The 65061-nt window shown below is 46.5% G+C and overlaps 2 protein-coding genes across 3 annotated transcripts; both read right to left on the reverse strand.

Annotated features, from left to right (window-relative positions):
- Positions 1–894: 894 nt before the first annotated feature.
- VANGL1 (VANGL planar cell polarity protein 1) lies at positions 895–54603 on the reverse strand. Of its 2 annotated transcripts, none has more exons than XM_054043387.1 (8): positions 54536–54603; positions 46098–46387; positions 44789–44915; positions 38288–38895; positions 13155–13288; positions 5526–5658; positions 3223–3457; positions 895–1609 (listed from the first exon to the last, which is right to left on the reverse strand). In XM_054043387.1, the coding sequence occupies exons 2-8, from the start codon at positions 46166–46168 to the stop codon at positions 1349–1351; spliced, it is 1569 nt and encodes a 522-aa protein (XP_053899362.1). In that variant the 5' UTR covers positions 46169–46387; positions 54536–54603; the 3' UTR covers positions 895–1348. The 2 variants fall into 2 exon arrangements, with proteins under 2 accessions (XP_053899362.1, XP_053899373.1); XM_054043398.1 differs by having other exon boundaries at positions 46098–46346; positions 54536–54551.
- LOC128845125 (disheveled-associated activator of morphogenesis 2-like) lies at positions 10739–12102 on the reverse strand. Its single transcript, XM_054043413.1, has 2 exons — positions 11776–12102; positions 10739–11280 (listed from the first exon to the last, which is right to left on the reverse strand). Exons 1-2 carry the CDS (start codon positions 11966–11968, stop codon positions 10739–10741), a joined length of 735 nt encoding a protein of 244 aa, XP_053899388.1. The 5' UTR covers positions 11969–12102.
- Positions 54604–65061: the final 10458 nt, after the last annotated feature.

Below are 65061 nucleotides of genomic sequence, written 5' to 3' on the forward strand. Positions count from 1 at the left end.
CTCTGGAGAGCTAAGTGCCCCTCACTCAAGAATAGACAAATTCCAGGCTAGCTTGGTGACTAATACCTAGGAGAACAGTCACACAGGGGTAAACGGTCAAGACTTTTTTTTAAAAAGCAATTGCAACATTCAGACGCAGTTTGGTCTCCCTTAGCTACAGCGGAGTTGGGTGGGATGAACATACTATAGTGCATTTATATATACTGTCTTAAAGAACTATGGCACTCAACCACATGTGTCAGTCAAGGTCTGCCCTTCCCCTGCTCACACTCTCTCTGGGCCCTGTGAGGACAGGGGTTAAGTGTTCCCCCTTCCTTCGAGATGCACTTGAAGCCCTTCTAGAGTATGATGCCGACATTCCTGCGCATGCTCCCTTTGTTTGGGACCAGGCTGTCAGGGTTAGGTAAACTCCACACACCTCCTAGGAGAACGTTTACTCAGCCAGGCTGTAACTGTGCAAATACATAGTGAGAGGGGGGTGGGGAGGAGGAGATAACACAACTGACCCCAGGAGCTGTTGCTAGAGAAACACATTCAGAAAGCTGCAAGAAGGGCAGAGAGGAGAGCGAGCATGGGACATTCAAATTACTGGGGCAGGGATTAGAGATCAAGGGGCCGAGGGGGAGAGTTGCACCATGCACAAATCCCCTGACGTCTCATTAAGACAACTGGTAATAATTCAAACAGCTGCAAAATGAGCAGTGCCCGTACACTGATCCGCAATACAAGCAACTGAAGAGACTGAAGGAAACAGATGGCAAAACCCACCCCTGCTACCTCCTGGTTCACAGGGGTCCAGTGCTATTGGAGAAGAGCAGCCCTGGAGGGGGAAGGGCTCTTCAACCACAAGACAGCCTGGTTTACAAACAACTATCAATTCTCTCCCCACTCACCACGCTCTCCTTCCTGAGCAGAGGGGAACTGCAAATTCTTCCTCATACGCAGACTTCTATACATGAGAAAAAGCTGCTTCCCCATAGAAATCTACACGTGCAGGACGCAGAGACCAGGTCAGGCCTGAGTAAGGGAGATGTACACACACTACTGAGCACTGCAAGGCAGGGCTCCAAAGGAAACATAAAGGCCATGTTTGTTCACACAGTCTACAATATGCCTGGAAAACAAGGAGGACCATTTTGTCTTAAAGGCTGAGCTAACTCAACCAAGTTGCCTTGTGAGCTTTTAAGATATTACTCTCTAGATAGATATCCCAACCCATTACCCCCGGCCCTCCTTCCAAATAAAGTGCAGATGGTCAAATATTACTGGTCTGTCATCTGCCAGTTTCAGTCAGCATTGGGGACACAAAACCCAAAAGCAGAAGAAGAAGAGAACACCGCCCCGCACCCTAAACCGAAGTCTCAGACTGCAAGCGAAGGACAAATTTGTGAGATTTGGGATCTATGAACTCTTCCGAGAGTTTGATGAAGGGGATTTTCTTCACATTAATTACAAGGCTGAAGTCCAAGCACTTGAGAACAAAAACGACACCATCCCTTAATGCACTTGTGACTGCTTCTTCACTGACGAGCGTCCACTGCTTGGAGAACCAGCGATCTCTGTCATATTGGAGGGTTGGGCCTGGATTGATGTAACGCTCCAGGAATGCCTAGACACAGAGAGAAACACATACAGAGAGAGAAAGAATGAATTGGTGCCAGGGGAACTCCACCCCCTCATGACTCAGGTCTGCCTTGACACTTTCTTTCAATCTCATGATTTAGCCCTGCGGACTGAGATATTCCCTGTAGCGAATTGTTTCAGCTAGCACACTTGGTAAACCTCTCCTCCTGCCATTTCCTACCCCTAGGACCTGATCAAGTAGGTGACAGCTAGAGATTTGCTTTATCTCATCCCAGACAGTTCACAAAATTATGTCTCCAACTTCCAGTTTCAAAATTTCCTTTTAAATATAAATTTAGCACTAGGGAAAGGTCCGACAGCGCTGGAGAGTGGAGGCCTCTCTCTCCAGAAAGGAGGAGCCTGGGCAAGGCACAACTTCCCCTCCACCATGTATACAACTCACTGCCAAAAAAGCCCCATCTTTGACCTGGAGAAATCCCCTGTCCCGGTGGGAGGAGATTTCAGTCTCTGTGACCCACTCAGTCCTTGGCAGGAAAGTACTTTAGCTCAGACACCTGGAAGAACAAGCATCACTTCAAGCAGTTTACTTGATATTGTTGTATTTTAAAGTTCCCACTGCAAACTCAGGGGGCAAGTTCTGCTGTCAACACACATCATGCCAAGCGCCCCCTAGGATTCCAACGCTGGTATTAGGTCATAACAGACCCAGTGTTTAAAGCCAGCCTAAATGCCTGTCCTGCCCACAGTGTCTCTGCTTCTATCACATATGGTTATTAATACTGGGTAAGATAGTAAGTGCTTTCGCACTCCCTCAGTGGCCTTCATCCCAAAGGGGACTATATGTAAAGCACCAAGCCTCACTTCACCCAGCACTCAAATGCAGCCCCCTCTGGAAAGGGCTGTGGCAGCCATTTAACAGTTGCACAGCAACTGAGGGCAGGAAGCGAAGCATAATCATTCAGCTGCATCTGCAGGGAAATGTAGGGAGGCAGAATGCAGTCGTACGAACTGGGGGTTTGGCCAGGACATGAAGCCTAGCACTCCTTTTCTCTCTCTCTCTCTCTCTCTCTCTCTCTCTCTCTCTCTCACACACACACACACACACACACACCCACACACACACACGTAATGTGCCATGGAGTCATTAGCAACCGCAGCTCCTTGGGGAGAAATCCAATCCAAAGAACAGCACCCCGGACACTGCACCTCTGAGGTCAGCACTGGCAGTGGGAAAATTGCTCCTTCCTGAATCACCCACTCCACCCCTCCCACCACCCTAGGGCACAGAGCTAGAGAGCTCCCTACTGAATTGCTAACACCACTTCCTGCAGCAACCTGTGCTTTCCTTGGAGGTCTCCAAACCAAGGATCAGCCAGGCCTGACCCCACTCGATTGGTTAGAATTGCGGAGATCGCAGCTCATTGATGCTCGCAGCTTAAAAAGGCAGACGGGAGAAGGGGCAGTGGGATCTGAGTTCACTCCAAGACCTAAAGCCAAGTTACAAGCAAGGGACTGAAACGTACCAACTGAATCATCAATAGCAGCCCTCAAGTCTCATTACTCTCTGCCTGACCCCCATTCTCCCTCACATACACACCCCCTGCAGCTCTCTGGCTCTAAAGCTGAAGGCAGCATTACCTTGGGCGTCATGTTGTTGGTGATGCAGAAGGACAGGTGCTGCAGGATGCTCTCCATGCTGTGGTAGTGCTGCTGCCGGGTGGTGCGAAGGTATTTCTGCAGAGCCCTCGCCATGGATGGGAAAATTGCCTGGGCTGCCTCACGGGGATCCATCACTTCACCTGGAGCTTTCTGCTGTTCCTCCGCCTGGAGACGTTTAATGTGAGTGAAAGCCTCTTCCACTGCAACCACAAGCCTGCAAAAAAGACACGAGGAAGCCAGATTCACCACCAGGGAGGACGGGAAGGTCCTGTAGTTAGGGCACAGATTGCTTGGGAGTCAGGAGATCTGGACTCTATTCCTGGCTCTGCCACTGGCCCACTGTGACACGTCAGGCAAGTCACTTAACCCCTTCCGCAGAGAGGGAAACAGAGGCCTGGGGAGGTGAATTGGAGTTTCCTTTTTCTTGCACAAAAAGTCACCCAGTACGTCAGTGACACAGCCAGGATTAAAACTCAAGAGTTCCTGGCCCCAGTCTTGCGTTCAGGTCACTAGACAGTCCTGCCTCCAGTTGCAACTTTGGCCCACAGCTACTCTCATATTGAGTACAGAGGTACGAGAGTAGTGGACCCAGCATGCATTGCTCCAAGTTTGATCTGGGGGAAGGTGCTTGGCTCAAGATAGAGCACTGAATACACTGGGACCCATAGTCTCCACACACCTCTCCATGTTCATGACCTGCACTCTATTCCATTGTATACAAGCTGGGGTGCAGTCCTCAGGCTCCTGGCAGGTTGCCCAAGTGGCCCTGCATGCGGCAAGGGTTGGGTTCCCTGTCCTAGCACAGAGCACTTGCAGCCAAGAACGCATCCTATGCGAACCATCCCTGTTTCAGCACAGCTGTGCAAACAAACTCAGACCACACTGGAGCAAAGCAACAGATGCCAGAGGATGTTCAAAAGCTACCCTAGCTGAGTTTAACGAGTAAAAGAGAGCACTGCAGTTAAAGGAAAGCTGTTAGATTGTAAAATACTCATGTTTCACATTGGATTAAATTAATGGAACTAAGTCACTAATAACGACTTTTCTACAATGCCCTGCATACAAAACCTTTAGATATTAACGCAAAGAGGAGCTGTACTGTCAGCCTGATCATGTGTAGGAAGACAGAAATATTAGAGACGAGCCAGAGACACAGAACGCTTCAGATAGATACGTGCAGGAAACAGCAGGAGGTCCTCAGAGCTCTTTTTAGTTAGGTTTTGATGTTTTTAGAAAGCTTCCCCGTGTATATGCCAGCAGGCTGCATCTCCTACTAAATGAAGGTTTGTCTTTAAGCCAGGAGCTGCCCTAGCTGAGCTCAGTGAGTAGGTGAAAAGGACCCAAGTTGCTAGATTGCACAGAAGGAAGCCTGTGGAAGCCCAGAGACACATGCTTCCCTTTTTGCTGAGAGACTGGAGAAAGCCTGACCAGCAGCAAGGGGTCAGGCTGAGCTAGCATGAGACAGACATCATATCAGCACTTCACTGCTGACTCTAAACCCTCAGTTAGGGCAACTTGTTTAGTCCCTCTGGTTACAACGGAAACCTTCCAACTGCGACTCAGCTCAGGGACTGTCAGTCTGCTGCAGGTGGCCTGCCTGAAACAATAGCTCGGAGGAGCTGCCTACCCAGGTTAGCTTCAGTCGGGTGTTAATTCTGAAGGCGATTAACACCCTGTAATCAACATGCTGAACTCCTACGCACAGAGGACCATTCCAGCAGAAACATCCAGCTACTCATGTCCCTGCCTCTACCAGACCTGTTCAGATGGACAGTAAGACTACAGCGTTTAAGCAGAAGTGTTGTACTGCCGTGTCAAATGCTGCATTCACCTACTTCTGAAGGAGGGAGAACTCCTCCCTGTAGAGACCAGGTGGCACTGACAGTGCTATGGATTCAGCCCTTGGATTACTTGGGGAAATAATGGGATTTCATGCACTGAGCTATTATGGATTTCTCAAGCACTGGGCCCTTCCCTAATCCAGAACATTCTGTTAGCTGATCTGGAACATTTACACATGTTCTTTGCTTATGTATTTCTCTAAGCACTCCCTGTCCCAAGCCATTGCCACCCCTGTGTGTCTTTTTCCTATACCTTTTTAATATAAAGGACTTTATTTATACCAAACCACTCAGTCCCTTAAACAAAACCCTCTCAACCCAATTCCCCGCTTTTTTATTGGGCCCATCGAGCTGTTCAGATACAGTTAAGAGAATCCAGCATGCCAGCAAACTGACTGTGGCGGGCAAACAGTCGCTGCAACGTGAAGGAGACAGCATTACCTTGCTCGACGTTTTTTAACTCTGCGATCGTGGTCTGCTTCTTCATAGTAAAGCTCGTTGTGACTGGAGTCTCTGCGCCGGGCGGCAGCAGCGATCATGGCCCGGGACTGGCCGGCAGCATTGTTACCTGGGCCTTCAAGGGGAAGCAGAAGTAAGAGGAAAAGTTTACTGTTGCAGAATGGGAGTTGAAAAGGCTTAAAATCCAAGAGTGCCTGTCACAGGCAATTGGTGGGCCAAGTGGGGCTGTACCTGCCCAATGCTCTGGGGGTGGGAGGGTGGTAAAAACCCTCCCTGCAGATACTCCCCCAGGGGAAGCATGCATAGGGAGGGAGTATTTCCTGTCCACTTCAACTGCTGCAGTCAGTGGAGATGGGAGAGAGAATTCAGAGGGGATGAAGTAGCCAAACACTTACAGTGACTGACTACACCAGGGGTAGGCAACCTATGGCACGCGTGCCAAAGGCAGCACGTGAGCCGATTTTCAGTGGCACTCACACTGCCCAGATCCTGGCCACCGGTCCGGGGGGGGTGGGGCTCTGCATTTTAATTTAATTTTAAATGAAGCTTCTTAAACATTTTAAAAACCTTATTTACTTTACATACAGTTTAGTTATATATTATAGACTTATAGAAAGAGACCTTCTAAAAACGTTAAAATGTATGACTGGCACGCGAAACCTTAAATTAGAGTGAATAAATGAAGACTCGGCACACCACTTCTGAAAGGTTGCTGACCCCTGGACTACACAAACTAGGAGACAGAGTGCTAAGGATGTTACTTACCATCCGCTATATACATTTTCAGTTTGGCTACAAGGGCAGCTGGAACACATCACATTTCAGCAACAAGACAATGAGAGAGCACAAGAGGAGTTGGGAGGGGGAGAAAGACAGACAGAAAAGAAGAACATCAAGAGACATGGAGACAACAGCCACACACAGGAAAACACAGAGCTATGCTGGGATGTCTGGGCCGTGACATCATCTTTAGACAAAAGACAGACACTTTAACAAATGCAGTTACTGTTAGAGAGAAGTGACTCTGCAGAATGTAACTCTGGGCTCCGTACTGGTTCTCTGTGGGTCTGAAAGTTACATCTGCCTAAGAGTTTTTATGCCTATTAGCAGAGCCCATTCAGCTCTAGGAAAGGGAGCTGGAGTCTGCTCTACATTGCACATCGATATCAAGTAAGTATCTATCATTTGATTACTAGTGATGCTTTAACAGCCCAGCTAGGTTCTGTGATCCCACATGCAGCGTGCAGTGCTAGGAGTTAGAGAAAAGTGTCGTCATTTGATGAACAGAGCACATCAGAGTCAGAGAAAGACATAAAACAACTCCCGAAATGTATACATTTTTAAGAGCCACTTTTCTGACTGTAACTATGCTTTAAGAGCCAGTCTACGCCATTAAACTGGCTTGTTTACACATTATCAATTCTGTAGGGTAGACAGGCCCAAGAATGCTCTGCTCACACAATAAGGGCTGCTTTTTTCTTAAAAATAACATGGTTTCCAAGAAATAAGTTTGATGTTTAATGATGGATAGTCTAGGAATTCAAACAAACAGCTTCTCCGGAGTAAACACTTTAGATTTCATTTGACAGCCTCGATGTGTACTGGTACGGCTTAGGAGAGGCGCAGTTCCAGTTTGGTTTAGAATTATTAATTGTCTGATTCATCACGCATGGTGATGAAAATACAGCCTTTGGGCAAGCTCCCATTTTGCCAGCACCATAGGGACTTAAGCAAGACCTCCTCCTCCCCCCAACCCCCCCCCCCGGCTGCTGTAACACCAAACTCAAAGGCTGCCAACAAATTGGAGGTCTTAACAGCATTACTGTCCTCTCACGCGGAGAGCATGCAAGACAGATTGTTCCACTGCCAAGAGGGTCCTGGCTAGAGCTACACAGTCCACTTAGTAAATCCACAGGAATTCTTCTAAAGGATATGCTTCTATGCCACTGAGTTCAGCGTGCATTAAAAAAACCCTGCTGCACAGCAAGAGAAGCTATCCAAAAGCTCTGCAAACTCTGGGATTGCACAGTATATTACAATGGCTAAAGTCCTGCTATATTCATTACGGCAATAAAGCCAAGAAGTACCGAGACACCAAGGAATTGACAATTATTGTAAGATCCTATGTTAGAAGCCACTAGTGCCACATATAAATGCTTTATGCTACTGGAAAGTTGGGAGTTCCTCCTATCCAGCGTCATGAAGCACTTGTTTCTAGCCCTGCCAGACAAAGATTTTGGAACTGAAAAAGCATCCCATCCAGATCCCTAGCTTGCTTTTGTCTACTTGAGTTCTGACAGGATTTTAAACTATGCTAGCTCACAGACTGCTAGTGCTAGAAAAATCACTGGATTTTTCCTCTGAAAGTTTGGAGTCCCAACTTTCCAATGGTCTGTATCATTAGCCTCTTCCTGCAGCAGCTGTGCCCTGCCACCTCACAGTTATGCTGCAACTGCCCTAGAAGAGATGGTAATTGGAACAATGTGACATTAAATAAGCCTAATGCCTTACAACCTGAAAAGGCTGGGAACACTTGGGCGGGATCAAATTTGGAAATACCTTCCAGACCAGTAAGTTCCCCCTGACACTAACCCATGACCAGAATGAAAGAGAAGGTTTCCACCTGGTCAAAATGTTTTTTTTCCAAGACTCCCTCCCAAATACACACAAACATTGCCCATTTCTACAACAGAATATGCTAGCTTACATCCCTTATTACTGATGTTACTTACTATTTCACACCCCCCACACTTCCTGCACTAGCCAGGACCAGAAGTGCTACAAAACAAAGCTGCCCCTCTCTGGGTTTCTGCCCCCCCATCATCAGCAGGTCTCACTAGAGGAAGCTGCTCTGGCAACATTTCCGGGTCCAATTTTTGTTGTCTCTAAAGATTCAGAGGAGATTTGGAGAAGCATCCACAGCGCCTCTGAACCCTTTGGAGGCACCGAGCAATGCAAAGCAAGATATAAGCCATGTGCGAAAGACAGGGCAGAAGTCTTAGATTCATCTCCCACATTCCTGTTGCACGTGAAAAACTGCCGCTCTCTGCAAAGTCAAATCTCCTCTGAACACACCCTGCTGCAAAACCTTTCAGTGCTAATCCACATATGTACAATACAGCCCTGATTTTTCCAACTCCTGTGAAATTAAAGTTGGCCGTGTTTCCTGGGACAGCCCCTCTCCTTTGTATTTTAGCTTCAGCCTGTTGAGTTTAAAAGCTTCCCCATAGAACTGAAGCTACCCAATTACTGGAACACCTGATTTTATCAAGGCTGTGGGTGTCCTGACACAACCTTGGCTTGTTTAAACCTGTCTTATTTAGAGTCAATCAGCAAAGAATTGATTCAAGTTTGGTTTAACTCAGGCCTTGGCTACACTTGCAGATGTTCAGCGCTGTGAGTTAAACCTGACCGTGCAGCTGAGTAGGGAAAGCGCTGCAGTCTGTCCACACTGACAGCTGCCAGCGCACTGTCGTGGCCACATTTGCGGCAATTGCAGGGCTATTTGGAGCAGTGCATTATGGGCAGCTATCCCACAGAGCACCTTTTCCCATTCTGGCGCTGTGGGTTGTGGGAAGGGGGTGTGGGTGCGGGGGATTCTGGGTCCTGTCCCAATGCCTGTGATGCATCGCTTCGCATCCCAGAAATCCCTTTGTTCCCTTTTGGCGCCATCTTTCAACGGTTTCTGTGCAGCGCGATCTGTCTGCGGGAAATGGAGTCCGAACTGCTGAGGCGTATGCTGACGAGTCTCGCCAGCACGTCATGTTTGGCTGTTGAACTATTCCTTAAGATCCAAAGTGACAGTGACAGTGAGAGTGAGGAATCCGACGATGCTATCAAGCCGCGTAACGCGTACGACACGAAATTGCTTGTGGCATTCACGGACATGCTCAGCACCATGGAACGCTGCTTTTGGGCTCGGGAAACAAGCACCGAGTGGTGGGATCACATCGTCATGGAAGTCTGGGATGACGAGCAGTGGCTGCAGAACTTTCGGATGAGAAAAGCCACTTTCATGGGACTGTGTGAGGAGCTCACCCCCACCCTGCAGCGCAAGGACACGAGATTGAGAGCTGCCCTGCCAGTGGAGAAGCGGGTGGCTATTGCCAGCTTCCAGATTGCAACTCCAGACAGCTACCGGTCGGTCGCAAACCAGTTTGGAGTGGTAAAGTCGACCATTGGAATCGCGTTGATGCAAGTTTGCAAGGCCATTAATCGCATCCTACTCAGAAGAACCGTGACTCTGGGTAACGTGCAGGAAATAGTGGATGGCTTTGCACAAATGGGGTTCCCTAACTGTGGAGGGGCGATAGATGGGACGCACATTCCTATTCTTGCACCACTCCACCTAGGATCCCAGTACGTTAATCGGAAGGGGTATTTCTCTATGGTTCTCCAGGCGCTTGTGGATCACCGTGGGCATTTCATTGACATTAACACAGGCTGGCCAGGAAAGGTGCATGACGCACGCATCTTTCGGAACACTTGGCTGTTCAGGAAGATGCAGGCCGAGACTTTTTTCCCAGAGTGGAAGATCACGGTAGGGGAAGTTGAAATGCCCATTGTGATCCTTGGAGATCCCACTTACCCGTTAATGCCGTGGCTCATGAAACCCTACACAGGGAGCCTTGACAGCAGCAAGGAATGGTTCAACTACAGGCTGAGCCGGTGCTGAATGACTGTGGAGTGTGCCTTTGGCCATTTAAAGAGCCGCTGGAGATCTCTGTATGGGAAGCTGGACTTGGCCGAAAACAGCATCCCCGCGGTTATATCCGTGTGCTGTGCCCTCCATAATATTTGTGAAGGGAAGGGTGAAAGCTTCACTCAGGCATGGACCTCCAAGGTTGAACACCTGGAGGCTGAATTTGCACAGCCAGAGAGCAGGGCTATTACAGGGGCCCAGTGCGGGGCTGCAAGGATTAGGGATGCCTTGAGGGAGCAATTTGAGGCTGAAAACCAGCAGTGATATCTGGTGCCCTGCACAGGAGTGAAGTGCAGTAGTTCCAATCTTTAGGAATCAGTGTTTGCTAAGCAGACAGGCAGACTTGCAGTGCCTGTTTATTTCCTGGGCTAAGGAGTCTTTTACTTTATGCAATAATAAAGAATGTTTTCAAATCCAAAGAATCCATTTATTGAAAAGAAAATAAAATTATTTATTAAAAAGAAACAAGGGGGTGGAGTGGGGAATAGTACAATCACAGATTCGCGTATGTCCTGTCTGGTGTGCTGTGCAGTGAGTGCTGCACTTCAGGACAGCTATACTGCATGGTGATGGGGGTTGAGTGCAGAGGGTAAGGGTCGTGGTTTTCAGGGCTGGGTGGTGAAGATACTGGTGTTGGAGGCAGCGGGTGGCATGAAGAACATGGAAGTTGGGGAAAGTGGGTTGGAGGTGACAGTGGGGCACAACGGAAAGAGTTTTGGGACAAGGGCTGTAGAGGGGGGTGGCGTTTGCGGTATTGCTCCTCTTTCTGCATGGCTACCAGCTCCTGGATAGTGTCTGCTTGGTGCTCCAGGATGCTTATGAGCCTATCAGTGCTTTGCCGCCGGTGTGCTGCGTTTTCCTGGCGGATCCTGCTTTCTCTCTCCCTCCAGTCCTGTGCTTTCTCATTCTCTTTAATAGATTGCCGCATCACTTCTTGCAGCATGTCTTCTTTGCTTTTTCGCGGTCTCTTCCTGAGTCTTTGCAGTCTCTGAGCAGGCGATAAGAGGGACGGCTGAGGTCTCAAGGTTGATGCAGCTGTATAGGCAAAATGCAACATTTAACAGAGGCAGCATTGTTTATACCAGACAGAGTAATGATTCCCCCCCCGCACTTAAGGAGTAGAAAACACACAGGGTCTACACAATAGCATAATTTTCCCGTCCCAAACAGAGCACACATATCCCACGGAAGCCTCAAAATGGTGAGTAAAGGGGGACTGATTGTTTCAGGGCTGCACTGTCCTCTGGGTTTCTGTGCCTTGGGGAGAGCCAACAGCTTCAGGGGTCACCTACACTGCACACTGTCCCAACATTTTCCACAGGAGTTCGTCCTGGACGATATCTCGCTGCTGAGGGTGACCTGGGAAGCAAGGGAGGGTCTTCTACTGCAATGCGGCTTCCGCCCTGGCCCATATGCAGCTTGCCTGTGTGCAGCAATGGTCCCCCCGCCCCTCGCGGCACAGTGGCGCGGACACGTTAGTCTGGCTGGAACAAGGACCAAGAAAAAAAAAAAAAAAAAAAAAAAGCTTACCAGGAACCTGCTCTTTTGTTTGTCCTCCACCAAGTACTGGCCGCTGCGACTGGCTACCTTCCTCCTGGCTTGAGAAGAGCTCCTGGCTGAATGGGTCCAGGGATTCCGGGGTGTCTCCATCCGGCCCACCACCATCGCTCCCGTTTTCCTCTTCCTCCTCCTCCCCTCCCCTCCCCGGTTCTGAAGTGTCCATAGTGGTGCTCGGAGTGGAGGTGGGGTTAACCCCAAGTATCGCATCCAGCTCTTTGTAGAATCGTCAGGTCGCGGGGGGAGCACCCGAGCGGGGATTTGCGTCGCGGGCTTTGCAGTAGGCACTCCGCAGCTCCTTCACTTTAATCCTGTACTGCAGGGCGTCCCGGTCATGGCCCCTTTCCGTCATGTCCTTTGATACCTTCCCGAAGGTATCGTAATTCCTACGACTGGAGCGCAGCTGGGACTGGACAGCTTCCTCCCCCCAAACACTGATGAGGTCCAGCAACTCGCCATTGCTCCATGCTGGGGCTCGCTTGGTGCGTGGAGGGATGGTCACCTGGAAAGATTTGCTGATAGCACTCCACACCACGCCGGGCTGAGCAAACAGGTAGGGGATTTTTAAAATTCCCAGGGAATGTAAAGGGTCGGTCACATGGTTGGTTACCTGAGGCCAGGGCAGTAGAGTTTGAACTGATGACCAGAGTGGCTAGAACAGGCATTGTGGGATACTGCAGAATAATTCTGGAGGCCAGTCACTGCGCATTGGGCAGCCACACTGGCGCCGCAGTGCTGCAGTGGCAGCGCTGCACTTGCTATTCCTCTCGGAGAGGTGGAGTACATGCAGTGCTGCAACCACGGAGATACAGCACTGCAAATGCCTTGCCAGTGTGGACGGGGTGTGAGTTACTGCGTTGGGGCGGCTTTACAGCGCTGCAACTCGCAAGTGTAGCCAAGGCCTCAGGTTCAGAGGGGCCACACAGGGCCTCACAATGGTTTAACTACATCTATTGAAAAAACACCCCTTTAAATTGGTACAACTTGTGAAGACAAGCCCTAAGCTTGCAAAGGTTTGCAGGATACTAAGCCCCTGTCCTTATATTTATCTATAAAGTGCCATACCCATCTAGGCTTTGTGTTGAGTAGGAAGTACAAATCAAATTTAAATTGGGCTTAGCTAATACATACTAGCTAAACCTGACCTAAACTTGGCCACTTTTCCTAGTCAAGACAAAGTTCTATTGTGTTTTGTAAGTCTGAAGTGATTTGGGACCAATGGACTCAGTAGTGGTAGGAGGATTTCTGACAAGAATTTTGGACGGTGAGAAGGTAGGCATGTGCCTGGAACAAAGGATAAGAAGTCCTGCTCTTCTCCATCAATTCTCAGCTACTATTCCACCCTCACCTACCATCCACATTGTAGACTTTCAGGCCAGCCATGTGTTTGGCTGCGCGAGACTTGGAGGCCATTAGCAAGCTCGGGTTATAGATGGTGAAATCTCTGTAGTAGTTTTCCAGAACCACCAATGCAGCTCGCTGGATGCTAGAAATAAAATGCAACAAAAAATTTTACAAAAAGACAACTTAACATTATATAGAGCAACACAGATAATCACATTAATTGGAAACCGGTTATTAGTGTCATGGCTCTGTGTACTATGCAATTCTGCAATTGACAAATCTGTCAGACTACACTACTTGTGGAATTGGGTTCCAGGATCTTCTAGCTTTCATTTTTGAGCAAAGCGTTTGCCTTTACAGTTGCTAAGAAAAGCTTCTTAAATGCAAACAGGGTGTAAACTGACATAGTATCTTCAAATCTGCAGACAGCCTGGAACAATAGCTCATCTCATCTCACCTTGGCCTTACCTAGACCAGAAGCTAAGATGCAGTTCTAGCACATATTAGCCAGCCAGCCTGCCTCAGGTTGAGGCATTCGTGCGGTACTGATTGATGCTCTCCCCTCCAAATCTTATATACCTCTTCTTGCAGCACCTAGTGGTTCTTGAGATGTGTCTCACCCCAAGTACTGACATGGCACAGTCTTTACAACTTGTGAGCTCAGATAAGATCACAGCCTGAGGTAGTATGGCTGCGTTATAGCAACATTCACAATTTCTGATTACATCCCACACTCGAGTTGGGACATAAAACAGTGTCACCTCCTCCCTTTGAGTTGGCTTCTACTCCTAATAGAACAGCCAACACAAGCAAAGCAAACACAAAACGGTGCTCAGCTGCAAGGTTTCCTTTCCTCATAATCAGCTTGTCAAGCACAATGTAAAGACAGGCATTGTTTAAAGACATTAGGCTAAATCAGGCAGGGTGCAGGGAGATGCTCTACAAATTAGGGTTTGTCTACAATGCGACATTGTCAACAAAACTTTTGCTTTTCACGGGTACTTAAACCTCCCCCGCGCGAAAGACAAAGTTTTGCAGACGCAAGCGACAGTGTGAATGTGGCTTTGTGGGCAGGAGCACTCTCCTGCTGACAAAGCTAACGTCGCTCGCGGGGCTGGAAGTATTGCGTCGGCACGACAAAATACCGACAGTGCGTGTTTACACACGCTGACTTCTAGCGACAAGGCTGTGTTGACACAGCCTTGTCGCTAAAAGCTGCGTAGTGTAGACAAATCCTTAGCTCCCATCACACAGCTCTGCCAATGCACCGCTGTCCTGAGCGTCCCCTTCAGCAGACCATCAGTAGAGATTTCTTCATGTCACTACCCAGGGGAACCAGCCAAGAACACCATGCTGGTTTCACTTTTAACCCACAAGGATCTGAACTCAACAACTAGCACTTTAGCTTCTAGAACCAACCTAACCTGTTTTAATTAAGTTACATTTGTCACGAACAAGCAAACTCCCCCATGAAAACAACAGCAGATGATTCTCACACGAGTTATAAGAAGCAGGTTGCAGGATACATAAGCATAGGAAGGACAGTGTTGAGGGAAAGGTACGAACCAAGAAATGGAATCTAGAGTCTATTCTCAGCCCTGCCACTGACTCACTATATGAATTTGGACAAGTTACTTAACCTGAGTGTCTAATGTTGATAAAAGCCTTCATACCACACTACTCTGAGCCCACATAATACATAAATAGTCTTCCAAAAAAAAAAGCCAAAATGCAAACGTTTGTTCGATTACCTAGGGCTAGCGGAGTAAGGAGAAGCAAGCGGTAGCTCTTTGGTTGGACACCTTCCTCATTAAGGTTCACTGTACAGCTAAGTTGCTTTCCTTAGCTGTGTACATTAAAAGCTCAGGTTTAGATTTTCAAAAGTGAATAGTGATTTTAGACTTGATTCTTGAGGATCCAACTTGAAACACCTGAAAGGTGTTTGATTTTTAGAAGGCGAGTGCTCGGCACTTTCTGAATGGTCCCTTAAAAGCATCTCAATCTTTGAGAGATTTTTTCCCCCCTCCATTCACTGTTGAAAATTTAAGTCTTGGTGAGAAAGTTGCATAAAATGAACCACACGCACACAGAACACAGTTCTCAAAGGTTCACACAATGTCAAGTCAAAACCAAATTTTCACCTGAAGTTTCAACTACATCTCTCCTCAGCAAGGGTGATTTCCCTGCCAAATTTCTGTTGGCCAACCCCAGTCATTCTAACTGGGGGGCTGTTAAATGAGTGCCTATTGTCTCCCCCCTCCCATCAGACTTACACATGACAACTTTTTTTGCTCAAGCTTCCCAAAGTTTCACCCACATGTCTAGAAAGGCAAAAGGTTTGGAAAGCGATGAGCTCCTGAGAACAAAGTTAGAACAGAGACTGTCCGGCTCATGTTCTGCTTGTGGACAGTTTGGGCCGCATAAGACTACATGCAAAATGGGCAGAGCATCTCCAGGGAGGTGGTGTGTTGAGTGATTCCCTCCTCAGTGAGCAGAGGCAATACAGCTCAGAGAAAGCATTGTGTTAACTTTAATGTAAGAATTTTCTTGCAATCTAGAAAGAACATTTTAAAACGTAGATGTCCACTGTGCCCCAGTGACCAAAAAAAGAAAAAAAGTAAGAATTTAACTTGCAAAAAAAATGCCACTACCACATAGGCACCCCTAAGACATCCCCCTCAGGAAGGCCTGTTCAACTACAGGTCCCTCCCCAGAGCTGCTACAGATTATGTTAGTAGAGTTTCATCGTTTCCTAAATCCTCCTGTCAGCCCAACTCTGGCTCCCATACAGTTACATGGGCATCAAATTAGTAAACAGCTAGAATTTCATTTGCAGGGCTTTCATTTTAAAGCTAAATTCTCTTGATTTTTTTTTTTTTTTTTTTTTTGAAGACACCGATGGTATGGATAAGAAAATCAGAAGGGTCACAATAATTAGACGAGTGAGCAAATGGTTGAATCAGAGCCTCCAGGCTGTATTGCTCAACCTCTCTACCCACATCAAGGGGGAGCACCGCCCTCAACTGTGCAGCAGGAAAACTATTTCTGCTCTGCGTTACGAGCTATAAAGCAACAAGAATCCCCCACCCCCAAACACACACCCAGCCCTTCCCACAGCTAGGAGAAAAAGGCACAGAGAAGAAACGCATTTGTGCAAGTGAGAAGGCAGATAAAGTGACCAAATACATCTGGCCATTTTACCTGCCTTCTCACTTGCACAAATGCGTTCCTTGGAGCAGTGGTTCTCAACCAGGGGTCCAGGGCCCCCTGAGGGGCCACAAGCAAGTTTCAGGACGGGGGGGGGGGGTCACCAAGCATAGACAGCTTTAGATTTGCTGAGGCCCAGGGCAGAAAGCTTAAGCCCCACCACATAGGGCTAAAGCCTGGGGCCCTAAGCCCCGCCACCCAGGGCTGAAGCCTGAGCAACTTAGCTTCTGGGGCCCCATGTGGCATGGGCAGTTGCCCTGCTTGCTATCCGCTAACCCTGGCCCTGACTTTTATATGCAGAAAAACAGTTGTTGTGGCAGAGATGGGCCATGGAGTTTTTATAGTATGTTGGGGAGGGAGGGGAAGGGAAGGAAGGATTAAGAGAGAAAAAGGTTGAGAACCCCTGCCTTAGAGGGAGATATTAGGATGGGTAAGTGAACTGACTAGAGTAGAATGCTAAATACACACAAAATTCAGCTCTGATTTTATATTCTCTGGGACTTTCTGCTGCAGGCTAGTTGCGCTGCTTCTTTAGTAATGCACAGAGAAGTAAAGTGGCTGCTGCAGAAAGCCCTCTCCTCTCCACCCACACTCCACGGACTCCAGATCGAATGGAAACTGGCTAGGTTCCCAAGCCGATGTTCGGAGACTTTCCTGGCAGAGCATCTCTACAAGGAGTTCAGCCCTATGTTAGCTGGTAACACTTCACTCAGCACCCCTGCAAGTTAACTTTCCTTCCATTTACAATTCAAATAAGGGGATGGGCTGGGAAGATTTCAGTGCACTGTAACTGCAATGACCCACTCAGATGGTTGCAGCTGGAAGTCTCACCTGTATCCTATGTATGACAGTGTCCAGTAGAATAGGCTACGAGATGAAGCCCGCTCTAACATTATGCTAACCTACAACTGTGTAAAGCAACCTTCAAAAGGAATTTCAAAGTGTTTTACATCATGAGTTCAGCCTCAAATCACTGTCGGGGCAAGGCAGAAGACAATTGCCCTTTGTCTAGGCTGCAGAAATCAGGATATTCCTAACATAAATAATTCCTGGATACTCTGATGTGAAATCAGTAAAAGGGTCATGTCAGAGCATGCTGCGACTAAGGGAAGCCAATAAGCAGATATAACTTCAGTAGTATGTTGCATCTGAGGATTGCAAAGCCATTTACAAACAGTAATGAATTAAGTTTTACAATGCCCCCAAGGAGGGATTTGTTTTTTCTTTGTGTGAAACACTTCCCCCTCCTGCCACAGATAACTCAGGAACAGCCGCACTTGGAAACTTGTCGCTAAATGTGATTTCAGTTTTAGGAGATCACGAAATACTTTGCAACTTGCAGGCCAAAATGGCCTTAACCTTGGCTGCAGTGATGGACTTAATCACGCTGTGACTGAAGTCTTTTTTCAAGGAGAAGATTCTTCTTGGAGGCTTTGCAGAAGACCGGAAATGCTAGGACAAAGCTTAGAGCAGAGAAAGGCAATCCCAGCAGTTATGTCCAAATCAAATCTGCAACAAGGAACAGTGCACAGACATGCAGAGCTAAGACTTTTAGCCACTGGAGTCCCTGTCTTCCCAGTATGTTACTGGGAGCCCTTCCCGCACCAGGGGTTAGGTTGAGCGGAGGTTTCTGAAGAGGTGGCTCTAAACAAAGTGTCTAAAATCCGCAGGTGTACTCGGATGGGCCGACAATTCCTGTGCCAGTTGATAGACCTGGGTTGTGTTAGTGGTGATTGGGGTCTGCTTGGTCAAAGTGTTCCTGAGAGAACTTTCTCCCCCAAATGACCTACTTTTAAATTTTCTAGTGCTCTAGAATTTGGCACAATGCACTGAAACTGGGGTGGGTAGCAGAGAAGAAACATGCTCCATTCTCAGTCACATGATACTGAGACCAGGCAGAAACTGTGGAAACTGAGCTCTGGGTCCTCAAGGAAGAGGCTCAATGAGACACCTCCACTCAGCTGATGGCTTAGGGAGGGTGGCACCAAAATGCAGTCCCAATGATCATGAGTTCAAGTCCCCTTCTAGGCACATTCCGGAGAGTAGTTTTGTGCACATGGGCTGTGTACCCAGCCTAAAACTATGGCCAGTATCTACAGAGATGTCAAATCACTGGGATGCCCTGAGCTCATCTAGTGTGGGCGATCAACAGCAAGTCTAAAACATACGGATTTGCTGGGCACACATAGGGGTAAGCCACTTATGGACTACTCTTATCCCCTGGCGCTGCCTCCCGCTGGTAGCTGAGGGGCTGTGAGAAATGGCCAGGAAGCTTCCCCCACCTTCCCAAAATTGTCCCTCAACTTTGCCCCCCTCGTTACTCCCACTTTCTCAAAAACCAAGGGAAATTCACACACAAAACCCCTTTGCAAGCACGGAGGCCAAAGCCACTCAGCACTGCTCTGTGCTTGCCATGTCCTGCAAGGGTATTACAGTGTAGCTCCCAAAACTAAGTGTTGCAAAACCTGGAAACCCAGGATGAAGATGACACTTCCCACACAAACTGGAATCTGCCCCTGTAGAGATGGCAGTAGGGAAGAGCAAGATCAGTACCATACCCCTCTCAAACATGCTGTGTTCCCGGTGCCTACCACAATCCCAAGTCAGCATCATTCATATGCCCCCCTCACTGTGCTCTGGGCAGCACCACTGATCCAGGAAGTACTTGCTACTGGATGGAAGAGGTGAAGGGAGGGGAACAATATTGTGCTCTTCCATTGGCCCTTGCGCTAAGGTGGCTGCCAGGGCGCAGGATTAAAGTTGTCTCAAACTGGAGGGAGCAGCAGCATTTCAGTTTTATATCTGAGAACACACACTTAAAAAACCTGTTCAACTATTGTGTCAGAACAAGATCTTCAGACTATTGCAACAGCAACAATATTCCATTTTAGTTTTCTTGGGCTGTGGTCTCATTCTCTCAAATGACAGGAAAACCACATTTTCTTGTCAGACAACCACATTTGAAGTCTACAGGCAACTAAGAATAAGTGCTCAGAATTCCTCACTCCGCAAGCCTGCTCAGGAAATGCACTAGGATGGATAGAATTTGGCAAGCATGTTTTAAATACATGACTAAGGAGCAGGACTCCAGGCAATTGTTGGGACAATTTTCGCAGCTGGGGCGGGGATCCACATGGCCAATCCTTAATTTCCTGTGTCCTGGGAGGGAAGGAGTCCCCAGCCTGCTCCCCAGCTGACTGTATGGCAACAACAGAACGGTTCTTGTAAACACTTGGCTCTTTTAATTGAATGCGTACTAATGGTTCAGTTAAAGGGACATGTACTTCATACAAGTATAAAGGATTTGTTGGACTGGCTCCAGGAATCACTTCCTATGTCAGTTTCTTCTCTCCCTTTAAAGGCAGTTTAGGAAATTAAGTGCAAGACATCTATATTAAGGCAACATTAGTTGGATTTTTTTTTTTTTTTTTTTAAACACACTGCAACATTAGTCAGGAAATGCATTAGTTAAGTTTCCAACAGCAGGGTTATCTCAGCTGCTTTGAACATCCCAAATATTTTTTGGCACACGTCACATAGAACATCAAGTTACACATTTAACAAGATAAAAAACTAAAATAATACTGTGTGCAAAATGGCCATGGTAACAGTTCAGTAGGGTTTTTGTACAACCTTAATTTAAAAGTTCAGGAAATATTGAAGGTTTTTTTCATCTGATACTTTTAAAAAAAGTTTTCATGAGTCTACCACAAATGCGGTTAGCTTCATATATATATAAATAAATAAATATATAAATAAATAAAAAAGTCCACATTGCAGATAAAATAGCATGAAAAGTTACATTTTAAAAAGGAAGTTTCATTGCAGCATGACATCAGTAAACCTTTAAAAAAAAAAAAAAAAGGAATACTTTAAATGAAGTATCTTGCATCTGAAGAAGTGAGGTTCTTACCCACGAAAGCTTATGTTCCCAATACCATTGTTAGTCTTAAAGGTGACACAGGACCCTCTGTTACTTTAAATGAAGTGTCCAGAACAAGCTATTTTTAAAAAGTAACTCTACAAATAGTCCCAGGCCAATGGTTAAAGTCCACAATTTAATCCAGAACGCTTTCATAGCAGTTCTATAAATCCTGTAAGACTCTATTTTACAGCCACACTCTGATTGAAACACTTATTCTGAGAAACTGACCAGGCAAGGAGCTTGGTGAAGTTTATTGTCTTTAGAACATTTGTACTGGACTGCCCACTAAGCAATTCTGCAACTGTCTTTCACCAGGCAGTTTTAGTAGTGGAGATTTCAATTGACGGAGTTCAAGATTAATGTTTTCCTGCCATTTGTAAGATGGAGTACAAGCTACTTTCAGATGGTAAGAGGCATTGGTTTTAATGCTAGAAGCTTGAGAATGCAGCTAGTACAATAAGTCATGGCAAAATTCAAAGATACTGTTGATGGGTGTGAAGGGGGATATGATTTAAAAGGTCCAATAAGACACTGGCTTGTCAGGGACAGAAAATGACTAGTAAGATATGTCACACTTCACTATGCCCCTCCACATCCAAATAGCCAAACCTTTTACTCCCCAGTATAGGGAAGGACCTACACATGGAGAAGATATGAGAGCCAAGGGTTCTCTAATCTAGCAGACAAAGACATACAAAGATCAAATGCATGGAAGCTGAAGTCAAATATATTTAGACTAGAAATAAGGTGCACATTTAACAGCGAGGATAATTAACTAGTGGAACATACCAAGGGATGTGGTAGATTCTCCATCATTTTCAGTCTAAGTCAAGATTCGATGTCTAACAGATATGATCAGCCAAAAGTTATGAGCTTGATGCAAGAGTTAATGGGAGAAGTTCTATGGACTTGTGTCATGCAGGAGGTCAGACTATGATCATAAAGGTCTCTTCCAGCCTTAAAAGTCTATTAATTCTCTGCTGCACTGAGGAACAAGAAGAAGAAACAGGCAGAAGATAGGGTGACGCCAGTCCCTGCAGGAGAGAGGAAGAGATGGAGATATCAAGGACTGGAGCCTAGGGGGGAAAATGAGGATGAGGTACTGGGGACTGTGAGAGAGAACACAAGAGATTCATACCAACACAAGGAGGGGACCGGGGGGGAAGACAGGCTTATGTGATCAGGGATTCCATAGTCAACCGAATCAACAGGCTTGTCATACCAGAACACATCCAGAGAACAGAAGAGCGTGCTGTCCGAGAGGAGCAAAGCTATGAGATGTGGACATGAGGCTGAAAAGGATCCCGAGGAGAACAAGGGAAAAAATCCATTGAGCTGTGCTGCAGGTTGGAACGAATGACACTGCTAGATTCTCATTGGAATGGATAAAGAGTGACTTCGCTAAGCTGGGTAAGACACTTAAAGTGAAAGCTCAGATGATTTTCAGCAGAATACTTTTGGTCCCTAGAGAAGAAGGGACAAGTTAATGAAGATGAACAGGTGATTCAAGGATTGGTGCTGCGAGGAAGGTTTTGGAATGATCGACCACTAGGAGGCATTCACAGAAAGAAGACATTCCTCAGTTGATGGACTTCACTTGAGTACATGGAGTATTAACCTTCTGGGATCAAAGCTGGCATGATTGATAAGAATGGTTTTAAACTAGGAGACAAGAGGAGAAAGTTGGGAGAGACCTTGAGAAATCTCCACATTTGGCTTCAATACACAGCAGTAAAATTCAGCTAAATGAAGATATACTAAGGGATAAAGGAACATCAGAAGGTGAGAGTATGGACAGCAAGGTGAAAAAGTACAAATACTGATTTGAGTAGCAGTCAGGTAAATGTTACCATTAGTAAAGGACTATACCTAATCCAGGTAGAAAACTGGATGAGAGCTGAGAAAAACAACTGAAGAGCTTGTACATGAATGCAAGGAGTCTGGGCAATAAAATGGAAGAACTTGAACTACTGATGCAGGAGGTCAAACCAGATATTACAGGAATGACAGAAACATGGTGGAATATCATTTCTGAATGGACTAGAGCAGGGGTGGGCAAACTTTTTGGCCTGAGGGCCACATCTAGGTGGGAAAATTGCATGCAGGGCCATGAGCGTTTCTTCTATCCCTTTAAAGGCAGTTTAGGAAATTAAGTGCAAGACATCTATATTAAGGCAACATTAGCTGGATTTTTTTTTTTTTTTTTAAACACACTGCGGCGCATACGAGCGGGCTTAGGGTAGGGGGCTCAGTGCAGGATGTTGAGGTGCAGGCGGAGTGTGCAGGGGGCTCAGGGCAGGGTGTTGGGGTGTGGGCTCTGGCTCAGCACCGCTTACCTTGAGCAGCTCTGGGGTGGCAGCGGCATGCAACAGGGCTAAGGCAGGCTCCCTGCCTGCCTTGGCCCTGCGCCACTCCTGGAAGCGGCCGGCACCATGTCCCTACGGCCCCTGGGGGTGGGGGCAGAGGGCTCCGCGCACTGCCCTTGCCTGCAGGCACCACCCCCAAAGCTCCCATTGGACACGGTTCCCCATTCCCAGCCAATGGGAGCTGCAGAGGGCGGTGCCTGAAGGCAAGGGCAGCGCACAGAGCCCTCTGCCCCCCACTCCCTCAGGGGCCGCAGGGACGTGGTGCTGGCTGCTTCCAGGAGTGGTGCGAGCCTGCCTTAGCCCCGCAGCACCACAGGGGGCAGCAATCCCGGGGGCCATAGTTTTCCCACCCCTGGACTAGAGGTATTCAAGGGTAAGAGCTATTTAGGAGAGAGGGGAAAAAAGGCCAAGGTGGTAGGGTAGTATTGTGCACCAAGGAAGCAGTAAATTGTAAAGAGATAAGCGACAGCACGAACGAAAAAACCTGTTTGGATCAAAATCAAAACCTTTCCCTTTGGGGAAGGGCTGCAAGAGAGGCTGTATTAGGCAAGTGTTTGGGTCTCCTCCAGACCTCCAACAGTCAGACTCAGATATGGATAGAGATCTTTTCAACAACATTAGAGAGATAAATACATTTGGGAATTGTGTCATGATGGGAGACTTACTTCCCAGATAGAGATTGGAGAATAAATGCTACTAATACAGATGGGGTCTAGTTTTTCCTGGATATGATACAAAAGTTTTCTTTATCAGACCACCAAACCAACAAGAGGTGAACTTTTTGATAAGTAGTGAGGACATCATAGAATAGTTGGTCGTCGGAAATAATCTTGGATTGAGTGATCAAGAGCTGTTTTAGTTTAAATTAAATGGAAGAACCACCAAAATCAGGTAACATCTACGGTTTTAAATTTCAAGGATTTTAAGGGAAGTTAAAGTTAACTGGCCTGAAGAGCTCAAGGACTTAAATGTGGGGGAAACTTAGGTTTTGAATCGCTGATTTGAAGAAAGTCCATCTGCCATTTGCATCCCATGCAAGGGGCAAAACTTGTCGGAAAAGGCTCCAGGCCCTGGATGAATAGCCTCCTCAAAAAGGTTAGTAGGTGTAAGCAGAGAGCCTGTAGGGAATGGGAAAAGGGACTGATGCACAAAGAAAGCTACATCATGGAGGTTAGAAAATGGAGGAATAAAGTGAGAATTGCTAAAAGTCAAGCTGAATTAGCTCTCGCCAAGGAAGTTAAAAAAAACAACCCTCTTACGTATTTTAAGTTATATAAATAATAAGAATAAAGAAGGATGAGATTAGGCTGCTATACAGTGTGGATGGGAAGGAGTTTAAAGATGAACTAGATATGGCCCAAAAACTAAATGAATACTTTGCCTCTATTTTCAATATGGACGATAATATGAAACATGGGTATGAAAGACAGGATGGCTGATGGAAGTGAGGGTATAGAAATGGAAGATACCACATCTGAGGTGGAAAGAAAAAAATTTAAAGAGCTTAAGGTGCTCAAGTCATGGGAACCTGATAATTTCCATCCCAGAATATTGAAAGAACTGGCACATGAGATTGCTTGTCCGGAACATGGATTGTAACAAGTCGAGCTATTTGGGGAGTCGTACCATATGTCTGGAGAATAGCTAATGTCGTACCTATATTTAAGAAAGGGAAACAAAAAACAAAACAGAAACAAAAACAAAAAACAAAACAAGAGATCTGGGCAATTAGACCGGTTAGTCTGACCTCAGCAGTACGCAAAACTTAAAAACAAATTGTGAAGGAAAGAATCATTAAGTTCCTGGAGGTAAAGGGAATGTAATGCAACAAAGGCTTACCAAAGGCAGAACATGTCAGACTAATTTGATTTCCTCCTTTGAGAAAATATCCGATTCTTTTAAAATAAGGGAAATGCAGCAGATTTAATATACTTGGACTTCAAGTAAAGCATTTGACACAGTACCACATGGGAAATTGTTTAATTAGAGAAGATGGGGATTAGTATGAAACTTGTAAGATAGATAAGGAACTAGCTAAAGGGGAGAAGGCAACGGGTTACACTAAAAGTTGAACTATCATGCTGAAGGGAGGTTACTAGTGGAGTCCTCAGGGTCTGGTCTTGGGATCAATCTTATTCAATATTTTTATTAATAACCATGGCACAAAAGAGTAGCAATGTGCTAGTGAAATTTGCTGTGGATACAAAGTTGGAAGGCATCGACAATACAGAGTATCATCAGAGTATAGCCAGCCCGGAGAGACAGACACATGCTAGCTCTGCTCAAGCTAGCATACTAAAAACAGCAGCAGGGACATAGTGGCACAGGTACAAGCCTGTCCCACTCTGTGGCTCGCCTATGCCATGAGGTCCAGACGGCTACATTTGGCATGCTAGCTTGAGCAGAGTTAGTGCACATCTGTGTACCCAGGCAGGAAAACATGCTCCCAGCTGCCATATTGACAACCTTAGAAGCTAATGGCTCTGAGTCCAGTTAGTATTTATTTGTATTACAGTAACACCTAGAAGGCCTAAAGCATTAATTCCCCTAGAACAGATTTTTATATATATATATATATATAAGCCGCTAACACTCACAGAGCAGAGAGCGCGCCCATCTTATTGTTGGCAGTTCACATTTGAGGCTGGCACAAGTAACTGAAAGAAGAAATAAGTCACTGCCTCTCCCTAGCCACACCACCACCACCAAACAAGAACACCCAATGAGAAACAAACCAAGGCCTGGCCAGATGCCCAAAACCCTCATTACAGGCTTGAGCCAGTTCTCATTGAAGCTAACGGTAGCTGGATCAAATCCTAGGAGGAGGCGGGACTGGATCTCAGAAGCTAACTCAGATTTAGGATTCTGCCAAGCATGCTGCCAGTATGCCATGCCGACTGTCTCCACACCATGGTTTTGTGAAGTGGCTGAGTATCCCTGTGGGAGTGAGAGAGAAGACTAACTTGTTCATTTTTAAAAAAAAACAAACAAACCTACCAACTGCTAGCACTGAAACAGGCCTAAGCAGTGAAAGGCCTTCATTATCAATTGATCGACCAGGCTAGGGGGAAAAGGCTGACGAAGCACAGAGATGGCAATTTACACGAAGGGATGGTTTCAGGAAGTTGATCCACAACATCTCAAAATTAACGGCTCAGCAGGCACTCTGAACCTGCACAGCATCACCCAGCTTAGTACACGTATGTGCAGTCAGTAGCAGCACAGGCCAGCTGGTCATTCAAGCTTCCTTACAGTAAAGTGAACCTATCTGCCCTTAGCTCTTTGAAGGCTTGAATTAAATCAATCCAAGTGAACAATTTGCAGGCTAATTACTACTAGGGACTATCAATGCTTGCTACAGAAGTTGGTCTTATGAGAAAGATCTCAGCAGCAGGAAAGAGTGGAACAGCAGATGACAAGAAGTGCTGGAGGAAGAGATCTGGAGGGCTCCGGAGCTTGGATGCGAGTTTGAGTCTCATTTCTAGGTCAGCGATTCCAATCCAGACTAAGTCTGTAGCGAACAGAAGTTATCACACAATATCTGGGAGCTTATGAGAAAAGCAAGTTGACGGTCTCGGTTCCTGATGTCCAAATCACAAATGGTCCCCATTGCTGACGGGGTGCCAAAGACTGACCAGGACATGGAGAGTCAATGTCACTTTCGCTCTGGAGGTGGGTTCTTTAGGACAGGGGATTAGGCACACAACTGGCACCATACTGCAGGAGGCATGTGCTATCAAGTGCTGTTCTTGTTCCGCAGACAAATAGACTGCAGTGTCCAATGCAGTCCCTCCACACTGTCCACTAGCACTTAAAAAGGCAACTGCAGAGAGACCTAGAAAACGAACATGTTCATTTCAATATTCATCAGTAATCCATCGAAGCGGCAGACACAACCTGTTTCTCTCAGAGGCTTCTTACTAACGTAAGACACCAGCTCATAAAGAACATCAACAAGAATTTAGTGTGCGCTTTTGTTTGTTTGTTTAAGAGGCACAGAAACATTTAACTTGCAAAAAGCATTTTAGTGTAAAACAGAATTTCTAGTTTTGGATTAAACTCCCACCAAAGCACTTCGGATAAAGAGTTAGAAAACAAAGGTAGACACCAAAAGAGCACACAGCATATTGTTGGTGCTTGACTGAGTAAACAACCCCCCTTTCCCCTTTTCTTGCTTCCTAACAACGAAAGCTATCTATAGGGAGTGCTCTGCCTAGGAACCCAGGACTTAAGTGCGTAGCTGAGCACAGGAACAGAAGGGGATAGGGGCCTGGGCGCCTCGTAGCACCCAGGAAACAGAAGCCCTCTAACCTTGCTGCTTTCGGTCACTGGCCCTACAACTATGGCTCCTGAGGTGGGGTGGTGGTAGGGGTGGTATAGAGACTCATCCTTCTACAGCAAATTCACCACTAGCCTAAGCAAATATCTCCATTTACATCAGTGGATTTGTCCTGATTTATACCTGCAGTGGATTCAGACCTGAAAAAAACACAGTAAAAATAAAAAAATGCAGAACCCTTAATATAAGAACTCTAGCTTCCTCCAATTTCCCTTTTCTTTTTAAATATGGAAAAACCTATTTCTTGTACATATGCAAAATTGAATCTGAGTAATAAGAGTCCATGTTTTAAAAAGGGCATAAGGCTAAATCAATTATCTTTCGTATGCTAGGTGAGATGGTTGAATAGCCTTTGTGAACGCTACTAGGAAATTTGCCCCCATGCACATCCATTAATAGCTTTGAAAGTTAAAGAAGGAAATTATATTTAATGTATTTGCCCAGTTTATCTTGAAGTAAATAAGCAGGAGAAAATGTTCTAAGTAACCATTAGAACAGTTTTAAATTCATACATCAGTGTAGTAAGAGATTCTTTTTATTTAAAAGGGTCTCATTTGTTGCAACAAGGCAAAAGCACTCCGGTCTCATTCCAGGTCCTGGCCAGCAACCTGACTGAGTGCTATCCCAGGGAAAGGATCATTCATTACTTGATTCCTGGCAGGGCTCAGGATTAACAGATTCAGCATTCAAAGGCAGTTTGCCATTACCCTGAATTAGAACAGCTTTAATCTCTTTTGGGGATATTTCTCATGATTCTCTCTCAAACCCCCAAATTTTGCCACAAAGCTACTCGTAGCTGAACGATGGGGTTGAATACAGACATACAGAGGCAATAAGCTGAACTACATTTTAGGCTTGGTCTGCACACAGACTTGCAGAGATGTATCTACTCGGTTTCCCAAAACGGAGGAGTTATTTCAGTGTCAGTCAGGGTGAGGACATTCATTTCAGATGGGAACCAGCTAAAGTCAGTAGCTAGACTTCCACTAAACCAACATTAGCCACTTTCTTCCAAACTGGAAGTCCACACAAACTTGCATGGAAGTAACTAAACCGGTTAAATTCACACCTTTTGTTATTTCTGTGAACAAAAGACCAGGCCTTAGGGGCTGTTTTGAGACTGTGCCGTATAGGGCCGTGTGTGAGAGGGACCCCATCTCTCACACTCCATTTCTAAGCCAGAGCTCAATCTCCCATGCAGAGCACGTCTTGACTGCAAAGTTAACTTGAGTTACTCTTCTCAAGTCAGCCCAGCTCAAATGAGAGCACCCCACTGCGAAGCAAGACTCAGGTCCGGTCCATACTTAAAATTTAGGTCGATATAGCTAGAGCACTCAAGGGTGTGAACAATCCACACTGCTAAGAACCATAGTCAAGCCAATCTAACCCATGTTGTGTTCGCAGCTACCCTGTTTCCCCGAAAATAAGACAGTGTCTTATATTAATTTTTGCTCCCAAAGATGCGCTAGGTCTTATTTTCAGGGGATGTCTTATTTTTCAGAAATGAAAAATGCCTTATCATCGGTGGATGCCTTATTATCGGGGAGGTCTTATTATCGGGGGGATGCCTTATATTACAACGAGAGGCAAAACTGTAAGTAGGCCTTATTTTCGGAGGATGTCTTATTTTCGGGGAAACAGGGTAGGCAGCTGATGGAAGAATGTTTCCATTGACCAAGCTACCATCACTGGGGGAGGTGGAGTTCCTGTAGCAATGGAAAAATCTCTTTCATTACTGTAGGAAGCATTTATGCTGTGGGATTAAAACAGTGTAGCTACAGCACACTACCTATGCTGCTGTAGCATCCATAGCGTAGATATAGCCTCAGTGTCCACAGTGGCGCTGCATTCATCCTTGTGTGTCACTGGGACTTCTGGGAACACATCCCATGATTCTTAGTGCTGCAATAAGATGAACTGCTCTATAAATTCTTTCCCAGGGAACTGCGGGAGAACCTGAGCACACAGGAGAATTGAGGGAAGGGCACTGGAGGACAAGTGGCTCTTCAGTGATATTCGCCTGCATCCAGTACTAGAGTAGTTGTGTCAGTAGCTAAAATGTTTTAGCTTATACCCTGCCCCTAAACAGGACAGCCAACTTGAGTTAAAAACATTAGTACACTAGAATTAAGGGTTGTATGTGTGGAGGGGACCATGGTGGGGAAAACATTTTTTTTTTTTAATTTAATTCAGGTTTTCTATTTAAATTATTATAAATTTTCATTTTAAAAATAAATCTGTTTAAAATGAAATGTGAGTTTAATATAGAATGTGTTACAGCCTAAACTTATTATCTCTTAAGACATTTAAATAAAAAAATATATATATACATATATACATACACACACTGAATCCATTAGCCTCTATAAAAACTGTGTTAAAGAAAACATGTTGATTTACACCAGCCTTGGAGAACGCACGTTTCTTTAGAAAAATAACTGAAGTACAAATGGAAAAGTGATTAAAATTGATAATTTAAATCAAGGCTTTCCACTTGGTGATTTAAATCACTGATTTAAATTGCCTTGATTTAAATCAATCGACACTGGAGAGAACTCAGGTTAGGATTAGCGGCCATTTTACTTGATATTTTTTATATTATGTATATATAGGGAATGAATTATATATTTATTGAAAACAATTTCTTGTACACCAGGTCTGGACCTGTATTACTTTGATGCAATCCTAGTACCCCATGATTTGTCACAGGGAGTCTGTGTTAAAAGTTTTGGGGTTTTCTTTTTTCAGTGTTTGTAGATGCCTGAGCCTTTCTGTAGTGGCCACAAAGTTCACAGAAGGCACTTCAGAGAAGGCCAGCTGGCCTTTTGGGTGGCAGGACAACAATGGAAGAGGAAATCAGATGACAAACCCATAAGTACAGGGAATGCTGAAGTGCTTGTACATCTACTGCTGTGTGCTGTCAGTTTGCAGAACTAAAACAAGGAGAAAAATCCCTGCAGACTAAGCCATGGCCCCTCAGGCTGCCCTTCAGGAGATCACATAGTAAGAGGAAGAGAAAGCCAGAGATTAATAATTGACTCTAGGCCCTTCACCTGCAAGTACACATTCGGGACTGTTAAAATATTAAGTTACAAGTATTCCAAAAATGTGAAACCATCACTCCAGGGAATAAAGGTCACTCCCCAGTCTCTGCTGGTTGGAGCTCCTGTAGTAGCAGAGAGCAACTGTTACACTGGCTGGTGTACATCATACGACACTCCACACTCATGTTTTTGGGACGCAAAGCAATTGAAAAAAAAAAAAACCACACAAGCTCAGGCTCCCTTGGAAGGTGGAGGCTGCAGCCCAGTAGCTTGCTAGGCCCCAGGGCTGCATCATTATCTCATTAACATATCCTATTTCAACAGAGTGTCAAGAATAGCTTTCTACTACCACAGCACATCTCAGGAGAGGATCCCACTGCACGAACTTTCCTTACACTAGCCTTGCCTCCAAACCTGTGAGGTAGATGGGGAAACTGAGGCATAGAGGTAAAATGACAGGAATAGGGTCACACAATGGATCAGGCAGAGGCAGGAATAGAACCCAGGCCATCTCAGCTCCCATTCTTTTATTCGGACCCACTGCCTAATCAGTTTTTGGAGGCAGGAGTCCAGTTCTAGATTTAAATCAATATTTAAAAGCCTGCTGGGCAAATCTGTGCAATAAGGGAGTACACTGGTTATACCCATTCTCTTCAAACACACATACAAAACCAACCAGTCAACCAAATAGACTTTGGGGGTTGAATTTCTAAGTGTAGTAACCTAGGGAAAACTGTAGCACACAGGCAGATCACCCTCCATCAGATCTCTGAGAATGCTCATTTGTAACAGGAGGGGGCTAGTAGTACCAGACTTTGCTGTTAGGTTCAGTCACCAAGAAATGCTCCAGTAGACAGTGGCACTGCTTCAACTGCCATAAGAAATCCCGATGCCCCCTTTGCCGGTGCACAATACAGACTGTGTCAGAGCAAGCTGCCAGACAGACAAACCCTCATAAAAGGGAATTAAGAAATAAAATGTTCCTACCAGCATTCATTTCCAGGTGCGAAGGTGCCCACAATACCAGCAAAAAGGATTTTCAGAGAACACTGGCACAGGCACTTGTATGATACTCTATCACTGTGGCCACCCCCCCACCCCCACCCCCCACCCCCCAGCTGGATGATGCAGCAGGCAGCTGTTTCTCCTTGTGTGTACAAGGAAGTGGGGGTAGGGGAGGACCAGGTAGGTCAAGTGTCTGGAAAACCCAGCACTAGACAGCAACCAGAACTCAGTTGGATCAGATGTTATTTGGTGGTTGAAATGCGTTGGACTCTCAGTGCAACTCCCAGTGATCAACTGCCTATATCAGAAACTACTGCTGACATGCCCAGAGCAGTAAAGAACTGAATGGGTCTGGAGGCAGAAGAGCTAGCCTCTCACCCCTGGAGAGGGCCCAAGCAAGTCACTGTTGCAGTCTAGTGGCAAACACAGGTGTGGGGAAGCTTGCACTGTCATTGTCTGTGCTGGGCCAGTTCTGTAGTCGGGAGGACTTCAGTCTCCAGGGCATCAGGCTGGCACCTTTCACCAGCACTAAAAGGCTACATTGGGGCTGACAGCATAGGTTCGGAGAGAGCTTTACATCCTCAGTGGCAATTAGCCACTTTAGCAGAATGACACTCAGCTTCCTAGGAAGTCCTGGGCTGGCTAGCGTGACGAAGCGGGGAAGCTGTGGGGAATGAAGAATTGTATCATACAGAAGTGGGTAGGGCTAGCTTCGATTTGAGAACACCCTCCAATTCTACCAACATGAACATTTTAGAGATGGTGCAATTTAGCAGGGAATGAGCAAGTGGGTGTCCAGTTCCACTTAGGCTACTGGGTTTGACTGCGGAGTTGGCTGTGCTACTTCACTGAGCACATACTCAGCCTGTGGAACTTACTACTACAGGAGGTCAGAGTCTCTGATACAATAGCTGAATACATTTCAAATTACTAATAAAATTGGTAGCTATAGGCCAAGCTCAGAGTAATCAGATCTCATGCTTCAGAGCAAAGGCTGATCACTGCAGGAGGTCTGGAAGACCACACTTTCCTAACCTCTTTATCAAGGGGTTGGATTCTCCATCCCTGGAAATTTTTAAGTCAAGATTGTATATTTTTCTAACAGATATGCTCTAGTTCAAACAGGAATTAATTCAGGGAAGTCCTATGTGGTCTGTATTATGCAGGTCAGACTAGATCACACCAATCCTGTCTGGCCTTATAATCTATGAATCTCAGTGAGGAACAAATTGGCCAGATACATTAGGGAGTTTCTTCACCATCATTTGCAGGATCATGCCCTGCCTGAAGCAAGAGACGACTGAATGGGCCATTGCTCTGATCTGGTCCAGTAAACCCTGTGATGGAGAATGGGGGTAAGAGGTAGGTACTCCATGAACACGCTTGCATTTGGGGTGGCTGAGACAGAGTGTCCGTAGCCTCCAAGAAAAAAAAGCTTCAGCAGGACTCTGGACAGAAAGCAGAGTTTTCTATTCCGTTCAGATGATGCACAAGTATTCTCGCTGACTAAGGGCATGTCACTCTTTAAGCATTGCCTGGAGTTAGCGAGCCACACTGCAGGAAAGGCTTAAACATGCAGACTTTGGTTTGAGGAACCTACTTCCCCCTACCCTTTGTTCCTTTTCAGTCCATTCCCCTCCCCACACACTCCAACTATGCCCGCTGCACCAACTGGAGGAGCCTGGATACAAGAGGCAGCTTATCAAATGAGATCATTAAGTGCTGAAAACCCAGAGAGCAATTTCACAAGTGCCAGGCCTGCTGTTTGTTTAAGTTTGGGTATTGAAGAAAGAAGCTGATTGTACTGGATACAATCAGAAAAGAGGTGGCATAAATTTGCCCTACTCAACTCTGCCAGCACAGATTACTCTTGCTTTGCATTACAGTCCACAGGTGTGGGTGGACGTTCGCAACGTGTGCCTCTATGGACAGTTCTATTATCTTCTGCTATAGTGGGTGGTGAGCTTTCTCTGAGGTCTTTCATATAGGCCTAGATGTGGTGACTGCATCTGCTCTGTTGATCACTTTGCATGCAACAGCACCTCTAACCTGGAGGCATTAATGACTTCTAGATGGAGATGGGTCTAGAAGGGATGGACAGAGTAGTAACAGATGGGGGTGTAGCTACAACCAGTTTCTTTCTTGGCCTCTTGACTACAATTAAGGTCAGGTTAAATATCCCATATAGCTTTCAGCAAGGATTATATCCTACCTTTGCAAAGGGATGGGCGAGGATCTAGTTGACACTGTAGTCCAGCGGTTGCCAAACTGTGGATCGCAAGCCGCATGCGGTTCTTTTACAGTTAAAGTGCAGCTCACGGAGCCCTCCGTGTCCCTCCTCCCCCACACACACACCTCCCCTACACCCGGGGGAGGGGAGCTTGGGACCTCTGCCTTGTAGCAGGGTTGTGGGATAGGGGCTTCTGCCGAGCGTGGAACGGGGTGTTGGGGCTTCAGCCGCGGCTCTCGAACTTCTGAAGATTGTCATATGTGGCTCAGAGGGTCAGTAAGTTTGGCCACCCCTGCAATAAGCCTTTCCAAGTACTCAGCCTTTCTGGATTAAAGACAGCCAAGTATGTCCACTTGTGTGGATCGCACTGCAAATGTAGTGGCCGGATGTCCAGTAGAAGCTAGATTGAGACTCACAAACTAAATCTCACAGGCAACTTGTTTGAAGAGGTGAAAGGCTAGGGCAGATCTGTGCTCTCCACCACAGACCTGGCATTGTACAGACCCATAGAATTATAAATGGACAACTGTGAACAGTATCACCTGTCCCTCCTCCACTGCTCCTTGTTTGGGATGTCTTGTCCCATCCATGTAACAGGGTGGAAACAGACTCTATGACCCACTAATGGCCCTGTTTAACCCAAATCATTCCAAGATAATGCAGGCGCCTGACACTAATTCTATCAATGTTTACAGACAAATAATTACCATGTGCTTCTGAAACCATTCCTTTTCCTGAGCTGTCTAGACTAGCACTGCTCTAGGGTGAGTCGGGGTGGGGGGCGAAGAATGCATATTCATTTGAAAGGAAGAGAATAAATTTAGCGGCCTAAGTAAGAATGGGAGGGGTTTTTAAATGGGGCCTTTGCTAACAACCTATGAGGCATCCAGAAAATTTTGGGAGGAACTGGCCTGAAAGAGCAACAGATGCCCGGGTTGTGTGATACAAACAGGGACATTAAAAAATTAAGTCCCCCAGAATATCAGTCCTGCTGATAGAAAATGCTTTATTTTTCCTTCTCTCTCCCTTCCCCTTTCTGTTCACACCCCTTTCCCCTGCTTTCACTCCTACCATCTGCTTCCCGACCCAGTCTCGCTTGCATGTTCCTCTGTTTTCCTTTCTTTCTGAGTTTTGTTCATCTCTCCTCTTTCTTTCTCACTCTCTGTATACATGTGCATTTGCTGAACAGGCTTGCAAACAGCCCTCATGTTGTGTTCCTCTGCCTCTCAAGTGATTTCACCATTACCAGCAGTGCAGCAAACATTATAAACTTATACATTTACCAAATAAAGCAGGGTTTCGGCTTGGCTGCACAATCCTGGGTACAACTCCACCTTCCACCTGCATTGCAATGCCCCACTCCCTGCTCCCAAACAAAAATCACAGGCCAGGAGGTCCTTAAACTGGGCAGCTAAACTTGAAATCTTTGGAACTGGTGTGGTCCCTCTCTCAGCACTTTAGCCAGCCTGCTAATAGGAACCACTCTTGGAAGAGAAGTGACCTGAGCCTGCTAGAGCTGAGAAGAAGTCCTTAACTGGCAAGTTCAGCTCCTCCCCATTCCTTCACTCATTTGGAGCCAGCACTGGTGGAAAGTTTTCCATCCGAACCTCTGCTGATAGAAAATTAGGTTTGTGACAAGACTTTCTGCAGAAAGTGTCTGCGTGCCTCAGAATTTTGGTTGTTCCATTGGAAAAAAAAAAAAAACCCTGATGCTTTCAGTTTTGACAAACTTGAAATTTTTCTGCAAATTTTTTATATTATATATATATATATATATATAAACAAACTGACCAGCTCTGTTTGGAGGTTCTCTGAGAAACAACATTAGGAGGAATCATAGAATATTAGGGTTGGAAGCGACCTCAGGAGATCATCTAGTCCAACCCCCTGCTCAAAGCAGGACCAATCCCCAACTAAATCCCCAAATGGCCCCCTCAATGATTGAACTCACAACCCTTGGTTTAGCAGGCCAATGCTCAAACCACTGAGCTATCCCTCCCCCCAGATATGTTGAAAGCTCTCCCATCCCATCCCAAAAAAGCATGCTAGACACTCAACGTAAGGGGGTGGAGGCGGAGAAGCGGGGCTCAAAACTGCAGAGCTGGAGAGAGACAGACAAAGCGAAGACAGGAACAAACTGCTTGGCCTTAGGATGAGAAGTCAGTCCATTTATTTCAGTTACCATGCCAGTTAAATGTCACTGACCGAATAGTTAGGTGCAGCTAGGGGTTTTCCAAAATAGCCAGATATATCAGGCTCTAACAGAAGACCTGTTACAACTTTAGGCCTCATGCTCCTGAGATTTATGCAGGTGCTTAAACTTAAGCATGAAGTCAATGGACTAAGCTTGTAGATATGAATAGTTTCAAGCATGTTTGCAACAGAGGCCCTCCTACCTGTGCATACAAACCTGGGATTTCCCACCATTTTGTACTAAAACACTCAAAAGCAAGAATTTTTTTTTTCTTTAGGAAAAAACAGATACCCAAAGTTAAGTTTTAAAAATGCAGAACTCTTCTTCTTGTAACAATGGCATCTTCACACCCCAATGTGTGAAGTATTAGCGTATAGATGAATTCTTACTTTGGTGGCTACCCTTCAGTCTCTCTGGGCTGAAAGGTCTTGGTCCTTGCCTGATAAGATTCTTCAGTGATCGGTTCTAGTGTTTAACATTATGTGATCTAAACTCTCATATAAGCAATAGATTAATTATGCTGGTAACAGTGTGGTCCTACAGATTTAAGTGATTTACAAACAATAAGTTAAGCCCTGCTACTCTGCCACTCTCTATGAAGATAGGTATCTTCTCCCATTTTACAGGGGCAAAGAGTTGAGCTAACTTACTCAGAGGCACATGAGTCACCAGCACAGCCAGGAACAAGGACCAAGAATCCCAACTCCCTGGCTCTTGCTCTAACCACTAAGCCCTACTTCAAAGCAATTCCATTGCTATGCTAACAGGCTGCATGAGGCTGTGTTCATATATCCACTTAAACCAGCAGACACTAATCTCTCCATCTGCAGCAGATCTGTGCGCACCACAGGGATCTGGACAGGATAAGTTCGACAGATGTTTAATCCAGACACTAGTTGACAGGATCTTCCCTTTCATGCTTGAGGTCATTCCCTCCCCCACTGAGAAGCCATCAGTTTCATGGGGTGAGGGAACCAGAAAAAAGCCTTCTTCTCCCCCAAAAAAGTTCTAGCCAGCGTGACCTGGCCTTTCCCACACCTGAGAGAGGCAGGAACCTCAGCACAAGGGGTGGGTTGTCAGGCATGAGTCATACAACTAAGTATCAAATGACATCTAGGAGGTGCCAGAGTGCTAAGAAGGTCTAATAACTTTTAGGCACCCTGGCCCCACCTATACACCTACAAAGTAAATCGTTCCACCCACCACCAACTGAAGCAGCAAATAATCTAGAAACCAAACTAAGTAGTAACAATATAGAGCAACTGAAAAGGCAGCCAAAGCTTACATATGAGACTGACTAAGTGGAGTCTTCAATTATCCAAAGAGGGGAGGGAGAAGCTGGGGTAGCTCTTCCAAGAGGAGCTAGTGCCACATCCCGGGAGCTGCCACAGCAAAAGCTTGCTTATCTGTATCCCTAGGGCATGCAGACAGAACCCCTTCACATCAAGTAGCGTCAGGGTCCAGACGCACAACAGGACAAGTCTTGAACATAGCCCCCACCCTGCCCCCATCTTCATTTGAGGCTTGAGAAACCAAATCATCAGTTTGAGAAAAAAAAAAATTCCAATCTCATAGCTGCTGATCACTTAGCATAAAGGACCCCTTTCCCCCTGGCTACCCAATGCGGGAGCATTTAGGGATTCTTCAGGCAATCCCAATGCTGGCTCTTCATAGGAAGAGAAGAGAGGAAAGCAAGGACTAGAGCAGACGTGGGCAAACTATGGCCCGCAGGACTGTCTTGCCCGGTCCCTGAGCTCCCGGCCGGGGAGCCTAGTCCCTGGCCCCTCCCCCGCTGTCCCCCCACCTCTGCAGCCACGCTCTGGCCCGCCGTTCCCGCTGGGAAGGTGCAGCTGGCTCTGGCCAGGTGCCACAGCTGCGAGCGCCTGCTGCTGGTAAGGGGGTGGGGAGCGGGGAGGTTGGGTAAGGGAGTGGGGGGCTCTGGGGGGGCAGTCGGGGAGGAGGGGGTGGTTGGATGGGGTGGAGGTTCTGGCGGGGCGGTCAGGGGATGGGGAATAAGGAAGGTTGGTAGTGGGAGTCCTGGGGGGCCTGTCAGGGGGCATGGATGTGGATGGGGTCAGGAGGGCAGTCAGGGGACAGGGAGCAGGGGGGGTTGGATAAGGGAGTGGGATCCCAGGGGACAGTTAGGGGCTGGGGGGGGGGGGGGGAGGAGTGGTCAGGGATGAGGAGTAGAGGGCAGTTGGATAGGGGGTGGGAGTCCCGGGGGGGGGGGGGGGGGCCGCTGTCAGGTGGCAGGCATGTGGATAGGTGTCAAGGCAGTCAGGGGATAGGGAGCAGGGGGGGTTAGATGGGTTGGGGGTTCTGAGGAGGGCAGTTAGGGGGCGGGAAGTGGGAGGGGGCAGATGGGGGCAGGGGCCAGGCTATTTGGGGAGGCACAGCCTTCCCTATCCGGCCCTCCATACAGTTGCACAACCCTGATGTGGCCCTCAGGCCAAAAAGTTTGCTCACCCCTGGACTAGAGGTTAAATACAGGCCTGGACTAGAGGTTAAATACAGGCCTGGGACTGAGGAGATCTGCATTCAATCCCCAGCTCTACTGGCTCTTACCGTGAGCAAATCACAGCCTTTGTTCCTGTTTCACTATCTGTGAAATTGAAACATTCCTTTCCTACCCCACTGTGGAGCCAATAGGTTTAATTTGTTAATCTTTTCTTTATGAAGGACTTGGAGAACCTCAGATGGGGAAGGATAGAGAAACCCAATGGATATCACGTTAACAAAACATGCTCAATGGATTGCATTCTCGGCTATTGCACTTGGATCTTTACACAGATTTCCAGACATTCCCCTGCCCCCAAGAAATTTCAACGTACCTCAGGTGCCCCAAGCTATAATATCGCGACTCTCCATCTGTCGACCGCACCACCTTGACCGTGAACATGGGCTGCAGTTGCCTCAGCTCCAGCAGCACAATGGCTAGATAGTGAATGAAGAGGAGAGCATCTACGAGAGACACCGCATACTGCACTATCCCCTGGTAATTGGTGTCCTTGGAGTCCAAGATGCGGACGCCATAGAAGAGCCAGTAGGAAAAAACAAACAGGAATATAAGGACCAACAGGAGGGCCCGGAACACGAACACTCTTGGTATATCCGCCTTCGGCTGACGGAAGAACAGAGCCCAGGTCCCAATCAGAAGAATCAGGAGTTTAAAAGCCACAGAGATGAACAGTCCCTCGCAGACGGTGCCACATGGCTCCAGTTCATCCCGCCACAGGATCTGGGGTAAGAGAATGAAGGCAATGGGGGTAAGGAAGACGAGGAGTCCAAGGACAGCAGCCACTGTTAAACCAAGGTAGCGTTTGCAATCCAAGCCAACACTGTCCTCCAGATCCTTACTGATCCTGGCAATGTCCTCCTGGGAGATGCTGTGCTCCGAGGTGCCTGTGATAGCTGTTGTGGTCTCACCCCAATTGTCATCCTGAAAGGGAAAGAGAATAAGGAAACATCAGTTTATCTCAATTCCTGACATTCTGCGTTTAGCAGCCAAAGAGCCACATGGTCGCCAAAGACGACTTGACACTGCCACAACACAGCTGAACAGCAGGTTTAGAATCCCCAAAATGTATTCAACAATAATGTGGGAGGGTGGGAAGCAGGGGTAAATGGTCTAACCAAGTTTGGAATCTTTTCCTGCATCTACAGCCCCAGGAGAGGTGACTCAACATAAGAACGGCCATACTGGTCAGACCAGTGGTCCATCTAGCCCAGTAGCCTGTCTTCCAACAGTGGCCAATACCAGGTGCTTCAGAGGGAATGAGCAGAACAGACAAACATCAAATGATCCATCCCCTGTGCCCATTCCCAGTTTCTGGCTAACAGAGGCTATGGACACTCAGAACATGGTTTTCTATCCCTGTCCAACCAGGCTAATAGCTGAACCTAACTTCCATGAATTTATCTAGTTCTTTTTTGAACGCCTGTTATAGTCTTGGCCTTCACAATAACTTTACATGCTGATTATTGTACATGGGTCTTTCCTTTCAGTTCCCTGAAAGAAAATCAAATACCCTGCCAATCTGTAGGGACAACAAAGATTACATGTTACTGTGTGAGCATGAGTAGAAGGGGATTCATGAAGGGAGAGAGACTGGGAGCATTTGCTCCTGCTACTTAGAGATCTGGAGAGCCAGCTCGGATAAAGAAACCCAGAAGTTAAAAATAGAGGAGCCCACCTCCTGCAGATACAGAACATTCTGTAAATGCAGAAACTAGCGCTCTTCCAGTCCGCAAGTACTTATAAGTGCACTACAGAATCCACCTGCAAGAGAAATCCGGTTTCAATGGTCAGCAACGAGTCAAGTGCAATTATGGTTATAGTGAAACCTCATCCATAGTAAAGTTGTGACATAAATGGTTTCACTTTCAAAGGGTTCCACTGCATATTTTCTCAGTCTCCCTCACTAGTGGAGGAAACATTACACACACCCTCTGCTAGGGTTACCAATTTCCACAAGCAAAAAAGAGGACACCGGGGGGTGGAGGGGGGGGGGAAGAGGAGGAACCCCGCTCTAGCGCTGCCCCGCCCCCATCCACTCCCTCCCACTTCCCACCCCCTTGTCCCCTGACTGCCCCATCCTGGGACCCCTGCCACTAACTGCCCCCTAGGATCCCACCTCCTATCTAAGCCACCCTGCTTCTTGTCCCCTGACTGCCCCCTCCTGAGAACCCCTTACCACCCCCCTACGACCCTACCTGTCCCCTGACTGCCCCGACCCACACCCCCACCCCATATTCACACCCCCGCCCCCAGACAGACCCCCAGGACTCCCATGCCCTATCCAACTGCTCTCCATCCCCTGACAGGACCCCCAGAACTCCCGACCCATCCAACCCCCTCTGCTCCCTGCCTGCCTCGACCCCTCTCCACACCTCTGCCCCCGACAGGCCCCCTGAACCCCAGACCCATCTAACCCCCCCACCTCCCTGTCCCTCTCCACACCTCTGCCCCCCTGACAGCGCCCCCCTGACAGCACACCCCCCCCGAACTCCCGACCCATCCAACCGCCCCTCCCTGTCCCCTGACCAGGGTCAGCTTTAAAGAGCCCAGGAACCAGGGCCGGCACTGCTGGGGGCCGGAACCGGGGCCGGGCGTGCTCGGCTGGCACCGGGCTGGCGCGCTCGGCCGAAACCGGGGCCGCAGCCCTGGGGCCCTAGCCAGGCCGGAGCCGCTGGGGCTGCCAGGCGCTGCTCGGCCCGGGCCGGAGGGAGCCGCTCGGCCAGGGCCGCGCCTCCCCGGAGCTCTCCTCCTCGCGCCCCCCCACCCCAGCTTACCTGCTTCTTTCTCCCACCTGCCCCTGCTTCTTTTCAGACTTCTCGCGAAGATCTGATTCGCGGGAACAGGGGAGGGGGAGGAGCAGGTGGGCGGAGTGTTCAGGGGAGGGGAAAGACCGCTGCGGGGCCGGACAGCGTGGTAAGGCTGCAGGGGATGGGGGGAGCCGGGAAGGGGCTTTGGCTGCCCAGCGGGGCTTGGCCGCTGCTTTTCTGTCTATAAATAGCCAACCGGGGGAAATCCCGGATATTTTTAGATTTTTAAAAATCCCCCCCGGGCGGCTATTTATAAACTGAAAAGACGGACATGTCCGGGGAAATCCGGACATATGGTAGCCCTACCCTCTGCTGAACTGTTTTAGGCAATGTTTCTCAAGCTAATAACCAACTCTCCAGCAGTTGGAGATAGATATTTATAGATGCTGGGCCATGTGAATTTGTGGGTCTCTATAACACCTGTTCGCTCCTATATTAAAGTACTGGATGTGTCCAAAAACTGTTCAACCCGAAGCCAGCATATTTGAAAAGTAGGAACAATTGCCAAAGAGTCAAATTTCAGTCTACATTAAAGTTTTCTGAAAGTCAGCAATAAAAGGGTTCCGACTTCAGAGAACTTCTGCCATAGAGATCCTGCACACTGTTCTTCCTACTCCATGATGCATCTGCTTGGACACACCTACACAAGGCAAGGATAAAGAGTTAATCTGACATATATGGATCTGACTTGGAACTGCTGTTCAGGGAGTGACTCAGACTTCTGAAGACTTGACAAATTTACACCAGTGCATTCCAAACTGCATTAAAGCTTCTAGACAGTAGATAGATTCCTTCATTCCACATAGTGCATCTTAAGCCTTTGTAGTCACCAAATCAGTCATTAGCACCCCAACATGTTTTCTGGAAGAGAAAAAGATATCCCAGTGCAAGTGTGTCAGTGACTGACAGGAGTAAACCTTTTTGGCTTCTGCACGGAAATATGCTGACAGAAGTGTTTTAACAGAAACAGGCTTAACTTAATTGACAGAGGTAGTGATGTTGTGTTGTTCTCGTTCTGTGGTTTCAGGGCCTCCATCTAATCAGGGCCATCAGCCCAGTATCTAATAAAATCATTACAATCACTTCTCAAAAGAGTTATAAAAAAGATTAAGTCTAAAAGTATCCTTGTGACAGGAGCAGACTGAGGCAGCATAATTATTTAGAATAGCTCCAAGAATTTCACTTCTGGTGCAATTTGGGACATTAATATCTCAGGCCTAAAGCACTGAGGTTTTAAAAAGAGACACACCAACCACAGCCAGCATCTTGACATGGTCTCAGCAACGTTAACACTTTTTGTAGAAACAGGCCCTGGAAAGGCCTAAGGAGTTCTCCAGTGGAGTGCAGTACTAGAGTACACTGCCTTTTGCTAGCACCTTCCATATGATCATCTAAGCATTTTCGACACAAACTCTTACCCCCTCACTCACTCGATGAGGTGGACCAATATAATTACCCCCATTTTACAAATGGAGAAACAGTGACAGAGAGGGGAAGTGACTTGCCAAGATCACAGCAAGTCGGGGCCAAAACCTAAAACAGAACACACAAGTCCTGGTTCCCAGCCTCACTGTTCTAACAGTTCTTCCCATTTAAAATGGCATTATCAAGAGTTCATGCAGTCAAGTGGAGCTACTGAGCTGATGTTCGTCCATCGTTATCAATGAAGACCTCAACAACTCATTTTTTCGATGACCGGGCTCTGTGCGTCCAAAGATGACTGATCAGTCTGATTCGGGCGTGGAACGTCCTGTCAGACGTCGGGCAGACATGTAATGGCACGGTCGATGATGTACGAGCAGCTCTGGATTTGCGTAGCTCACGCTTTTTTTCAGCCTCAGCAATACGCCTCGCCTCAGAGGTATTACTGCCTGTGTGAATGAGGCTGTGCCATGCTGGACGGTTCAGTGCGAAGGTTTCCCATGTGGCGGTGTTGATCTTGAAGGACTTCAAAGAGGTCTTCAGTGTGTCCTTGAACCGTTTCTTTTGTCCTTCATGGGAGTGCTTTCCCTGAGTGAGTTCTCCGTAGAAGAGCTGTTTAGGAATGCGTTCGTCTGACATTCTCACGACATGTCTGACCCATCTGGTCTGGGCTCTCATCAGCAGTGTGTGAATTGACAGCAGACTGGCTCTAGTAAGGACATCAGTATCGGGCACTTTGTCCTGCCATCTGATTTTTAGAAGCTTTCGCAGACAGGAAATGTGGAAGTGATTGAGCCTTCGTGCATGACTCCGATAGACAGTCCACGTCTCGCAGGCGTACAGCAGAGTTGGAAGCACCACTGCTCGGTAGATCTTCAGCTTCGTTGGTAGGGTGATCCCTCGACGTTCCCACTGAGCTAAATTTGTGCTGAAAAGCTGCCGGAGCATAATGTCTTTGAGTTGCTAAGAGACAATCCTTCTCATATTTTTTTTGTATTTTTCTTCGCTTTTTAGTTTACATTACTAGAGAGATTTGCATGAAGATAAAGACCTGTTTCTTAAGAACTCATCAGCATATTTTGCCCCACCTGACACAATAAACTCACCCATTCACAACTGTTTAACTGGCAGTTTGTGAAAGCTATTGTCCAAAAAACAAAGAAGGTTTATTTATGTACCTCCATTTGGCACCCTCTGCAGTGGCATCTGGGTGCTCTAACAACTATTAACGCATACATTGCTGGCGGGGAAGAGGCAGCAGACTGAGGTCTGGTCTACATTGGAGCTTACATTGGTGTAACTACGGCGCTCATGGGGTGTGAAAAATCCACACTCCCTGAGCAAAGTAGTTATACCATCCTAACACCCACCCCCAACCCTCCAATGTAGACCGTGCTACATCAGCGGGAAAGCTTGGTATAGGAGCATCTTCATTAAAGTGCTACAGTGGTGCAGTTGCACTGATGCAGCCTTTTATATGTAGACAGGCCCTGATTCCCTGAGAGAGTTCTTGGTTTTGCGTAAGACATCAGTACTAACCTAAAAAGTACATGCAGAAAAAGAGTGAAACATAGGATGCACTGAAACACTATTTGGAAACTATTCCAAGTTTGTCTTGAAGTGTCACTGCTCTTTAAGGCTACTATTCACACAGTATGACTGCTTCAACCCGTGGAGCTCCCGGTATAGAAGGGCCGCTGTTCTGATCCAGATATAATATAGAAACAGTAGCTTTCCATTCTTTGCCTGACCTAGTGTCCATATACCTACTGCATGGACTCAATTTTTTGCTGTCATTCCTTTTTCTTATATTTGTTGTAGATTGTCTCTTGCTTTCCTCTCTCCACTCAGCATCTTGGTCGCCTGTTCTGTTTCCTTTAGAAAGAGGGTTTTTTTTTTAAAAGGTCTAGATTTTTTTTTTTTTTTAAATGGCATGTCGCTAAAGCAAAAAGTGAGGGGGGCTGGGTTGGGTAACTATCCTTGATCAGATGGTAAAAAACAGCTGGCTTGGTACGTTTGGCATGACACAAAGCATTGGTGATTCAGTAGTAAGCGCTCTTCGAAATCCATAGTGAACTAAAGCCCTCAGTGTGTTCAGACAGGGCATTGTACTACTGAAAGTGATGCTTTCAGAAGAGACAAAACAAAAGTCCTGACCACTTGTAAGCTCAAAGGTCCCATGCCTTTTAATACAAGAGTGGAGGTATAAATGGATCATTGCATTCTGCCTCCCTAAAAGCCTGTGACCATTTCAATTTTTCATATTTTATCTTTAATCATGTGTTACGCTTTGTTAAATTGCTACCACATCCCACCACAGAAGTGGCTACATTTTGGTGGTAGGTGAAGTGATGCAGTCCCTATAGGTAGAGAGTTTTGCAAAGCAGTTTAAGGCCTGAAAAAAACCCAAAACAGCATTAACTATGATCCAAAGGGACCCGAGAGCCATTCCTGCCTGCTACCAAGAGTCCAACGAACACATTTCCATCAGCGTGCAGGCAGGCAAAGACAGTCACCAAAGCAGAATGCTGTCCCACAGCCCGCACTTTGCCCATCCACGTCTCCATTTGCTTCCCATTCCTTACCTGACCCTCTTCTGTCCGAGAGGCATCATTCCCCAGCAGCGGTTCCGCGGGAGGCGTCTGGATGGTGACCGATTTCTCTGACCTACTGCCATCTTTACTCCGTGGCGATTTGTGCCTGTCCCGACTCCTTTCCCATAAACAAAGGCAAGGGGAGAAGAAGATTACAGGACCCATTCACCAGAAGGCATCACAGACTCAGCCCTCCCAGTGAGATCTATCCATTTTCATTAACCTCCTGTAAATCAAGAGGTGCCCTAGCCTCTTGCCAGTTACCTTTGCGATACAACCTTCCACAACATAAACTCCACCTGCTATGCCTTCAAGAAGGTTGGGAGCCAACATAGATCCCATGTCTGCAGATGGTTTCTGGCAATAGGATTGTAGAGGACTCACTCCACCGAGGAGCCTGCACCTGCCCGTACAACATGACCCTCTTTCCAAACTTTAAAGGATAGCCTGATTCCAGGTGCCATCTCACATGCCAGTCCCCAGGGCATGGCACATTAGTTCAGTGCTCACAGAGAGCTCAGAGCTGTATAGGACAGTCCCTGGCCTAGAAGACTTAAATTAGAAACTTTGTACCTATTTCTTCCCTTCTCAATCCCTGGTCACAAACACCTCCTACCCCAGCAACATCAGAAGAGGCCTGGAGAAGGGGACACTCTCCCACATGTATCCTCAGTGTAAACTGAGTGAGTACTCCCTCTCCCCAAAGGATTTCAGAAGGAGATGGTGGGTTGGGGAGTCAGTAATCAAGCTGTCTCAAGGGGGCTGAGGTAGTACTCAAGGGAGCACTGACAGCAATATTTAGACTAAGATCTTCAGGACAGGGAATGTCTGGGTCCATACAGCACCTATCACAGTGGGGCCCTGATCTCAGATGAAAGCCACAGGCAAACGTTGCCTATTTTTAGCTGTTTTTCTAAACACCTGAATTACCCACAAAAGGTATTAACATGGCAGCTGAGGGGAAGAGAAACTTTGCCCCTAGCTGAGGAAGACAAACAGGAGTGGAAAAAAAGGAGGAGGAATAGCAAGCATTTGTTTAAAAAGCTGGTCAGTCCTCCATCTGGGGACCCTATCCAGCCCTCTCAGTTAATGACTGAACTAACCAATCTTTTTCCATCTCCACCTTCTGAGGCCCTATTTCTAGTGTCCTGAGAGAGAGAAAAAGTCATCCCACACTTTGCCTCCTTTAGAGCTACAGTGTTTTGGTCTGCGAGGGGCTTTGGCATGATCTAAGGAAGAGGTCATGACACTGTGACACTGCCCAGCCTAAGGACTAATTTGTTAATAACGGTTTCCATACCCTTGTCTGTGGGCTTTTTTGGAGTGACCTGAGTAGTGGGAATATCCCGAGTATGTCGATTCGGTATCCATGGCAGCAGACGCCTGCCCCCCGCTGGGAGGGGCACTGATTGCCTTCCTTAGAGGGTGAGCAGCTGTTGCTACTGAGGTGGGGTCCTCAGAGAAAGTACTTTCCTGGATACTCTCAGCGTCCCAATCATGAGTAGCTCCAAAACATCAGGCAGCTAATGACTTTCCACCTAAAGAAACTCTAAGGAGGGAAGAGCAGGTGCCTTAATCTTCAATACCAACCTAGGAAAAAAGAAACAGATGGGCATACAATACCGATACTCTACTAAGCAAAGCAGCCACATGTTTACCCTGGTAGGCCTTGTCCTCCTTCCCCTGTAGCATTTATCAACATTTGTCACACCTGGTCTAAGCATGTAAGCTCTTGGGGACAGATACCACAGCTTTTTTGTTCAGTCCATATATTTGTGGAGTAATAAATTATAAAATAAGTAGCTCCTGCTATACACAACGCAGCCCCATTTATCTCAAAGTCTCCAGAGGACAGCAGAATCTTTGGATAAACAAAGGGGTCTGGTGAGGGAAAGGCAACACAGCCCATGCCGTAGATTTCTGTAACTCACTACTGGAAAATGCATAAAGATGCATTGGGTTTGCGTCTCCACCACCATCTTGCCCTGTCATTTACACCTGTGCAAAGTAGATATAAAAATGTTACCAAGTCAGAATGAAAACATTTTACACTCACATTGCACAGGTATATGTCAGCGCATAAGGGGCAAGGCAAAAGAGAATCAGACCCACCGTGCCTGAACCTGTATTGTTTTCATAACTACAAGGTGTGTCCATTTTATTAGCATTACTAACTATAAAATACCATAGATTACAAGGTCCCCTCTCACTTACCATCTACATGCTACTTGGGCTCAGAAGTGCAGCTTTTTAAAAGTCATAGGAGTCAGGGTAGAGATTATTAGATCACATTTACTTTACACACACCCTGGATTTGTGCAGCATTTGTTTCCTGGAGTATATTTTGTAGGGTATTCTGGTGTGTGACATCTTTGTAATGAGGAGGAAAGGGAACATGTTTTGGAAAGAACAAGATATTGGAATAACAATCAAACATTTCCAGTAGCGAAGGACTGGTGGACACTAATCCCTTTCATTTTGGGGAACCCAAATTCACACTTTGGATTAGGTTACAAGTTAAATTGATTAGCGGATAGAGGAGCGATTTGCCAGTTTTCACGATGCACACAAACAGGGTTGTCACTACACAGATCCCCAGACTCTAGAACAGTAGGTGGCTGGACTGCAGCTCAAGACAGTGGGCCCTTGGCAGAGCTTGGTGCTTGGCATGAGGAAGGAGGGAGCAATCTTATACATTTCCTGCCCAGGCTATTCCTGCCTCTCATCAGTGTCGTGGCCTTTACTTTCATTGGTGTTACATTTATTTACAAGTTCTAAAACAAGAGAGAGTTTGCTTTCATTAAATCCTCCAATTATTTTCTGCTCACAGCAATTTTCAAACCTCTTGCAAGAAATACTCAACCTCCTTCAAAAAGAGCAAGAGTTGGCTTTTTAACTCATCTGGGCTAATCTTTTTAACACCTCATGTGCTAATTAATGATGTAAGTGTATAGCACACTCATTACACTGTATAAAGTGTACAGAACAAAGAACAAAATGCCTGCCCCATGGAGTTCACAGTCTGATGGAACAAATGGGGACAATATTACAAAATGTTACAGACGGTGGGAGCTGCAAGGCCTTGTCAAATAGGTGGGCGCTTGCAGGAGTTATTTGAATGGAGAGGGCATTGGCTGTGTGCATGTTAATCGGGAGACTGTTGCAGCTATAAGGCAGGAAGGTCTCCTAATGAAAGGAGGCATGAAGCTGGGTGGGATGCAGGAGGGTAGAGACCCAGGCAAAAGCAGAACCATGCAGAGATCTGAAAGCAAGTAGGAGAGGCTTGAAGTGTAGCCAGGAGATCAGAAGCTAGTGCAGATGTGTGTGCAAGGATGGCCGTGAGAAGAAAGCACCCTTAGCAGAACACGATCAATAGAAACCACCTAGAGCCATAATCTGCAATTCCTGTAAATCAGCAAGACTTGCATGCAATAGAGGAGGAACATCCTGAATTAGACAGAAGTTGCAAGTAAGAAGCATGGGCTCAAAGTCATGATTTCCAATCACAAATTGTTTGTGGCCTTACTCAAATCTATTCTTTGTGGACAGCTATCCTCTCCACTAACACATGTACCCCTACGATGGGAACAGCAAAGTGGGGAAGAGAAGAGGGCTGTGTGTATACCCAAGGAGAGGTAACCACCCCTAGTATAGAAATTACACTAGCTTCTACTATAGAGACTAACACTCTTACCTCTCAGAGGTTCTCTATGCACTTTGCAAACATGCATTACTTAAGTCTCACAGCCTCCCTGGATGGTTGGTATTATCCCCATTTTACAGATGAAGAAACTTAGGTATAGAGGGCAAGTGGCTTGCCCAAAGATCACACAGCAACTCAGTGGCAGAGCCAAGAATAGGAGTATAATTCCCCACCCCCTCCTCTAACTACAATCCTAAGGGAGTAACCAGTGCTAGGACATAGAAATTCCTCGTGTGTTAGCAGTGGAGCTTTTTATTGAGGGGATGGCGGCAGAGAGACAACACATGGCATACTGCTTTACAGGCACAAGCATCTTTGTTGAGAGTCAGCATAGCATTTCAGCAGACCGATACTACAGAGAAAGTATCCAGGCTTTCCCCGCATGAATCAAGAGCAGGCAGTCCCCATTCTGAGGTAGGAAGAGGTGACAAGGGATCATGCGGAGAACATGCCCCCAGGGGCATGATCCTGGTGTGTGGGTGTGTGTAAACAAAAGCAATGGTTTTGATGCAGCTCCACAAAAAGTCAACGAGAGGCCCCCAAAAAGCCAACCCTCTTGGATCAATCACCACCAACAGCAATACCCTTAACACGAAAGTTCTGCAACACCTCACAGCCTTGGCCACAGGACACTGACGGTTAAACAGAGCGCTCTGCCAAGGCTGCAGCAGGACTGCTATGAATGGGCACTATGTCTGTTTGAATTCAGTTGGAAAGAGACACCACTGGTTTTGCCTATCAGCCAGCTAAGGGCACCCAAACTTTGGGCAACCAAGGGCTGCACTGGCAACTTTCCAGAAGCCTGAAGACCACACTCAATTTGAGCAACACCACAGGCAACCTCCTTTGGAAGACTGCAGCAACCACAATCCTACAATGCTGCATTGACATGGAATGTACACACCCCACACCCAGGTCAGGCACGGAAGGGTGTGTGGTATGTAGCCCACCGTAGGAAATGGCTAAGCCCAGCTGGAAGAAACTCCCAAGAACCGCCAGTGGGGGTGAGAGAAAGGAAAAAAGAAGAGTCCTCAGGGAGGGCTCATTAGGTTGGGGAGCCATAAGAAGACAGTAGTCCTTGACTGGCAGGCCCAGAAAGTAATGGGAAGGCTCCTACAATTAACATTCTGCACAGAGCGGACATGAATGCAGTGCCTAGCACAATGGGACCGACCCTGGTTGTGGCCTACAGATGCTATCACAATAAAAGTAACAATAAATCTCTTCATGGCCCTAGGACATGGGCAACTGTACTGTACAGAAGCCTTATCTATTCACAAGCTTGCACCAGTTTAAACCCCAATTTAAGTTAAAATGGTTCAACTTTGTTTAGACAAGGCCATCATCTTGCGTGACTACTCAGGGATGCCCTGATTTGGACACTTTGGACTGGCACTGAAGGAAGTCTTTTTGGGCACCAGTGTGTGGTGGGGCAGGGCTTGGGTAGGACTTGGACTGTGTTCGTCCTTTTCACAGCCCATAAGGGAGTTGCTGCTGCTGAGCACGCAGGAATACAGAGCCCTGCTATGCTCCCAAAGGGAAGGTGGCTATGCTGGCAAGAAGAGCACTAGCCCTTCACATCAAGATAAATCACTGCCTATCAGATAAGATAGTCTCCACAGAGTACAGCAGAAATCTCTGTAATTAAGGTTGCTAAGTAACTTATTGTAACTCCCTAGTTTCAAATGCTCATAAACCTCTCATAAAAATTTCTTCTTTGGAATGGCCATTTTCCTTGCTTAGGGCCCAAGCCTGCTGCCAGTGAAGTCAGTCTGGTCATTGATTTCAAGAGAGCAAGGCCCCGGCTCAAGGCAATTACAAAAAAAGAGGTTGAGTTGAGTTGGTTGCATTCAGCCCTTTAATTTACAAATGTGAACAAAAACACCCAGCCTTCTGGGCTACCCCATCAGTTTCCTCACAGTTTCAAGGTTTGCTTATGCAGTGCTTGGGAAGATAACTCTAGATCAGCTCAGTCTTGAAGTTTCAAATTTAGTAAGGAATTAATCATTACGCAGGTTTAGAACTTCTACTGAATTAGAATTTGGCAGTTAGTTTGTGAAGTTACGTGCATTTGAAAATGCCATTTGGAGCATAAGCAGCAGAAAGCATCCACAAGTACACACATGTTCAGTTAAGTGTGCAGTTGGCCTCGATATTTAAATGGCACCAACTGTCTATTGGCCAATGGAGGCCCGTAAACTGGCAAACAAGGGAAATTTCTCCCAATTTAATTTAGTAAAGACTTGGAAATTAAATACAAAAACCTAGAAGCTGTGTTAAGGCAATGTTAGAATTGCACAGCCAAAGACCGAGAGTCAGGAAATTTACAAGTTAAAAGTTCCTGCAGCAGCATTAACTTGGCTGCACAATATTTCTGTGGTATTTTCCTAAAGTGTAAAAGTCATTGTAGTTTAATATATTAAATTACACACCTAAGAACAAACAGAAAGTCACGTATGAGCAACGTCACCAAATTCATGTTGCAAGAACATTAACTTCAGCATTTCCTGACTCAAGCCCCAATCCAGAAATCAGATCCACGAGGGCAGAATGATCTGTCTACATGAATCCAACTGTAGGACTGGGGACTTCCATTTTAAATGCACAACCTACATTACATACTTTTTTTGCACTTGAGTTTGTGGCACGTTTCAGTTTTCACTCTGGCTGTTAACTTATATATTTAAAATAAAAAAGTAAGGTCTTCACATTATATGGCATGGATATTTCTACAGGAGGATTGTTTTAATTTGTTTTAAAAAGATAATACAAACATATGGGTGAATCATTTGAACGTGTATTACAGGTCCAAAAACGCAGCAGAGCTGTTTGCTTTGTAATAAACAGAAGTGTTTATCAAGCAAAAAATTTGAGTTACAGCCCACACCATGTGCAGCCGCTAGTCTGCTTCCTGAAACCCTTCTACTGGGCTTTCTTTAGGGCCCCCACAAGCTACTCAGCAGCAGCAGAGCTTCATTGTGACTCCTTCTCCAGCCCCAAGGCTACAGCAGCCTTCCCCAAATTTCTGGAAGCCAAGTCTGTACCTCTTAGTTTGTAAACCTTCTATACCCCCCCACGAATCTAATCTTTTGTGAGACCCATGGGGGGGGGCGCACAACCGACACATTAGAAAACATTGATCTTCATTATATGATATATGCTTTCATGAGCAGTGACATAGTGAACAACGTTGACATTTAAAGTGTCTTGGCCTGAGTTAGCATTTGTTGAAATGAACAGGGCAGCTCAACCTTGGAGCCATTGTTTCAGGCCCTCGGCAAACTCAGGCATACTAATCTGCATTGGTTATTCTAAGGTCACATTTTCAAGGTTCTCTCTGAAACCATAACAGCTAGACTTTTGTGGGTTCTTCTAAACAAAAGTGGAGACTCTGGAGAACAACAGAGGTCTGTTTGTACCCCCCAGAGGGGCTGTCCCTCCTTTCAGGACTCTCTGTGCCACTTGCATTTCAACTACAGGGGGGTGGAATGGCCAGTGGATCTACAGTCCCAAACCCAAATCCCGACTGGGCAATCCAGTTGGGCTTCACAACATGCATCTCTTGCAGGGGCTCCACATCCTTTGGAAAGAATTGCACTGGCTTTGCAACACCCTCAATAACCACGGGGGAAAGGGCAGGATTTGCTCCAAAGAGAAGAGTGAACTCCCTGTATTTATCTCAATGGGATAGTAAAACTGAAGTGATGGTAAGCAATTTATTTCCAAAACATTATCACCTGACGGTAGCACCCTGCTGGATCTTTCCTTTTCTGCTGGGAGCACTAGATACCCATGGTACCAGCAGCACTAACATTTTAACCACTCTTTCATGCAAACACTGCTCTAATAAGGGTCAGATTTTATGGTGCTTAGATAGCCACTGGCAATCTGGAGCCCTAACTGCACTACCCTTCCCCTCCAGTGTTGGAGTTGAAAGGACAGTAGCAAACATGGGAATTTAAAAGCAGTATCCTAACTGAGACACAGTCTGTATATCTGCTTAGCTTTCATGCTCCTGGCCGATAGCCATCAGCCGTTCGCTACCTCTCTGTGTGGCTGAACGTGGGCTGGAAATCCTTCCAGAATTTTGACTTGCAAGGAGTGTTTTTTTTTTTTTTAAATAGGAGGTTGTCTGTAACTCTATTCACCATTTATTTTTAAGATTAACAAGTTAAATTACTATAGGACCAATATTGGTCGGAGCTTTGCAGCCAATTATATATTCAAACCCAAAAAGGAGTAAAAAGCCAAGCTTGTTTAAAATCAAATTCTTAGGAGGTTAAATACTCAGCAATTATGAGGCAAGAATTACTACCCCGAACAGGAGAATACAATTCTTCTCCCACTAATCAAAACTATTTCCCCAATGGATATTCTAACGCTATGTACAATTGTTAGTTCTGCCTCCCTAGACTAAGAAAACTGATGCCCTGTCACTTGCACCTTCAGGAAACATGTAGCTAAAGAGCCCAGCTTTTGATGCAGGAATGTTATTTTGAACCATTAAGTAACATTCTAAACAAGGAAATTAAGTCTTTTCTTTTTTTTTGTTTTTATTTTTTTTTTTATTAAGTGGCCATTCAGAGTTTGCAATTATTATAACAAACTGGCAAAAGTAATAACTTGGTCTTCTGTGGGGACACGATCACCACCTATATTGGTGAAAACTAAAAGGAGTGTCCCCTGCAGGCCAAGGGCAGGCCTGTGCTTTTGGAGCAGAAGGATCTCACATCTCCATCACCGAAAGGTTGTAAATTGCCATGGTCTAAACTTAACAGACAGCCATGCAGACCTGTGTAGCCATGAATTGTCATATTAGTCCAACTGATCAAACTAACTTCTGTATAACTAGATCACATTATGCTTTACTCGCTTTTTTGTCTTATACACCTACCCACAGTTGCCCAAACAGACTTGGAATTTAAACAACTTGATTTACATCATCCAGGGAATTAGATATATTTGCAGAGTACTGAACTCAGTTTTAATTCACTTATTGGTTTACTAATCAATTACTAATTTGCTCCAAACACAGAGCTTTAAAAATTCACTTGCTATTGGTGAGTGGGAAGCTTTCCCTGGCAACCCTGCACAGGGCAGCGTTACCTTCCCAGGTCTGCAGGCAAGCCTCAGTGTGCCTAAGCTGCTGCTCATAGCTCTGCCTGAAATTAGCAAGATTCCAGTTATGTGCACTGCTGTTATTCAGGGCTCTGTGGGCAGCAATGCCAAATGACACAACTCTGGTGCAGTTCATGCTGCTGAATGGGAAAGCTCTGAGCAGCAAAAGCAGAAGACCTAGAAAACAGAGGCTCCGGCAACCCATGCAGCAGCCAGGAGGCTTAGTATGGGCAGGAGAAGTGACAAAAAGCTCTTTCTCCCTTCCACCAGGAGCGTGGCGTGCCCAAATGGATCAGGCACCTCCTAGCCAGGAGCTGCAACTGAAGTACACGCTCGCTTGTAGCTGAGACTTACAGAAGCCCGGTTGCTGCTTCTCCCTCCCTGGTTTAACAGAGGTAGCGAGATGCCTGCCAGCGTGAGCCGAGGGGCCACCCAGCCTTGAGCACAGATGCAGCCCAGCAGCTAAGAGCCATCCTCCATGCCGGGCGGCACCCGACGGGAGAGGGGCTCTGGGCAGCCAGTCCCCAGGCACAGAGCACGCCAGGCGCGAACCCCATCCCGGGTTAGTCCCCTGCTGGGGCCGAGGGCTGAACAGGCCCGGCAGGGTGGTGCGGGGGCTGCTGGAGGGGGAACGGGGAAGGGGTGGCACGGCTTCAACCCCCTGGGGCTGCCTGCCTGCCCCGCGGAGAAGGGCAGAGGGGCGCAAGCCGCAGCAGGACCCCAGCCCGCCGGGGGAGGGGATCTGGGGCCAGCCCGGGGAGGCAGGAGCAGCCCTGGGGGTGCTGGGCGCCAGCCGGGAGAGCCCCGGGAAAGCCCCAGCCCTGCGGCGGGCAGCGCTGCAGAGCCCGCGCCCCGCGGCCGGCGAGGGGAACCCCGGGCAGGGCGAGCCGAGCCGGGCCGCCCGCGCCCGCACCCACCTCTCGCGGCCGCTCCATGCTGCTCCCGGTACCAGCCCAGCTGCTGCAGTTGCTAGCGCCGCCGCTTTCCGCTTCCTGTGCCCGGCGCCGCCCCGCCCCACCGCAGGGACCAGCCCTTGCCCGTCCCCCAGGACTAGCCGCCCGACAGTCCGCCTGCCGGGACCGCCCCCTGCCTGCCCCATAGCCCCTCCGGGACCCACCGCCTGCTGGGACCGCCCCCCGCCTGGTGGGATCACCCCTTGCTGCTCCCCAGTTTCCACTGGGCCCTGCCCCAGGAGTGCTGGAACAATTTGTATAGTGGGGGTGGTGAGAGCCATTGAATCCAACTGTAAACTCTGTATTTAATGGAAACCACTTGAAGCCAGGAGGTGGACAGCACCCCTAGTTCAAGCACTCCTGACCTGCCCTACTGCAAGCTTCCCTCAGGACCCCCAGCATTCCTAACTATACCCCCCACACCAAACTCTTACAGACACCCACACATAAGATCAGCCTCTGCCCCTCACTCCCACTGCAACCCTCTTTAGGATCAGCTCTTCCAACACTGTAACCTCCCCCCTGAGCCGAGCCCAGCCCCTTGAACCCCCACAGTGCTGCATCCACCTCCAGGATTCTTGCAACCTTCACTCCTGCAGGACCAGCCATCTCCACCCAGGGCTCAATTAATCACTAGGTACACACATGTCTACACTCTGGGGTCACTCGATATCACCATGTACTGGAACCCTCACTCTGCAGTATGAGGCAGTATGCTCCAACCCAAGAGGCTGCAGAGAGAACCCCGGACAGCGCCCACTGCTCTTCAAAGGAATCCAAGGAACCAGTAGATGACACCCAGAGGAACTCTGCCTGGGTGCGGGAAGAGCCAAAGGACCAAAAATAGGCCCTGCCGTTGCAGAGCATGACCCCTGCTTGCCCCATTAAGTTTCTGTTTAAAATCCTCCAGAGATGCTAGTGACTGGATACCCATCGTGGGCTAGTTGATATGGCACTAGACGGAGTCAGGAGGCTTGAGTAGGGTCCTTGGTTTTGCCACTGACATCCTGTGTGGCCTTAGGCAAGTCACTTCACCTCTCTGTGCCTCAGTTTCCTCCCCCCCACACACACCTTTTGTTTGTCTTGTCCTATTTAGACTGTAAAGTTTTCAGTGGCAGAGCAAGCTACAGAATCTAGATCTCCTGGCTCCCTGTCCTGTCCTTTAACTACTAGAAAATGTTCTGTCCTTTAAAGGAAGCAGATATTTAAGATGTTTGTTCATGTTATATGTTAATACAGGGTACTAGGTTATTGTAGTGTTAGTTGGGGGATGTTGGGTTATGTGTTTTTTTCCTGCACCCTCTTCCCCTCCCTTCCCTGAGCACTGTCACAATTGTATTTGCAATGTCTGTGTATTTGATTAATGATATTTGATCTATATCATATGCTGGGTTATAATAGAACAAAAGCACAAAGCTGATTACAAATTAGATGAAACTTTCATTTCACTTGGATTGGGTAGCTTGTTATACCTACTTTGCAGTAGTGTATGCAGGGTATAACATGAATGGAGTATCAATTTATTAACTCCATTTTATATGATGTGTACACACATCTAAACTTGCCTGAGGGCAGCATATTGAATTGCATTCCAGACAGTTGCTCTGCCCTGGAATAACACTTTGCTGAAGGACCAAGACACAGCAATATTGAGTGAAGGACTCAAGTACTGGCTCATTCCCATGGAACAATGATTTTTCTATGCCAGGGTTTGCTTGGGGCATGGGGCAAGCTTAACAAAGGGGTGAGGAGGTTGGAGCTTCCCAGTTTGAGCACATGGCACAGAGGAGAGACCCTGCTTAAGAGCAGGGTTCTGCTCTGTGTATGCCTGACCACCGACACTTGTAAGAAAGAAGAAAGTTGTCCTGGTTAAAAAAACTTACATGGTTTAGAGGGGAAGTGAAGGCAGATATAACACATGGAAGAATGGGGAAGTTGATCGTAATTGATATAAATCATAAGTTAGGAATTATAGCAAATTGATAAGGGAAGCAAAGGGACACAAGGAGAAATCTATGGTTAGCAGAGTTAAGGATAATAATCAGTTTTTTTTTAAATATACTAGGAACAAAAACAATCCTGAGAATGATATTGGTCCATTACTAGATGGAAATACACCTCTACCCCGATATAACGCTGTCCTTGGGAGCCAAAAAATCTTACCGCGTTATAGGTGAAACCACGTTATATCGAACTTGCTTTGATCAGCTGGAGTGCGCAGCCACACACACCCCCCAGAGCACTGCTTTACCGCATTATATCCGAATTCGTGTTATTTCGGGTTGCGTTATATCAGGGTAGAGGTGTAGTAGAATTATTAATAGTAATGCAGAAAAGACAGAAGTGTTCAATAAATATTTGTTGTATATCTGGAGGAAAAAAGATGGTGATGATAACACTCTTTCCAGTCACTAGTATCTCTGGAGGATTTTAAACAGAAGCTACTAATAGTTAGACATTTTTAAATCAGCAAGTCCAGATAGCTTGCTTCCAAGAGTTTTAACAGAACTGGCTGAGGGGCTCACTGTTAATGTTGATTTTTAATAAGTTTTGGAGCACTGAAAGAAAGCTAATGTTGTACCAATATTTAAAACAGGATGACCTGGGCAATTATACGTCTGTCAGCCTGACACTGATTCTGGGCAAGATAATAGAGCAGGAGTCGGCAACCTACGGCATATGTGCCAAACACGGCACACAAGCCGATTTTGAGTGGCACGCTTTATAAATGAAGAATCATCATAGGGTGGGTCTGTTTCCAGTGGGGTCCCCCAGGAATTGGTTCTTGTCCCTACGCTATTTAATATTTTTATTAATGACCTGGAAGAAAACAAAAAAACATCACTGTTAAAATTTGCAGATGACACAGAAATTGAGGGGATGATAACAATGAAGAGGAGAGGTCACTGATTGACCAATCTGGATTGCCTGGTAAACTGGACACAAGCAAACAATATGTGTTTCTAATACTGCTAAATGTAAATGTACTCATCTAGGAACCAAAAATGTAGGCCATACTCACAGGATGGGGCACTCCATCCTGGGAAGCAGTGAGTCTGAAAAAGATTTGTGGGTCATGGTGGATTATCAGCTGAACATGAGCCTTAGTGCAATGCTGTGGCCAAAAGAGCTAATGCAATCCTGGAATTCATAAACAGTGAAATCTTGAGTAGGAGTAGAGAGGTTATTATACCTCTGTATTTGGCACTGGTGTGATAGCTGCTGAAATACTGTGTCCAGTTCTGGTACCCACAATTTAAGAAGGATGTTGATAAATTGGAGAGGGTTCAGAGAAGAGCCACAAGAATTATTAAATGATTAGAAAACATCTTATAATGATAGACTCTATGACAGTCTGTACTCTTATGTTCATCCCTTTTATAGGACTATGATAAATTTCATACAAAGTATGCCTTGTGAGGTATCATTTGAAAACCCATAATTTGCTGATCATCATTGTCCTGGTAAAATGTACGTGGCAACATTGTATGTAAAGTTATAAGAGTCTACTGTATGATATTACGACAACATGTTCAAAGTTTGGGGAACAGGCACAAATCAGTTCCTCAGAGACAACAGAGAAGCTGCCATTGCCTCTGCCAGGTGTCAACACAATCAAAGGAACCATCACTTAGTTAAATGATTGTTCTTTGGCAAAAAGCTACATCTTGACAAAGAAACAGCTTGTGATTTCCATCCACTCAGACTTTGTTTCCTGAACCTCAGCTGGAGATGATTCTCAAAGAAGAGGAAAAATTATAAGAGGTGACAGCAGATACCCCAAATCTCCCACAGCATAAACAATATCTGAATAACAAAGGAAGCAGCATTGGACTGGGGAGAAATCCTGATTGAAAGGCATTCAGCCAGTAAAACTACAGAAATATGTGGTGAGAGAGACTTTGCTTTGAATTCACTTAGCTCGTTCAGTTAGGCATTAGTTGCATTTTACTTTTATTTTCTTGTAACCAATTCTGACTTTTATGGCTCATTACTTGTAATCACGTAAAAAAAATCTATCTTCTGTAGCAAATACATTTCTTTTATTTTTTATCTAAACCAGTGTGCTTAGATTGAAGTGTTTGGGGGAACTCCATTTGGGATAACAGGATTTGTGCGTATCATTTTCTATTAATAAATGAAAGACTTTATATGAGCTTGTGTTGTCCAGGAGAAAGCAGGGCAGTACAAGATGCACATTTTGGGGGGAAAGTCTGGGACTGGGAATTTGCTGAGTTGCTCTGCAGTGTAGTTCAGGAGTGGCTAGCTATAGCACTCATATAACTGGGAGTAACTTACATGCTGGAGGTTTCATAGATTATAGGACTGGAAGGGACATCGAGAGGTCATCGAGTCCAGTCCCCTGCATTTTACGTTGTGTGAGAGCAGACCAGGAATGGTAACTCTCACAGTGAAGCAATGTAAAAGGCACCTCAGGCTGGAGAATTGAGGGGGAAAGTCCAGATTGTAGCCTGGGTAATGTCACAGACTCAAAGGGCTCAATCTATTTAGCTTAACAACGAGAAAGTTAAGAGGTGACTGACTAGTCTGTGGCTACATAGGGAACAAATATTTAATAATAGGCTCTTCAGTCTAACAGGGAAAGGAAGCTGAAGCTAGACAAATTCAAACTGGAAATAAGGTGTAAATTTTTGACAATGAGGGTAATTAATGGTTGGAACAATTTACCAAGGGTCCTGTTGGATTCTCTATCACTGACTACTTTTAAATCAAGATTGGATGTTTTTCTAAAAGATCTGCTCTAGGAATTATTTGGGGGACATTCTATGGCCTGTGTGTGACGGGTTGGATCACAGAAACCCCCTTGGGAGCTGCCACCCGATGTGCAAAGACTACCCCTGCTCCTGTTTTCCCTGCCAGCTCAGGACTCCAGCACCCTGTCTTGCTGAGCCAGACACTCCTGTTTGGCTCCAGACACAGATCCAGGGTCTGAATCACTTGTCCCAAAGCTGCAAGTTCACCTGAAAACAGCTCACAGTAGTGCGCTTGTCTTTAGCACTCAGATGCCCAACTCCCAATGGGGTCTAAACCCAAATAAATCCGTTTTACCCTGCATAAAGCTTATGCAGGGCAAACTCATAAATTGTTCGCCCTCTATAACACTGATAGAGAGATATGCACAGCTGTTTGCTCCCCCAGGTATCAATACATACTCTGAGTAAATTACTAAATAGAAAGTGATTTTATTAAATACAGACAGTAGGATTTAAGTGGTTCAAAGTAGTAACAGACAGAACAAAGTAAGTCACCAAGCAAAATAAAATAAAATGTGCAAATCTATGCCTAATCAAACTGAATACAGATAATCTCACCCTCAGAGATGCTTCAATAAGTTTTTTCTCAGACTGGACACCTTCCAGGCCTGGGCACAATTCTTTCCCCTGGTACAGCTCTTGTTGCAGCTCAGGTGGTAGCTAGGGGATTCTTCATGATGGCTCCTCCCTCTCTCTGTGCTCTTCCACCCCTTTATATATCTTTTGCATAAGGCGGGAACTCTTTGTCTCTCTGGGTTTCCATCCCCCCTCACTGGAAAAGCACCAGGTTAAAGATGGATTCCGGTTCAGGTGACATGATCACATGTCACTGCAAGACTTCATTACTCACTTGCCAGCACACACATATACAGGAAGACTCACAGGTAAATACAGCCATCTGCAGACAATGGGAGTCATCAAGATTCCAAACCATCATTAATGGTCCACACTTTACACAATTACAATAGGCCCTCAGAGTTACATTTTATATTTCTAGTTTTAGATACAAGAGTGGTACATTCATACAAATCAGATGATCATACTCAGTAGCTTATAAGCTTTGTAATGATACCTTACAAGAGACCTTTTGCATGAAGCATATCCCAGTTACGTTACATTCACTTATTACCGTATTTTCTCTAAAACTATCTCAGTTACATTATATTGACTTATTATCAAGTTTTTATAAAACCATATAGACTGCACAACGTCACACTGTGTTATACAGGGGGTCAGACTAGATGATTGCAACGGTCCCTTCTGGCCTTGGAATCTCTCAAAGGACTTACAGGAGAGAGAGGACCGGGAGGACTCCGCCCAGCCTGAAATGCTGATGAGCCATGGCCTTACAGAAGGAGTGAGCTCAGACTAGGTTAGGGAAGATGTAAAAAGGTTTACAAACCCCATACATAACATAGACAGAAGAGAGCCGTCCCCCGCTCACAGAACCAAGTTGACCGTACCCCAGCACAGCTACCAGAACGGCCAACCATGGAGACAAGCACCCACAGCTGGGACCAATAAGGAAAACAAGCCGAGCTATAAAGGAAGGAGAGCAGACAGAGAAAAGGAAGGCAAAGGGGCAACATCCTTACACCAAACTGCCTTCAGGGGACCGATAGACTGCAAGCCTGAGAGTTTAAGGGCTGCTTGATTTATTTTTTGTCAGGTTGATAGACTGGCCTAATCTGAATTAAATAGAGGAAAGCCAGTTTGGCAGAAGTGGCCCACCCAAACAAGTCTGCACACAGAACTTTTGACAGTAGGTCTCAGGACTTCAGGATAGCTCAGTGGTTTGGGCATTAGCCCGCTAAATCCAGCGTTGTGAGTTCAATCTTTGAAGGGGCCACTTAGGGATCTGGGCAAAATCAGTACTTGATCCTGCCTAGTGAAGGCAGGGGGGTGGACTTGATGACTTTTCAAGGTCCCTTCCAGTTCTAGGAGATAGAATATCTACATTTATTTATTATTGCTTTCAAAGACCTGTTACTCTCAGTGCTCTAACAGCAAGGTATTTGTGGCTAATTCCTTTGTTAAGCCCATGTTCCTTGCTTTCCTGCCACGTTCCCCCAGAGGGGTTAAACGAGAAGCCCAGAGTACCCATAGCCCAGGTGGAACTCTGGGGGAGTGTAAGTGAGCAACTGGGGGTCTTGGGAGGTCTGACACTGGTTGGGGGTCTAGGACAAGCTGGATGGCAGTGTCCCATCAAGGAAGGATGGCTCATGAGCTCTGAACCTGGGAATGTGTACTAAAGTCCCAGAACTAGAAACAGTGACCAGGATCTACCCAGATTCAGTTGACTTGGCAGACTGTGGGATCCAGCAACTGGGTGGACTCACAACAGATTGGTGACTTGTAACACAGGGCAATGGTAATTTGAGTCCACTCTTCCCAGGCAGACTCTAGTAGATGGAATGTGTGATGTGTTCATAGTTACATGCTGACCTAGGATTGGTTATATACTTACCATTCACTGTCTGTTTAAAGCACAGGGGCAGGGCCTGATTCACTCTCCTGTGGGCCTTGGGCTATTAGAGAGGGCTGCCCTGGGGTCCCCGTATACAAGTCTTTTTCATAATTTAAAACAAAATGACAATTATGGAATTGAGGCTATTAACGCTATATTAAACTTGCCTTTTAATTAACATAAAGCTGTTCTGTGATTACATTTTAGTCTCAAAACATGTAGAATATAGTTAAGTTAAATTAAAATAGCCTTCTTCTTACCATAGAACAGCTGATATATTAGTTTCTTTCTGGGAGGGAGTTTGCCCCAGCCTGGAGCCCCCTCTCCTGCACCCAGAGTGTTGTGGGGTGCAGGAGACAGTGACAGGTGCAAGTTCTGGGATGGAGTTTGGTGCAGGAGGAGATTCTGACCTAGGTAGGGGGTTGGAGTGCAGGAGGGAGTGTTGGGTCTGGGAGGGAGTTTGGGTGCAGGAGGGGATTCTGACCTGGGGCAGGGATGCAGGAGGGAGTGTGAGGTGCAGGCTCCGGCTGGGAGGCACTTACCATAGGTGGCTCTCGGCTGGTGGCGCAGCAGGGCTCAGGCAGGCTGCCTGCTTGCATGCCGTGGCCCCACACTGCTTCCAGAAGCAGCCGGCTGACGACACGTCTCTGCGCGCTGCCTGCACCTGCAAGCGCCGCCACCACAACTCCCATTGGCTGGTTTCCGGCCAATGGGAGCTGCAGGGATTGCGCTGGGGGCAGGGGCAGCACATGGAGCCATCTCCCCCTTTCCCCCCCAGGGGCCGCGGAGGCATGCCAGCAGCCGGTCACTTCCGGGAGTGGCGTGGGGCCACGGCATGCAGGCAGCCTGCCTAAGCCCTGTTGCACCAGGGACCCCTTAGCCCAGGACCCTGGGCTGCAGCCCCTAAAGCCCCTGCGTTAATCTGGTCCTGCACAGGGGCATGATGAAATATTTGGCACTAGTTGAGCTCTTTGGTTAGGAACATGGCTTGGATGTTTGTAAAGTGCTGTGCATATTTATAGCACTGAATACTGAGATAAAATCATTATTTCTTAATTTGACCCCCTAATTGTGCTTCCCCAAACTAGTGAGGGCAGTCTGTGTCCCAAGGAGTGTGCATGCTCAATGGCACACGAGAAAACATCTCAATAGGTCAGTTCCTTTCAGTTTTAACCTATCTTCCCTTTCACTTCTCATAAACAAGATGGCAGAAGTGAGTTTTAAGCAGGGATTGATTGTGGTGAAGTAGCTGGCTTGGGAGACTTTATTCAGGGAGGGCATTTCAAGCAGAAGGGTCAGCAAAAAAAAAAAAAAGCCCCACTGACGCCTGCAAGAAAGGGAGATCAAGGGGTTATCAATGTGAAGGGCAATGGAGTTGCACCCAACTTTTGTGAGGGTTGCTCGAGGTGTCTTTCCACAGGTTCAGTAGATTGGTGTTTGTACACATCCCCATGCCTCGCAATCTGCCAAGGCCCAAATATGGGACATAATACGTGACAAAGTCCCAGAGTGAGGGACACTAAGAATGATTCATGCAGGCAATTGGAAATGCTGTGGGGATACATTCCTTTGGTGTAAACAACTGTCTAAAATGATTCTGCATTTCTGTTGTAAATATTTCGCAATGTGAAAAGTGCGTGTGGAATTTAGATAATCTGGACCTAGAATGAGGGGCATGTGAGAAGCATGCACATTTCTTCTTCCTGTACTGAACTCGTGTTTTCAGTCATTGTGCCAGCACTTTGATCAGCTGCTCATGGCAGGTGACACACTTGCCAGCTTCTTAAGCTTGCTAAGTCAACTTTTTAAATGTTCTCCTCTAGGACATCGATTGTTTAGTGGTGGCTAAGATTTCTCATGAACTCTAGAGATTTAAACTTCCTTCTAAGTAGTCTCTTTGCTTTGAAGTTTGCTCTCATTTTCCCAGCAGCATCTAAGCTATTGATTTGTTTTAAAGAATCCCAACTTTTTCTGTTTATTTTTTTTCTGTTATATTTTCATGTCAGATTTTGGATTCTCTGCCATCCTGGTAAAGTAAGAGACATACGTGGGAATCCTGGGTCACTTTTGTCAGATACTGAGGTGGGAGCTGCTGTATGTTGGTCCTGCTTTCCCTCTCCCAAAAATCTTTCTGGGATTTTCATTCAGTTCATAAAGTTGACCCCAGGCTCCATCTCTCCCAGCACCATGGAGGAGCATTACCAGCTGACTAAATCAAAGGTCTTTCTGGGCCTGTAAGCAAGATTGATTTCCCATTTTCCTTTTGCTTATTATACTGCAGGACAATTGGTCGCAGAGTGCCAAATAACCTTAAAAGACCTCCCGATCAGAAAAGCAATGTCAGGGCCAAACCTTCCTTCCAATAAGCCCATCGTTGCGATTAAGCAGCTCAACATTGAGGGCCTATCCAATGCAAAGTGCAATTATATCACAATGATTCTGGGGACTCAAAACACCAATGTCTCTGTGCTACAAGAAACACACCTGGAGAGTGAAGGCCACTGATCAAAGATCAATGGATGTGTCCTCGTATCTGCAAGCCATCACCCCAAACATGGACTCATGACATATGTAAAACATGACCTTAAGGATTCCGTTCAGGTCATGCCGATCCTCAACCTTTACTAAATTGCCATCAAGATTAGCAATCTAACAGTCATAAACATGTACAAGCGACCATCAATAGAATGGCCATGTCCAGTGTTACCAACGCCATGCCATCCTACCATCCACATTGGCATTTCAATAGCCACCATAGCCTATGGGGGCATAATAAGAATGACCATGCTATAGAACATCTGACATCCTGGTCTTTCACCAAAGACCAGCACCTGCTTTACAATGCCAAATAGCCTGGCACATTCAGGTTGGCCCAATGGAGGAAATGCTACACTCTTGACCTTTCCTTGATGTTGTGCAATATTAGCAGCCATCCAATACCATCTAGAAGGTCAGTTCTTAATGACATTCCCAACAGCCATCTCTGTCCGGTTGCAATTTGTATAGGCCTAGAAGTTCCACCCATTTGATCCCTTCTGAAATTGTGCTGGAATTTGCAGTCTGCTGACTGGCCCTGCTATTTGGCAAACATAAAGAACACAATAAGCCAGATCCCACCATAACCAGCTCATTACCACTGCATTGTAGGCCTACTATTGGCCACCAAATCGAGCCCTGCGAGGGGCCTCAGCAAAGCATTCTTCACTCCTTGCTGGATGGAAGAGATTGAGGCACTCCTTCCAGCAATA

Source organism: Malaclemys terrapin, chromosome 1 (genome assembly GCF_027887155.1).
Source record: "Malaclemys terrapin pileata isolate rMalTer1 chromosome 1, rMalTer1.hap1, whole genome shotgun sequence".
Taxonomy (NCBI): domain Eukaryota; kingdom Metazoa; phylum Chordata; order Testudines; family Emydidae; genus Malaclemys; species Malaclemys terrapin.

Coding starts and splice junctions, on each gene's coding strand:
- VANGL1 (XM_054043387.1), bottom strand. CDS start 46,168: ATGGATACCGAATCGACATACTCGGGATATTCCCACTACTCAGGTCAC. Junction 44,916..46,097: donor AAAAAAGCCCACAGACAAGG/GTATGGAAACCG, acceptor TTTATGGGAAAG/GAGTCGGGACAGGCACAAAT. Junction 3,458..5,525: donor GTTAAAAAACGTCGAGCAAG/GTAATGCTGTCT, acceptor TCTTTTTTGCAG/GCTTGTGGTTGCAGTGGAAG.
- LOC128845125 (XM_054043413.1), bottom strand. CDS start 11,968: ATGGACACTTCAGAACCGGGGAGGGGAGGGGAGGAGGAGGAAGAGGAA. Junction 11,281..11,775: donor AACAAAAGAGCAGGTTCCTG/GTAAGCTTTTTT, acceptor TTGCCTATACAG/CTGCATCAACCTTGAGACCT.